The following is a 55951-nucleotide window of genomic DNA, read 5'->3' as shown; positions in this document are numbered from 1 at the left end:
AAAAAAAAATATTGGAAAAAAATCAAAAAATATATTATTAAGAAGAGTATACCAAAATGTTTAGAAATTGTTAAAGATAGGTTGAGAGGAGCAAATATGCAATATTAAAAAACATTAATAGTGTATTTTTAATTGATAAAAATCATATCGGCATAGAAAACTAAAAATTGGTTATATCTCTGTATAAGTAGAGAAAGCAATTACTCTCTCTCTCAACACAGATTATAATGCTGGGTTCCCTGCTATAGATACTCATGCTTAGATTCCTTGTTACATTAATGAACAATGCCTACAAAGTTTTGGCCAATTACCCCCGCAAGATACCCTTAACCAAACTATGAGTTACTAGAGATGGAGAACAACAGCACTGCAAATGAGTTTCAAGAACAGAACTAGTAGGACAGTAAAAATTCTTGGCTTCCTTAAACTGTCGAAGATGCAATGAATGAAGAGAGGAAAGGAAGTACTAAAAATAAGCATTTCTTTTCACAACGAGAGTTTTTGCTATAAAAGTACAAGTAAAGTGAGACTTCTTATTTCTGGTAAATCCAGTGAAGTGACTTAAGGCACATACATTGAAACATCCATCCTACTACGCGACTGATACATTAGGATTCACATCTTGAACACAAGTCTTATATTCGATGTCATAAAGCAAGGATTGGTGTGAACTGACATGATCGGTCGCAATTAGCAAGCTACTTCTATTGTATAGCTCAAGAACAAATGAGCCTCCTGACAAATAAAAATAGAAAATCTCTACCGGAAGACATGAAGCTTATCTGAACTGTCATTTTCTACTTTCTTGTGAAAGAAAACCATAAATTAGTTGCCAATGTTTGATTCAATACAAGAGAACCGACCAATACTTATATGGAGCTGCACATTTTTCATAAAAGAAACGTTAGGCACCGTAATTGTTGCCCAACTTTGAAAAAAAAAAAAACGGCTAGGATATGCTCAGCCATAGATTGCATCCCAAAGCCTTTAATGAAAAAGGAAAAAAGAAGAAGATGAGGTTTTTACTCATAGCTAGAGTTTGTGAGGTATTTACTTGTATTGCTAGAGAGAACAATATTTGTTCTTTTAGAAAGTGATTGTAATTAATTTCCATATAATGTTTTTATATATTTGCCCGTATCGTAGATGTCGTCTAGATTGAATAAACTACATGAATTTTTGTGTGCCTCAATTTTTTATGTTATCATATAATATATTATCGCTTTTGCATGTTATATATAATTCTAACAGTTGTATCAATGCATTTTCTTAAAAACAATTTGTTCACGTGTAATATTATTGACATTTACTTTACTATTTGTATACGCGGAAAGTCAATAACAAGCTTTGAAAAAAACTTTTAAAAAATGGTGGCTAACTTCGAAGAAAAAAACAAAGAAAAAAAAGAAAGCTTGGATGAACATATTTTACAAGCACTGAGTGATATATTTTGTGAGGTGTTTAGTGATAAAGTTTGAGAAGTGTATGCTTTTTAATATACCATCCTATCGATCTCCTTTCCATCAATCAGGATTCAGGAGGATATTGCATGAAAAATATTCCAATTGTCAATGCAAAACATAATTTTTTATTCTCTTGTATCAAGCTCATAGCTTTTGTTCTCTTCATCGCAAACCTTGTCAACTTTGTATTTGAGAAAACCAAAGATAAAATCAGCGTAGACAAAAGGAAAGGATGGCATGATTTTTTGAAACCTTTTCCAGCGCCTCCAAATGTTTAAAGGAAGTGTCTTGAGCTGCTGTGAAGAATAGATAATCACAGCATGGACCCAGAAAGGCGACGTACTGGGCATAGCCCAGCACGAAAGGCACAAAGCACGAGATATATTCCAGCTGAAACAAGGAATGATTTAGTTCTTTTTTATTTGCTGTTAATGTTTCTTTAAAGTGATTTTTTTAAAAATAAATTCTTGAAAAATAAATTATTTTTTTAATATTTAATAATATTATTGAAAATAAATTAAAAAATATTTTGTAATGTTTAACCATGTCATGAAAAATAAGCTGGAAAATAAATTTTTAATATTTTTTTCAAGTTTATTAAAATAATAAGAAACAAATCTTACAAATTAAAAATTTTAATGTAAATAAAATTTTAAAAAAATTTAATTTCATAAATTATCTCAAATAAAATAAATAGCAATCAAAATAATACAGATAAAATCTAACAGATAAAAAAATTGAAAGATAATGAAATTAAAAAAATATAATTTCATAAATTATTTTAAATGATAATAAAAAAATAAAAATCAAATTTAATAAATAAAAAGTTTCAATTAAGAAAATGATAAGAAAAAAAGCAAATTAAAATCTAAAATTAAAAATCAAAATTGATATAAAAATCAAATTAAATCAAATTATAAGGAATAAAATTGAAAAAAAATCAAAAAAACTATAAAGCAGTCAAAAGTTTAAGTATCAAATTTGATATCATCAATAAATAACATGATATTTTTAAATTCTTTATAATTTCTGGAAAGTGTTTTACATCAAAATAAAAAAAAAATTAAAACCAGGTCAAACTTGTTTTTTAGATAAAAAATACTTTTTATTAATCAACTTGTATAATATAAACAAAAACAAGAAATTTTTAAAAAATCACTTTATATAAAACAAACAAAAAACAATTATTTTCACTGCATCACAGTAGATATAACGATTTATTACTATTAATAAAAAAAAAAAAAAAAGAAGACATGGAAGCTAAAAGGACTTGGGATACTCCTAAGGTGTGTGTGTGTGTGTATATATATATCAACCATAATCTAATCGTGTTTTGAATGGAATTTTAAAACTAATGACAGGAGGATTTGTGATGGTGGGACTCACACTGAAATGTTGGACTTCTTAATTTTTAATTAACTTACTTTTATCACCTGTTAACATCACCACAACTAAATTGGGTAAAATTAAGGCTAATGACATGAATTTGGATTAAAAAAGGAACAATTACAGACTTCTTCAGGCAAAGAAATCCGCTTTAAGCAGTTATGCAATCTTTTCTACTGCTTCCAGGAACTATTGTCGAAGACAATCTCGTGGCTGCTTGAAAAGTGAGGTGATGATGGCTAATTGGCATCTGGGATTTTGGTAAAAGTTTGGCATGGACACGTCATGCACCCACCAACTGAGCAGCCTCCTCTTGAAAGCATATTCAATTGTAAATGCTATATTAAAGATTTAAATAAAAAAATAATTTTTTAAATAGTATAAATATAATGTTTTTTATTACATGCATTTTAATAGTAAAAAAATATTTAGAAAAATCAATTATATTTTAATATATTTCATATTAAATTAATTTTAATATAATTATATAACTAATTTAGATATATTTTATATTTTAAAACTTTAAATGTAGTTAAAAATTTGATGAGTGTTCTGACAGTAACAGTTGAAAATTAAACAGTATCAGTTTAAAGTCAAACAGTAATAATTTAAAATAATATAATAATAATTAGAAATTGAATAGTAACAATTCAAAGTCAAACAGTAACAGTAGACTTTCATATGAATACTATAAATAAAAATATATAAACACTTGTATATTGAAATATTGTTTACCTCTAACATTGGAGTGAGAAAATGAACTGGAGTGAGAAAATTAACTGTTGGCTAACGACTATAAAAATAACTGTTGATAAATAATTATTTATTTGTCATTTCTATAGATAAATATCAAAATATTTCTTTACATAACAAATAATTAAAATAGTTATATGTTTGTCTCATACGTTAGAGTAAACAAATAAAAAATAAAAATATAATTTTTAATATTTAGCTTTTTATTTAACGTTATGGAGATGCTCTCATTTTAATAAAAAAAAAAAAAGTGACTATTCTTGTAGTTTAGGCCTTATAAATAGAGGCTAGAGTGAAGCCAAATGATGACACTAACTCATTTTAATAATAAAAAAAAAGTGCTTATTTTGTTGCTTGGGATGAATGAGAGGATGGGGTCACGGGGAGTATTATTGAAAATTACTAAAAAGTTAGGTGGGTATATATATATATTCTATGTAATTTATTCTTATATAAAAAAAATAAAAACTCTTTACTTTTATATAATTAGATATATTGTCGAATTAGGTTAAATTTTGTGGTCTTTATTATTTTCTATTATTTGCAATATTCATCATTAATTATTATAAATTTCACAATAAATTTCCTAATCATAACCACGACACTAGCCTGTAAATTTCAGTTATATTCTCGTGAACTTGAAGTCCATGGAATATTAACATCTTAAACGATGGAAATAATATCTTCAATCAAAATAAACATTGCACCAATAATTATTATTTGCATGTTTTTCCCCACTTTTTTCTAAGTATTGGACCATGTGATTAAATAATGCCTTTACTGGTATTTGCATGTTTTTCCCCACTTTTTTCTGCTACTGATGTTATAAAAAAACATTATTATCATACTTCCCACGTATGATTTTTGAATATGAAAGATGTAATCTTACGCTAGTTTAACACCATTTATAACCCATCAATTAGTTATATATATTATTATTATTTTTATATAAATATATATTTATTATTAATAAAAATTTAATTTATTTTTAATATTTAAATAATATTAATTTAATTAATATAATATTTTATTATGAATCTATAATAAAGATAAAATCTATGAGACAAAAATAATTTACAAAGAAAATTATATAGTTATTATAGATATGGTATTCTTATTGCATTAAAGTATTATTACTAAAATATTTCTTATCAATGCTCTATTAAATATTACTATATTAAATTGAGTCTTTTGAGTTTTGTTAAGGATTATGTGTTAAACGTTGACTTGATTTTATAATCATTACTTCAAAACTTTTTATAATTTATTATAAACTATCATATAAATAAGTTGAATAATATATTAACATAATCGTTTAATATGTTTAAAACTACTGAAGGGTTTTTTTTTAAAAAATATATATCAAGTTCTTCTAGTTAAGTCTTTTAGAATGTCTAAAAAGAAGAATAAAAAAATAAGGGTGTTGTTTCTAAAGCAAATAAATCTATTAGGAGCATTAAAAAAGGATATTGAAGGAGGAATTGCAATGAATACTTTGCAACTGTAAAGGTAAAAACGCTTAATGAAGTTTGTACTTTAAGTATATTTATAATAAAAAAACTATTTTGCTACTTTGCATTATAGTTCTTGGGTATTGAATAAGGAATGTGATTTTTACATTTGTAATTTCATGTAAAAATTAAAGAAAAATAGAAGATTAGTTGAAGGCAAAGTCAACTTATAACTCAGTAATGAAACAAAAGTTGTTGCATTAGCTATAAGAATTAGTTATTTTATTTTGTCTAATGAAAAGATACTAAAACTTTATAATTGTTATTTTGTTCTAGTATTTTAAGATATTGTTTTCATTTTATTTACTATTAAATGAATTTGTTTATTATCAAGAATAAATGTTGTTCCTTTATAATAATAATGTTCTTATAAATTGGGTAATTATACAAAAGGTTAATATATACTTGAATTTAATATGTTCAAGTTCAAAATAAACAACAATAAAATTGAAATATATACTATAATAAATATTAAGAAACTTTGATTGGTTCAAAATGGTTAACATTGAATCAATTTTTTTAAGAATTATCTAAGAGAATAAGGTTCTCTACATCTCTTTGAACACTGCATCCAAATGAAATATATTCTCAATGTTAAAATATTGGTATTTAGTGTGAACATTAAGAAACACAAAATTTAATAGGACATGTCATGCATCAATAAGATAAAGATATTATATAAAAGTTGTGAATGATATGTTAATCATAATTGATAAGCATACCTATTACTTGGAAAAATATATGATATTTATTCCAATAAATGACTTTAAGCTATAGACTTTATGTACCAACCAATTACTTGGAAAGTAATCACTATAAGCATACCTATTACTTGGAAATAATATATAATATTTTTCTAAAATATATTTAGGTCAACATATTTTAATAAGTGGTATACATTAACAATCATTATTTAGAAATTAAAATAAAATAATTTAATTAAAATATATTTTAGAAATTAAGAACTAGAATATAATTAATATGGTGATTATATTTCTCAATCTAAAAAAATCAAATAAGGACTTGATTGAGGTAATTTATTAAATTGTTCTTAATTAATATATGGATATTATCCAACAAAAAAATGATATTTTGCTAAAATATAAAATTTTCTAAATTTTTTTCTAAATAATAAGTTATACCTTTTATTTTTTTAATGGTTATCTGTTAAATAAAAAAACTATTTAAGTCACATAATAAAAAACTAATATTCTAGGCATAGCAATCCATTTGTTCTAAATAGAAATTTAGAATATTTCTCAATGATAATTCTTGTAGATTACCATTGGAGGTCAGATAATTAAACAAGTTGTGGCTTGCGACAACCCAAACTTTAAAGAATTATTCAAGCCAAAGAAGATAATATTTTTAGATAATAAATCCTTAAACAATTATATATTTATCTAATGAGATCCTAAGAACTCCAAAAAAATTTTATTTTATTATTTTCACGCTAAATATATAAAATTCAAAACCTCAACATCATATACAGCATGTAGTTCGCCTATTTGTAAACCCATGTTTCTATTAAAAAGATGTTAAAAATATATTTAGTTTAGAAATACATTAAATTAATATATTTTTCATATTTTTTATGATTTTAATATAGTTGTATTAAAAATTTAAAAATCTATTATCCAAAAAAAATTAAAAAATCTAAAAGAATCATTTTTATTTATTTTTAAATAAAAAATACTTTTAAAAAATTATACATAATAATATCAAACACAGAACAACTCGTCAAAAAAAAGACAAAAGGTTGTAATGATTACGATTTTGAAAGCAATTATTTTATCGCTCATATAGCATCTCTCTCATTTAGTCAAGACATAGATGATTGGGTTGCATATGCTTTTGGGTTCCATATGCTGTTAAGTTACTTTTATGTGTTTGATAGGTATTTTAATAGTTATTATTTTGTAAAGTATTTTTTTTATTTAGAAATCTTTTAAAATATACATTTTTTTAATTTTTTAAGATTTATTTTTAACATCAATATATCAAATTTTTTAATAAATATTAAAAAATATTATAAATAAAAAAACTTAAATTAAAAAAAATATTGTTTTGATCATAATAACAAACACAATCCCTTGTCAAAATGAACAGTGCCTCCAAAGTTTTTGCCAATTACCCCTAAAAGATATCCTTAATTAAAGAAAGATAGTTTATATATATAATTTCTTACTTATATGTTCAAATACATTCGCTATTTATAGCCCAACTAGAATTGTAATCAAAGAAATTGCTACATTAATAAATAAATAAATAAAAACACTCTAATCTAACATAAGCTAGCCGCATCAGATTAGAATTCATAACTCAAGTATAAAAAAATCATCATCTTGTCAGATTCTATGTCTAACTTTATGTTAGACTCTACTGTAACTTGAAAACCCTCGATCGGTTCTCATTATAGATGCAGAACAAAAGCATTATAAATTTATAGAAGAATTTGAAGAACAGAACTAGAAGGTCACTAAAGATTTTGGCTTCCTTCAACTGTAGACGATACAATGAATGAAGAAAGGAAAATGATCGACGAACTGAAAATACAGTGAAGTGACTGAAAGCATATAAAGTGAAAGAACCATCCTCCTAAGCAACTCGATACATTAGGATTGGTGTGGCGGCATGATGCAACCAGTCCCAGCAGCAAGCTAATTTTATTGGATAGATCAAGAACCAACGAGTCTCTTGACAAATCAAAATAGAAAATCTGGACCGGAAGACAAGAAGCTTATATGCTTGGACTGAAAGAAGCATAGGTAAGGATTCCAGGGTCTTGTTCAAACTTTACCATGTCTTCCTCGGACAGCCCAATCCATGCTTCTATTCCCTCACCGTCTTTTGTATCTAAGAAAATGGCAACCCTTTTAAGCTTCAAGGCAGGACTTAACCAAAGAGGTTTGCCCCACCCAAAATCAGTCTCATAAAATGGAAAGTTGCACCAACTACTGAAACCGAACACCGTAAAATTCAAACCCTTTCTAGCTTCTTCCCCAGCTCTTTTGAGGAAGTTAAAGTACCCACCACCAGCATGAATCTTTCTGATAAAGTCATCATTCATCATCCTTATTGACTCATGAAGCTTTCCCGCTAAACCATTATAGGTCAACTCATTACTTTCACTCTCTGGCCATTTTGCTATTGTCACTTGGAAAATGTTTCCAATTGATTGTTTTGGCATTGGTGGTTCCAGTCTCCTCCGCAGATCGACAGCAATGGTTGCAGCATTTATCTGCATAGCTTCATTTTCTCTGGTTACGGTCATCATGGCCGTCAAAATAAGAGTTGAAACAGCTATGAAACGAGACGGACGATCCAATGATGGTCCATTGCCTACTTCATCTCTTAGAGCAGCTACCTTGGAACCTTCAAACAAGAACCTTTTCATCACGATTTCACTTGACACATCCTCTTTTACGAAGTTGTGCAAAGAGAAGCTTGATAAATCTTGTGGAGGAAAGAGTGTCGTGCAGTCGAAAACCACCTCGTCGATAACGTTATTGGGATCACGAGAAATTGCAGCCCAGCAATTAACAAAGGTTGCTAGAGTTGACGCATCAGCAACTGCATGCCAAATGCAGAGACTAATTGCCACCCCACCACAATTGAAGTAATTGACTTGAACTGCTAGCGTCACCTGATCAGTGCTTAGCTTCGATGACTTTCCATATGGGCTGCATGGTAGGAGCTGTTGCTGCTGATTTATGTCTGCTTGCTCAAGTACCATGGATATGTCACCAGCTACTCGAGCTTCAATGAACTCAGCGCCATAATCATTGCAGTCAACTGAAAAATCATCCTTTATTCGTCCAGCAAAAGGGTAGAAGTGAGTTAATGTTTGTGAGAAAGACTCTTTCAGATGATCAGAGTTCTTGCAGAGATTCTCACTGGCCGGTGAGTAAAAAAGGATGATGGGGATGTAAAGAGGAGGAGCTAACTGATCAAGGACAGAAAGCTTATAGGTTCTTAGGTGCTGCGGAGTGGAAGAAGAAGGCTTCAGGATTTCTTTAGAAATAATCTGAACTTCCATTTTCTACTTTCTCGTGTTTGATTGTATGCAAGAGAACCCACCAACACCAAGTTTTATATAGGAGCCAGAGAAATTATCACACTATAGAGCATGATCTAATTCTGAGAGCTACTGATCATAGCCATTGAAAAGTGGTATGATGCCAACTCCACTACAAGACGGAAACGAAATACCGTGAATCAAGATTCCATCAATAACATCAACCACGTCCAAAACAGTGTCTCCACTTGCCAACTCCAGACGCGTTTGTTGACTGAACATTCATACGTCAATCAATCATCTCTACAGTTTAAACAGATCTCACGTATCACAGAGAATCCGAAATATTTGTTTTGTAGAGTATTTTTTAAAAATATATATTAAAATAGTATTTTTTATTTTTAAAAAAAGTATTTTTAAAATCAATATAATAAAAAAATTAAATTATTTTTTATTTTTTATTTTGTCCACCATCCATTTAAAATACAATACAATATCAAACATGAGCTAATTGATGTTATCTCAACAGCTAATTATATTATCTCAACGCAATCACCACCATCATCCATTGAATTTTTCATTTCCAAACAAACACTCGCCTGCGACTTCTACCGATTTTTCATAAGGCATCATTAATGCCGTGAGGATTCTGGCATTGTGTTCACACAAAAGTAGAATAAAGTACTGTTTGGTTACATAAACGGAAACAATAAGGCAGTGTTTCTTTTTTGCTTTTCCAAACTTTTTTTTTGAAAAATCTAATTTTTCTAATTTTAAATTCTTTTAGATTGTTTTAATGTTGTAATATTAAAAAACAAAAATATATTTTAAAAAATAATTTCTATTACACAATCCTAAACACGCTATAAAAATACCAAATCAAATATGAGATAAAAGATTTAGTTAATTAGAAATTGGTTATGTTTGTTTTTTGAAAAATAATTTTTTAATTTTTTTTGTGTTTATTTGCCATTAAAAAAATTAATCAACAAAAAATACTTTACAGTTAAAAAAAAATTTGACTTGATTTCCAGGAAAGAGTTTTCCTAAAAAATTTGAGTTGAAAACACTTTTTTAAAAGTTATGAAAATTTTAAAAATATCATATTATTTGCTAATTATATCAAATTTGATCCTTAAATTTTTAATTTCTATATATGTTTTATTTTGAATATTTATTATTCAATTTCATCTCTTAAAATTTAATTTTTATATTCACTTTGGTTCTCATTTTTATAATTGTTATTTATTTTTTTCTTATTATTTTTTTATTAAAACTTTTTATCTATCAAATTTGATTCTCGTTCTTTTGATTGTTACTTATTTTATTTGAAATAATTTATAAAATGTTAATATTATTATTTTAATTTCTTCATCTTTTATTTTTTTAGATTTGATCTCTATTATTTTGATTATTATTTATTTTATTTGAGATAATTTATGAAATTATATTTTTTTTTAATTTCATTCTTATTCAAATTTTTAATTTGTAAAGTTTTTTCCTTATTATTTTAATAAATTTGAGAAAAATAAAATGTTAATAAGTTATTTTTAGCTTATTTTCATAACATAACAAAACACTTAAAAATGTTTTTTAATTTATTTTTTATTACACTATCAAACTTTACAAAATAATTTATTTTTTTAGAATTCATTTTTTAAAAAAACTTATTTTCATCAAATTAACAGGGTCTCAATGTTAAAAGATATATTTTACATGTTTTATATATCACTGAGTTTATTATAATAATAAATAAAAACTATTATTTTTACTTATTAATTTGTGTTTATAACTTTAAGTGATAATTTATGAGCCCAACAAAACTATGTTAAAAGAATAATTTGTAATCATTTAAGAAAGATAATTCATGGCTAAAAACAAAATAGTATAATCAAATTATTATTTAATTAATCACTAAATTATTCTTTCAAGTATAATTAATAATAAAATAAGTAATGAAACCAATTATATATCAGATAAAATTTGTGCACCAACACAAAATTAAAATCTAACATGCTTAAAAATACAAGAAAATAATGTCATTAAAAACACACCTTTTTTTCTTCTTTTTTTTATCATTCAATCTAAACCTCTTCATCATTAAATCCAATTTCTTTAAGAACATAAAAAATTTTCATTTCAATATATTATATATGCTTTAATTATTATATTAATTTTTCAATAATGATATTATTTTCTTTCATAATGTTGAAAAACCAACTCATTCGGTTAAAAAAAAAATCTTACTTTCTTAATTTAAAACACTCCTTTGTTATTTACTCTTTTTTTTCAATTCATAAAAAAATAATTTACTCTAATTCACTCATTCTTAATTACCATAAACTATTAAATTATTTAAAATAATTTGTTGTTTATTTTGATCCATTGATGTTTTTTCATATTAATTTGATAAAATAAAGAATTGAAACTTTTAATACCGTTATATTATTAGAAAAATATTTTTTAAAAATTAATGTATATATATCAGCAAGCCCAGACCTAGGCGAAAAATAAAATAACAAAAGCTTCGTTTGTTGTTATCTTCTCTAATCCTTGTCGGCTTCATCGCGTCTTGTCGGATTGAGACTAGCACTTGCTAGCCATCTAGCAAAATGATATCTTCTCTAATGGTTACTCGTCAATTGTTTTCTCTCTTCTCCTTTTCCCTCTCCTATTTCTTATAATTCTTGTTTTTATATTTTCTAGTTTCTGTTCTAATAACTCAGAGCTGATTATAATGATTGAAAATATGAGATATTTAGAGAGATATATGTAGAGAAAAAAAATAACTTGGTTTAGCAGTCTGTGTCCTCTATATCTCTCTTTTTACATAAACATGAAATTAGGAAAATGTATACTTATTCCTCGTACCTCCTCCTCTTCTATACTGAGGAACTAACCGAGCAGTGTCTAAATGCCACTGCAGATTCACAATCGCTTCAATTGCTAGGATCCGAATATATATTCAGAAGCCGCATGGCTTTGATCACAATGCAACGACGAGTGTCTTGAACGACATCCATCTTTCTTTTCTACCTTTAGCAACTCTTTTTCGATGACAGTCCAGACAATTGCTGTTGCGTTCCCTCCCACCATGATTAAAGGCTCCCTGGTCCCCCAGACAATTTCCTTAGAAAGATGAGCCAATTACCCCCACAAGTCATCCATTTCAACATGGCAGTTAAACTGAGAGTCAACAAAAGATGCAAAACAGAACCGTTGCAAAAGAATTGCAACGAAGAGAACATGACAGAAAAAGGCAGTTAAAGCAGAAAACTTTGCCCAACTTTGAAAGCAAAGCAAAAGGAGAAGAATGCTGCGTTTAGTTAATGTCACACGACTGACTGAAGGGACAAGTACAAAAGAGACAAGAATGTGGTTGGTTAGAAAAATGAAGTTGGAGACATAATATAAAACTGTTTCTGGGATGGTTTTGAAGTGAATTCCTATCCTTAAAAAAGTTAAAAGTATAGAGCACATGTCCGCTCTGTCTTCATCTCTTCTGTAGAGTAATGATCCGAGAGAAACAAAGGAAGTGCTCAATTTAGGCTAATGGTGGATTTATTAACCAACTATTATGAAAATGAACATCTAGCTGAAAAATTGTAAATCCTCTCTTCATTGTTCAAATGACCAGTCTCAAGTTGGAGTCATAAATAAGACAATAAAAAGAAGATATGTTAAACATCAAAAGCATATTCCAACTTGTTAAATAATTATATGGAAGCTGCAACTTGAAGGTAAAAAGAAACTCTTAGTTTTGAGTTGGCAGCCAATCTTTACGGATGTCGAAGGTGTAGTTGATCTCCAAGTACCGCTTGTTATCGTCATCGACAAACTGGAGACAGAGAAAGAAGAAAGCAATGGAAATCAGTAGCAGCTTGTGCATACCAGAAATTCTATGGATATAATAATTTATCTGTAAAACTTAATGTCTAAACGTTGGATGACGCACAAATTAAAATTTTCACTTGTATAGTTTATGGCACACATTACTCCAGAACTAGTTGATTGGAACATTACTCTGCATGTCAATTCGAAGCAGATTAAGTTAGGCCTTGCTGGATGCTCTGAAACAGTAACTAAAGTGGTGGGACTTTAAATGGTAATGGATTTAATGCTAGCATATTTGAAATTATTTGAATTTTTGCCTTTTTTTCTAAATCATGCTCTTGAATGTAGGTGCCCCACATATACCGTCACATGAATCAGCAGAACAGATGAAAAAGACTGAACAAGATGTGCAAAGTTCATGTGCAAATGCCTTCTAAAACCTTCAACTAAAATCCATGGAGCCCGTAACATTTCAAATTTAACAAGCATCTTTGAGAAAAGGTGCTGGTTGAACGTATTTTGAACCCACATATCTGTTGCATGAAAATATCGAATATCGAAGGGCTAAAAATCAAGGAAAATTGGTAGAACTTACTTTAGTTTTAGCAGCATATGATCCTCTAGCAAAAATACCAGATGGAGTAGTTTCTTCGGGCATTTCATGAGTGTAAGGTTCTGGCTGAGGACTAAAGGTTCCGATCATCTCCTTCGAGCTATCAACTGTGATGAAAAATCACCACGAGGGAAACTCATTATTACACATAAAAAGAATGCCAGATAGGGAGAGCTTGTAAGAGATTGATGGAGAGACTGTTACCCTTGACACCAGTTTTCCAAACTGTGTTACTATATTTGAGGCCGGAAACAATGTTGTTCTTAACCTCAAAAGTGAATTGCAGGCTATAGCGGCTACCTTCTTTTAAGGTGAACCAAGAACCTTTAGGCTTGCCATTCTCAGGAACTGAAAGAACAATATCAGGTCTACCAGGGGATTTGATTTCGAGGCTAAGGATTTTAACTTCGGGTTCCAGAGTCTCTACATGGTTAAAAAAACCATTAAGATAATGTCAGAGATCTGAACAAACTTGATCTGCCATTAATTGATTAGATTGCTTCCAAGAATCCAAGAGGCTAACGGAGGAAATTTAATCCAAAATTCAACTATTTACAGACTCAACCAATGAAATAGTATACTTGAATAAATGGAGATGATGACACACCATAGGAACACATGAAATCAAACACAAATGCTATAAAGTTTGGGAAAAAGAAAGTATAATTTGACAATTATACTTGTGTTTAACCAAAATCAAACCCCTAATTAACAAAAATGTTACCAGTAATTGCCAAGGAAAACTAAACTATACTTGAAATTAACACATTTTGAAAATTTCTAAGCTAATTGATCTCATTACCTCCAACAGCCTCAATATCCACAGCCCCGAGGAGCTGCTCCTTCCACCTCCTCAAGCTTTCATCATCCTACATTCTCAAACCCCATAAAACAGATAAAAGAAATGGGCATAAATAAAGCAAAAATCGAACTGTAATCAATGACAAGAAACTAGTGAGAAAAGACAAAGAAACACAAACCTTATCTTTCTCAAGTTGTTCTTTAAGTGTGTATTGAGGACCAAGCTCGATCTTCCTTTCATGAGATTCATCATCATCCTCTTCTTCTTGATCAGTTGCATAAAGAGAACTCTCACTCATCTTTCTAGTAATCCCACCACTTTTAGGTTCATCAACATTATGTTCTTCTTCATTTGGAGGTGTTTTCGTTTTCGCTTTTGTCTCCGAAACTTCCTGTTTGTTTTTCTCATCAAAACCCATGCTGTTAGTATTTGAATCCACACCAACCTCCAAAGACATCAACAGCAACAAAAAGAACTAGATGGAACAGGCACTTGTGTATCTATCTCTCCGTCTGCGTCTCCCTCATGGAACAAAAAACAAAACAGAATGCCCCAAAAAGCAAAGGAACACAAAAAAGAGGCCAAAAACCAGAAACCAACAAAAGAAAGAAGGTCAAAGAATCTTAGAAAGCTAAACACAAGACAAAATCCATGAAAAAAAAAAAACACAAAACACAACCCTTCAAGCAACAAAAAGACACACTAGCAAAACCAAGAAACAGAGATAGAGGAGAAGAGGGGCACGAGTTTACTTCTTGGGAAGTTCAAACAAAGGAAAAGGAAACAGTCATGTGGTGATCCTAAAATTGTGTTTAACTAAGCAACAATGGCAAAGAAAAAAGAGAGGTGGCAAGATCGTGAAGGTCACTCATGCACTTGGAGGATCCACGAAGACCACGATTCAAGGAGATGGGTGCTTTAAAATTAGTGCATGATTTTGATTACAAACAAAAAAAAATTGTACAGAGAGAGACAGAGACAGAGATGTTAGAGTAAGACAGCCTAGGATTGGATGGATGATGGATACCCTTTGACTCTTTGTAATGGAAACCATGGTTGAGACATGAAAAAAAGCTGCTTAGGATTCTGATTGTTATTATTGGTTTAACCAGCTGTTTTTATCAGTCTTGACTTTGGATAAGCTCTTAGTTTTTAGTACTTTTGATCTTAGTTTTCTTCGATATACACTTTCTTGTCCTTGTCAATGGTGAAACGTTTGTACGTAAGATGTAAAATTCATGTTTATCAATCCCGACTTCACTTTTATGGTTGATGTTTACTCTAGTATGAGTTAAGTTCTATTTAAAATTTGTGGCAATTGAATTGATTAAATTAATTTTATGATTTTTTTTAAATAATATTATTTTAATATTAAAAAATAAAATAAAGATCATATTAAAAATAATTTGAAAAATTCATAACTTAAATTTTATTTAGTTAGATCTAAGAACTCGTATGCTACATTGAAAAATAGTCAATGATTAGTGAGATTTTAATTCGACTATCTTGGATTGATTAGCAAATATTAATATAGAAAACTCATCAATTATTCATTTTATATATATATATATATATATATGATAACTAAATCAGCAGAGCTAATATAAAGAAGATCATCGTCATTTTCCATTTCCATTTAGCAAATGACAATTATAACTTCAATTAGTAAAGATCATATGGCTTTAGATTCTTAGAAAGCCCAATATTGTTTGTGTCTAATCCACTGCTCAAAAAGAGTAATTATAGTTAGTAAACCATGGTTTAATTTACTGAAAAATAAATATAATTAAATTAAATTTACCTTGCATATATATATATATTGGACTACAATATTGGTGCTTACAAGCAATTATAAGGTCAATCAATTGTAAAGTTACTTTAAATTTAGAAAAAAGGACCCGCATAATGATTTAGCTTGGTGCAGAGAGGAAAGAATTTAAAATAATGTAGGTTGATTAATTATGATTCCATAAACAAACAAATGTTTCATTGATTCATTTATGTACTAGAATTGATATATATTATCATGCATAGAATTGATATTATTAAATTTAGTTTTAAATCATTTAAAAAAAATATGTAAAAATTAATTTAATTAAAACTCAATTTGACTTTTTAAAAAAAATCATGAAAAATCATTTTATTTTATTTTTTAAATTTTGAAACGTTTTAATTAACCCTAGTGAATCTTAGTAAGCTTGCCCAACCTCCTCTTCAAGTGGAGTTTAATAACTTTGAACAATGTCCTTGGTAGGTAGCAAGGAGAATCTCTGCATTGTATTGTTCCTCTTTCCACTCATAATTTTAAGCCGCTGAAGGAATTATGATGCTCTAGGAGGTTCATAATTTCAAAATCAAGGAAAATAACAGGATAAAGGTAGTTTCACAGCAGGATTTGTCAACAAATGCATGCACCTCAGTTAAAAACTTTTTACCAACTTCATGAAATCCTTGTTGAACTGTTTGCTTGACCTTATCCCTCGTGTTGATGAAATCATGAAATTTCACACTGATTTTTACCACACTTTAGCTTCTCCAATACTCCAGTGGTTGATAGAGATGTGCTTGAATCATTATGTGATGTCAGCAGGTTAGCAGGTTGGCGGACCTAGATCAACTATGGCACAACAGCAACACAGCTCGGATGGTAAATTTACGCAAACTAGAAAAGCTCTGGTATGTATGCTTATTATTTTATAGTGCTTTATATACCTATTGGGTTTATAGGATATTCAATAAATCATAAAGATTAATCATATTACGTGCAAGTTAGCCGAATACCACATATAAATAAAAAAACCAAAAAAACAATTGCCGTGTACCTAACCTAGTCCTCAGCTCCAGGTAAATTCATCATTGCTTCCTTCAGTAGTAAAACCACAGTACCCGTACTTGCAGTAGTCATCTCTGGCTGCACTTATGGGGTACCGTTGGTACAGCAGCCTGGACACGAGCAATTCGCCTTCGAAATCCCCTCTTCAATCCCAATAGTATATGATTACTCAGTAAATCCAGACAAGAAAGCACAAATAACTAAATTGGGAAAATAGAAAATTATGCAGTGCAAACGAAGGGAATCTAAATGGCTCTTGCTCTGCCTAATGGTTTGTTGGATCCTTCTCTGCAAACTAAGTCAATCAAATTTGTATAATATAAACAGGTCACCTCAATTCTAAAAAATAATGGATTATTTAGAGATGATAAATGATGCATATTATAGAAAAGTAGAATTGAATGTTACTGACAAAATATGGAGCAAGTCTCTTTCCATTTGATGTTCAAGTACTCCTCCATCTTTGATGTTACACGGAGATGATGAAAGACTAGTTTCAAGTACAAAATGCCCCAAAAAGAGGGAAGCACGTCTCCAAACCCTAGGGGGTCGACATTTAAACACTATGCAGCCAGGCTTGGTGATCTTCACCATTCAAAAATGCATTCTCAAGAATCTGCAGTACGATTGCCCAATACAAGTATAGATGCCACACCAGCTACTAGTTGAGGGATGGAGTAACCGTTAAACCTTAGACAACTTATCAATCGCTTCCCCATTTTCTCTTGACACTCTCTTTAGCTGAGACTTCAACATAAGCACCATTCTTTAATGCACTTGAAAAATCAGAAGGGCCATCTAGAGATGCGTTTCTCAAGATTTTTGATGATATCAAAGTTAGCCAGTTTCTTGTCCCTCGCAATGCATATAGCTAACGATTGAAGATGACAGCAAGGATCAAGTCAGCTTTTGCAACTACGAGATACTGTACATGTAAAATAACATCTCAAGAAAAAGGGAGAGAACAATTTATCACACACAACAACATTGCAAAAACTCAAGAATTGAAAAGGGAAAACCTTACCATGGCAATAATACCCAGGACAGCAAGACTCGTTTGCTGTGCTTCTGGCCAAAAGTTGTCACCATTGGACCAGCCCAATCGTCCACCCCATCCAAACCAACCTCCCCCACCAGAATCTCCCCCCTCCACCTGCTTCCTCCCTCCTCTTAATTTCCTTAGTTCCATTTCTCAAATTCATATTTCTTTCCACCAAGCGCACTTTCTAAAGCTTTTTTAGCTCGTTCCTGCAGCCACGAAGAAGACAAAGCTAATTTATACCTACGAAACATTTAACGCCCAGCTTAGCTTCAAAATTCTTTACAATAACCATAGCTTAATCAGTAGACAGAATATTCTAAACTTCTAAAATAAACTAGATCCCATTTAAACAACCAGCTAACCTTCATTCATTCCAACTCAATAAAAATAATGCAATTAACAAGCGCACTACCTCGTAACCCTCATCCTCCCCAATTAAGCAGACAGCAATTCTCTTGGAAGCTCAAAAACCCACTTAAACCACCTTATCACGTTCCACATCCACCGTTCAAAACCACAACTTTCAATCACCCCAAAATCCAAACATGGGTTTTGATTTCCAAAACTAAAAACCTTAAAGCTTCAATCTTTCTCACTGTCTGATCAAAATTTCCTTCATTTACATCCAAGCAAACAAAGCCCAGTAACAACTTCCTCGAAAAGGGATAAAATAAAGCATCAAGGAGCGAACTTTTTTTGTTACCTCCCTGCCACTGCCTGAGAAAAGACAAGAAAACTTGCCATTACAGCGGAGTTCTTGCTGCAAAGTGGCCCATCTTTTCTTTCCATCTTGCTTGTGGATCTGGTTGTAGAATAGCGTGCCGTTTGATTCAGTTCGGGTTGACGAATGTAGAGGGTTTATGCTAAGAACCTGTGCCATGATGGTGGTGTGTTAGTGTTACCCCTCTGCTGACAGCTTGAGAGACAATTAGGTGATGGACTTGGATTCGTAGGGTTTAAAATTGGAAAGCCCATTGCTAATCTGTGGCCTTTCTATTGTTGGGCTTCTTTTTAGTAAAGAAAGTAGTTGGAGGTTAAAATCTAACTTTGCTTTAAGCAATAAGGGGCACAAATTGAGCGAGTTTAATCTAATTAATAAAAATAGTATTGTTTTATTTAAACAAAAACATTAAACTGGTATTTTTTAAAAAAATAATTAAATCATATTTCAATTAGGTCATGAATTAACTTGACAGAACAGCAAGTTCAATTAAAAGTTAATATATATATATATATATATATATGTACGTATGTATGTATAATGAAATACATCATATCAAATTTAATAATTTTACTTTTAGTTAATTTAAAAATCTTAAGTCCAATTAGTTTTTTTTTGTGGAATAAGTTTCACATATTTCATAAAAAAATGTCTTTTAAATTTAAATTAAGTTGATAATGTAGATAACAAATCACTTACCATCTAAGTCAATGCCGCAAAATCAAAAATTATGAATTAAGTAAATTAATTACTAACATGTTTCTCTTTTGTTTTGTTTTTTTAAATTTAAACCAGAGATCTTTTTATCTCTCAAATGGCATAATATATTTTACTTTTGAAACCATGTGTTCACATGGCATTTTTCAAGTTAAAAGGAAGATCCATGGAATATATGGACCACAAGCAGGCTTTGCGCAAAATGTAGCCAACATAGAGGGATAAAAGATAATAGAGTCTACATCAATACATGCCCTTTGTTTTCTTTTTCTTTCTTTAATTCCCTTTGTGCTTGACTTGTTTGCGAAAATAATAATAATAATAATAATAATAATAATTCAGGCCCCATAAAAAGAACTCAAGTCCTCCCCTTGTCCATTTATGAAACTAATATCGAAGCCTTTTCATCACATCTTGACAACTTACACAGTTTTGATGTTAAATAATTGCTTATATTATAGTCATAAAGATACGATCGTGACACAAACTTAGTAATTTAGAAAAATTTATTAAATTTTATTTAAAATTCAGATTATAATATTAATGAGGTAATCTAGATTAATTCAAAAGAACTTTATATATATATATATATATATATAATTAAACTGATATCATTTAATTTTTTTAAATCAATCAACAAATTAATAAAATTAACCTACCAAACCGAGTTAAATTTAATAACATTAATTTTTTAATGTAGAACCATGTTTTGTCTTTTTGTTTTCCAAAGTCTAATTATTTCTCTTTCCTTAAAAAACAAAAGTGATGCTGCTGCAAGAGAAGGTGTTCCAATAGTAGCTATCTTGGATCAATAAAGCTCTAATTTGTTACCCTTTGGTCTTTACCAACATCCTTATGTTGTTGACCCACCCTTCTAAATTCCTATCAAACCATCCATTTTCCCACTCACAAATCCAATTCCAATGACCAATATATCCTCACTTGTTTTTTTAAACATATAATCTTTATTATTAATAGTAATAACTAATTTTGTGTCCATGTATCTATTTTTTTAAATTACATTAAATTTTAATTTGATTAATAGAAGAAAAATTAAAATTCAATTCTTAATTATCTGCTGGTGATTTAATAGTAAAAATTTAAGCTCTTAATTATCTAGTTGATGATTTAATAATAAAAATTTAAAATTAAAAAATTTATTTCTCCGGTGATTTCAAATCTAAATCCTGTGATTATTAATATAATAATTATTAAAAGTTATAAAATTAATCAAAATATATATAAAATAATTTAAATATTTATATTAATAAAAATAAAATTCAATTCTACTCATATGGAAACAAGTTTAATAATACTGATTGTATCAATAGATAATTTTTTTAAATAGAAAAATAAATAAAAACTTAAACCCACTTTATCTTGTCATTTCCCCTTTTCAATTTAATTATATCTTTATCCACTGTCTCCAGTCTTATCTTTTCCTTTTTAAATTCCAAGATAAAATAAAATCCCACTTGCAAATCCACCCGATTTACCTCCTCACCCCTGCCTCCCCTCCCCTACAACGCCCAATCTGCAAGCCCAAAACCGTCATCCCGCATGCCCAAAATGACAGACTAGAGCTCCAAGAAAGAGAAGACTTCTTCAAATACCCATTATACCATCTCAAACACGCCTCTCACCGGGGCAAACCGTCATTTCCAGTTTGAAAAACGAGAGGTCATTTCCGTCCGTTTGAAAATTATAAAGAGAGAGATAGAGAGAAAGTAGACAGAGAAAGAGACAGAGAAGTTTTCTAGTGAGAGAGAGAGAGAGAGAGAGAGAGAGAGAGAGAGAGGTTTCTAGAGAGAAAGAGAGAGTTACCGTTTGTGTCCGTTTTTTCCGTTAGAAGTATTTGTGAAGAGAGAGAAGCGAGGCAAGCCATGGTGACGGACCAGGAGATAGCGAAAGGAGTAGAGACGGTGCTGCGGCAGGCAGGCCCAAGCGCCGTTACTTCATTAAACGGTGTCGTACAGCAACTTGAAGCTAAATTAGGGTTAGATTTGTCACACAAAGCTGCTTTTATTCGTGACCAAATTGACCTTCTCCTCCGTTCCCACCCCATCACTACCACCGCCAGTGCTACCGCCCCCGCCTCCGTGACCACCACCGGGCATCCGCCACCACAACAGCAAGCTTTTCAGTTCCAACAAGGGCAAGCTCTTAACTTAACCCCTAAAGACCATTTTGCCCTCCAATTTCAACAACAATTTCACCCTTCCCATTTTGCCATTCACCCTCACCACCAGCACCAGCACCAGCGCCAGCACCATCCTCAACAACACCACCAGCACCAGTTTTTTTCTCAGGACCTTAACTTTAGGCAGCCACAAGCGGTGGCGACTCCCCCAGCGCCGCCACCTCAGCTGCAAGCTCAGCAGCAGCAGCATAGGCAGACACAGCATGTGCAAAATGCTGGGGTTGTTGCTAATGAAGTGGCTAAAGAGAGGTAAAAGTTGAGGTTTTTTTTGTCTTTTTAGGTTTTTTTCATGGCTCAATTTGAGGTTTTGAGGGTTTATTTGTACTATTTTACTCGTTGCAAATTTAGCTTTTTTTTTTTTAAGAAATTTTTGTTTTGTTTTGTTTTTTTTCTTAAATTGAGGGTAAATTATAGAAGTAAGTTATTAGTTTATAGAGTTTATAACTTCCATCTGTTTTTGGTTAGTAATATTTATTATAAAGTTTGAGTCTTTGTAGTTACTAAAAAGACAGTAAAAAATATTTTAACTGTCACTTTTTTTGGTTAAATAGTGACCCAATTGGAGGTTTATTATAAATTTGTTGCCGAGTAGAAAAATCCATTATTTGGGCATTTTTTAGCTTATGGTTAGTGTGCAAGTCTCTATTTCTGGGTATTTTTAGCTGATGATTAGTGTGCAAGTTCCGGCCGTTGTTGATTTTGTTTGATCGGAGCTTGAAGCTGTTTTGAAATGCAAAATCATGCAGCCGTTTATAGGAGCATGAGATTGAACTTGTGTTTGTATTTTTCTATTTTGCAGCAGTGCTCCAGTTGGATCCAAAAGAAGAGGTGGACCTGGGGGGTTAAACAAAGTATGTGGTGTTTCACCTGAACTTCAGGCCATTGTTGGCGAGCCAGCGTTGCCAAGGACTGAGGTATATGCTGTTGGTCAGGCGCAGTTCTTAGTTTGGCTGGGTGGCTTTGCTGTTCATGGAGTAATTCTTTGTTGTTTCTAAGAATGGTGGTTTGTGTTTGTGCAGATTGTGAAGCAATTGTGGCAATACATAAGGAAAAACAACCTCCAGGATCCAAGTAACAAGAGGAAGATAATTTGCGATGATGCTTTACGTGTGGTTTTTGAGACAGACTGCACTGACATGTTTAAGATGAATAAGTTACTGGCTAAACATATCATCCCGCTTCAACCATCAAGTATGTTCTATGATAATTACAGTAAGCATGCTGTTGTTGGTGGTGTTGTTCTGCAGTGACTTTGAGATGGTTAAAATTTTCTTTTTCTTGATAATGTGTGTTCAGAGGAATCCAGTCAAGCCAAGCGAGCAAAGGTGGATGTTGAGACCCCAACTGAAAATACTGAACCTGGTGCATCACTTGTGGTGATATCTGAAAGACTTGCCGAGTTTTTGGGGACTACTGAGAGGGAAATGACCCAAACAGAAGCATCCAGACGTGTTTGGGAGTACATAAAGCTAAAACAGTTGGAGGTGCGTAATGAGTTTAGATATCCATCTCTTTCCCCATGCACTTTCCATATTAGCTTGTTAATTAATTTTCTAGAATGAAACTTTTGTTTTGGATAAATCTCTCTTTTATTATATACTGTTTTTTCCCAATAAACCTTAATTTTTATTTTAGATAAGTTAGCTGGAATTTAAATGTTCCATGGTTTTCATGTGTCTTTAGGATCCGTTAAATTCAATGGCGATACAATGTGATACAAAGCTTCGTGATCTTCTTGGATGTGAAAGCATATCTGCAGTGGGGGTAGGAGAGGTGTTAGCACGGCATCATTTATTCAAACGGTCATGATGTTCCATGATGATGACTGGTTAGTATGATCCACAATCTTTAGTATTGTTGTGTCTCCTGTTTTTGTGTGTTTTAGTTGGTGATTTGATTATCCTGCTGGTTAGTTATAAATTTTCACCGGAGTAGTTTAGCTTTAGAAGTTCTGTTGTTGCTGAATCCCCCTTGCTTCCATGCATGCGCTTCCTCTTCCTCTTCATTAATGGACATCTTTGACTTGCTATCATCCTCTGGGTTTAAAACCTTTTTGGTGTGCCTGCTATCATGTCTGTTCTTCATATGTTGATTAATTTACTTGCAGTCTGATGCATACCAAACAGGTAATCAGACTAGTTTTTTTCTTGTTACTTGCAGGTGCATGGAACAATGACCTTCTGCTCACTTCTGATAGTAGAACAGATAACGAAGAAGCTTATTTTGTTTTTCCGATCGTTTATTTTTTGTTGTGTCCTTTGTGAATTAACGTGGTTAGATGAAATGGTGATTACTCGACTATGATCAGAATGAAAATGTAACAACCGTCACTGACCTTGGATGTAGTAGGTTTTCGTGCTAATTTTATTGTCAGTTTTACTTCCCGATGCCTAACCCTCGTAGTAGAATGAAGGAAACCGCAGTGGAATTGTAAAATCCTGTTAACTTGAAAAGACCAATATGTGTATCCTGTTATATAGCCTGTTGTTTTCTACCGCAAGTGGCATCGTTTCCTCTTTTGTTTGTGATCTGCATGGAATTACTTCCATGGAGGCATGTGCAGGTTATGTCAGCTCTGTTGCACTACTGAATGGTGGAAATCATGTGGCTACTTATTTGTTCTCATCACCATAAAATTTATCCAGCTTTGGATACCCCCCCAGAATCTTGATTTTGATCAACACAATGGAGATCATAAGAGCATCATGGGACAAACATCTGCTACTGGATAATGGGCAGTCTAATTTGAAGTTGACGAGTTAAAATTAAGAACTGAATGCCTGTGAAAGTCCAGACCATTGTTATTAGAGCTGGCCTGCCAGGCCATGTTGATGTCAGACTTGAGCTGGGCTAGGTTTAAAAAAACTAGGTGGGGATTGATTTAGTTGAGGGTTACAATCATTTTGTTTTTTAATAAATGATATTGTTTTAATTGATTCATCTCACATGATTAAAGCCTTGATCTAGGTTGAGGACGGATCAGGCAATAACTTTGGTCCATTAACATGAAAATAAAGACCAGAACAAGGTAGGTTTCAGGGTCGAGATATTTAGATAAATTGACAAAATAGAGTTATCTTGAACAGCATATTGTGTTATCTGCTCATTTCTCAGGTTTTCAATTCTGTAAGCCCATAATAAGAGAATGAATCAAGTAATTAGACTCGAAAGTGAACAGAAGGGGGACAGTGCCTATCAGGTAATTAGAGACACCAAACAACGTCTAAGAATTCAAGAAGCACACTAGGACTTGAATAGTTTTGTTGTACATGAACCTTAGCTATTGCAATGTATACCAGATTCAGAGCAAGCTGTCAGCTAGCTACATGCTGTGTTAAGCAATGATAGCAGAACCTCATGGAAAGTTACAGAAACTGAACGATAGTAATTGAAATCTTTCCTTCCAAATGTCTGTTCATATATGTGTAATCAAAGTAATCAATCCTAAATTCTACAATGCAAGTAGTTGAACCTCTAGCAACTAATCCTAGATCCTGAAAATAAGTTTCTTGTGTGTTCTACAGGGATATCCAGATATGCATGTTAAGCAATAAAGAAAAAAATTTAGATAAAAATTGAATAGCTGAAAATCTAACGAGTCAGACTGCCGAGTCTGGTGATGTTTCATATAACTCGAAATAACAAAGATTGAACAGCATCTTAGTCAGGTGAATTCAAGATTTCTGCAGAAAAATCAGTGCTATCAATGCTCGCACGATGTTGTTCATTAGTATAACATTTGCAATCCATCATCCAATCCAGATATGTAAACGTGAGGGATGCACAGAAAAGTACATCAGAACCAGTCTAACATCGCAATAATATTTCGCACCACACACTCAGTATTAGTAATATCAAGTAACACATAATAATATGTTTTTGAACTAGTTAGTCTTTACATTTTGGAAAGAATTATAGCTAAGGTTTTTTAATATGTTCAAGCATGATAAGGTGATGGAGATCTCAAAAGACAGAAGGCAGGACTACTGTATTCATATTGCCCCCACCATACCCCGGCCGGGGAAAACAAAAACATGAAAATGAAACACTGACTGAAAATGTTCTGTAACCCTTGTTGCTTCCCAGCTTCAAAGCTTCACATTCACTTGGTTTTGCCTACAGTTTGAGCTTAAATCCTGATGAAAGGAAGTCATCCCTGAAAAGTACAAAGCCACAACAGGGTAGGCTCAAATCTCTAATGAAAATGCTAATAATTGGATTATCCATGATACAATATATTCATTAGTAATTACATCACCAGTTATTTTAGTAACCTCAGATACTAAAGTTCAACTGAAAAATGCAAACATTTAGCAATTCAATCATCAATCCCAAGACTCCAAGAAAAACAAGATCAAGCAATACCTCTTCTTCGTTCTTCTTTTTCTCTTTCGTCGGCTGCTGACTGTTAACAACTCTGTCATTACCATCAGGAGGAACAAGGGAATTCAAACATAAAATTGCTTCCAAACGCTCCTTCTTCCTTCCTTGAATCACAACATCCACAACCCTTCTAGTTTCCATGCCATACCAAACAAGTCTTCTCTCATCCAATTCTAACAAAACTTCCCTACCTTTCCTAGAGTAACTCAACGGCCTTACTGAATCATAAAACAACACATTTCTCGAAATAGAGAACACCTTACTCCAAGACTCCTTAACCCCATATTCTTTCATAATCCAAACGTCAGCACTCCAATCTCTAATTCTCCTCTCTTCTATTTTTGAATTCTACCATTACAGTACCCGAACCATTTATTTAGCAAACACACACAAAAAACTGCCCAACACACCAAGATCAATGTCAATCACAATATTACCCCCATAATCAGGTTGTGGCACCTCTCTAAACTCATCCAATCCAAGATCAAAGCCAACAATTCTATCCCTCCAACTACCAAACCCCTTAGCAATCCAATGCAATGATCCATGAACGTAAACACCCATTTTATCATTCGTAAACAGCATAGCATAAGGGATCTTAATAACCCAACACAAATCTTTCTTTGCACTATAAATTGTCATTTCTGATTCTTTGAAACTAGTAAAACCTATTCCAAGAAACTTGGCGATACTCACAACCTTATAGTCATTAGAAACTGCATCGTAACCAAACCCATATCCGCTTCCCCAAACCCAATGCTCATCTGGTGCCGAACTAACAGAAAGTTCAAATCTATGTCGAACAAGAGACAGTATCCCTTTATTTTCTCGCGTTGATTGATTAAGTATAACAACGTCACCATCATCATTGCTTAAACACACCAAACCATTACAAGAACCCATTAAACGAACATCTTGCCATCCAAATATTGAAATAAATGGTTGGTCTTGCAAGTTTAATAGGTCACCAGGAGAAAGATCGTCGAAGTTTATGGGATTAAGGCCTCCTTCTCCAAGAATAAGAAGGGTGTTGTTAGTGTTGGTTTTGATTGACAGACTCATATGGGTGCTGATAAAACCATTGCTGTCTATTAAAGAACGCCATTCTTTTGACACGCTCCTGAAGCATAGGAGAGTCTTGATGTCAAGATTGGAGAGGATTCTAGTTATGATATCAAATGGGATATGGCTGGACATTTGATTGGGGTTTGATTTTGAGAATTCTTTAATGGTAATAGTAAGTGACACAAGGAGTTTGATGAAAGGTCTGACTGAAAAAATGGCAAAACGCAAAAGCTCACCTGGAATTCTTGCCGCTAATGGTATTTTTGATAGAAGACAGAGCAAGTTCATAAGAGTACATGACCTTTCTGCATGGGACGTGCCAGGCTTGTACCCAATAACGAGAGAAGCTAACTTGACCCCGAAGAAAGAAGAGTTAGTGACTTAGTCCCTGTAGTTGAACACAACTAATTAGCTAGTCCTTGTGGTTTTGAAAACTCTATACTTTAAATTTCATTTATAACTTAGTCCTTGCCTAAAGTTTATGTTTTTTTTTTTAAACTTTTTTTCCTTCCTTTTTTTCAAAAATAAAACATAAAAAAGAAAGGAAGGTTATATGGAGGGAAGATTTAACTAGGAAAGAAGGAATTTTTGAAATGTTTTTTTAGTTGGATTAAAGATGGTAAACACTGATTAAAAGATTGTTTAATTAATTTTCATATTACAATGAAAAAATAATTAGTATTAATAGATTTATATAGTTTAAGTCATAGTTATAAAGCCTAGACAGAAAGATTGACCCGAGACCCATTTGAATTGGAGACTTGATTCGATTCAAATTGAAGAAAAGAAGAAGAAATTAATAATGACTTGATGTAATCTGATAAAAAAATCTTGTACGACTCACGATCTTGAAAGAGATGCCCAACTCCAAACCTTCACGACGTCTGTTAATCAATCAGCATTCAGCATCTCCTATAGCCGGAGAGATGCAAAATATCACATTTCGAGCAAAGAGATTCTTGATTAATCCCACTGGATCAACTTACATGATAATGGCAATTCAAAGGTATTATGTACCAATTTTCCAGTGGGAATGTGTTGTAAATCATTGCAAAATTATTGTAATTATGGACAATTAGACTATGCCAACAATCCAATACTAATAATTATTGTAAATGGATTAAAGGCATCAAATACTTTGAGCAACAACAAATATGGTGATGTTTATCAAATAACGCAAAATTATTGTTTGAAAAAAGAGGGAAAACTCAAGGAAAGAAAGATTGATAGGTTCGGAAAGTTCTGAAAGGTGTTTGTTATTTTATTATTTAATTGATTGAATGTTTAAGACATTTTGACTATTTGTATAGCTTCACTTCAAACTCCGGACTCAACTCTGGAACCTTTGCTGAGTTGCTGACTTTAGGAGTGATTCTGTCGCATGGAATGTTATCTCTCATTTCTAGACTTCTCTTCGCCTCCTCCTTTCAGGGTTGTTTCTTTATCTTCCAGTACAATTTCAGCTGGAAAAATCCCTCTGGTTGCCGACTTACAAGCTTTGAATTGGATACTTCAAAATAGATTTTGAAGTTAGATTTACATTTATGAGGTCTAATATGCCTGTCGGCATGTTGTGAAATCCATGTGAAAGCCAAATTCCGATGACATAGTGAAGAAGACGACTTTGAATGACGTGTCATCCCATGAGCGACGCTTTGTTCATCTCTCTTTCCACGTAACCTGGGCTGGATAGTGGCCCAGGAGTACTTAGGTCTGATTTGGTGCAAGCTAGAAATAATAACTGAGTACTTACGGATTGGATTGAGCTTTTATATGAATAGGTAAAAAAATTAAATATCAGTACTTAGGTCTGGTTGGTCTTGTAGGGTTACTGGGGCACAGGGAAAAACAGTGTCAAAATCAACTCAATAAAGATAACCACCATCTCCTCCCTTCTTCTTGGATGAAAAGGGTTTTGTTTGTGTTGGTTTTGACTGATTCGTTCATGTGGGTTTTGACAAAATCATATTTGTCTTTATTAAAGAACGGCGCCATTGTTAATTTGGCGCATATCCAAGTCGGATTTGAGAAGTTTGTGGCGATAAGAATTGGTACCGGTATTAAGAGATCATTTGGGAGTTGTAAGAGGTGTCTAAAAACTCCAAGGAAGCTGAGCTGCGAGCAGTTATAAATGTTATTGAATTGTGTTCTACAAGGGATGATTTTAATGAAAGATCTTTCAGTGGAATCCGACCTAGCTTCCATGGTAAATTGGATGACTAAACCTAGTTCTAGATTTTGAAAATTCCATGATTTATCCATTAAAGCCTCTCGGTTTTCTTCTGTTTTGGGTAATGTTTTCTTCTGTCATACCCTTCAAGAAGCAAATTTCATGGTCGATTCCCTTGCAAAACCAGGGGTGAATAGAATGGAGGAGTTTATGGCCTGGAAAACAGTTACCGATAATAGAAACAAGTTTTCCCATGCTGGATTTATTTTTCGTAGCACTGGGATTTAATTTCTTTTTTTATTTGATTTCCAATTATGAACAATGCCTAAAAAGCAAGTCGGGTTTGAAATAGGCTACCTCGTTTTTTTGTGCTTAAATTAGTGAAAAACATTTTAAATAATCAGTTGATACAGAATTTAGTTAATTTATAATTTTAAAAATGAAAATTTAATATATATATATATATATATTATTGAAAAAAACGAAACAAAAAATATATATACATAATGCTGTTCAAATATATATGACTAGTGATCTTATAGTTGTTTAATATTTTTTTTGTTTTGTTTTGAAGGACAATTAATAAAGTTATTTAATTGTAAAAAATAAAATAACTAACTTATTTCTAATCTATTTAATAATGATTAATGTATCATAAAAAACTATATTATCTTAAAAAATTATTTGATTTTATTACAAAAAAACAGTACACTATCATTGCTATATATATATATATATATATATATATATATATTTTGCTATATTGACTATATATGAACCAGAAAAAATTATTTGATTTTATTACAAAAAAATCATTACACTATCATTGCTATATTCAGGGACGGAGATGGGATTACCTAACAGGGAGGGCCAAAAGTAATATAACAGGTATAAATTTTTACATGTTAATATATAAAAGTAAAATTATATATTAAAAAATTAATATATAAAAGAAAATCAAACATAAAAAAATAAAATTATTAGTTCCAAAAAAAATTTAAATTGAATTAAAACGGGGGTAGGTATTTTTTAAAGAATTTAATTTGACTAGAAATATCATGAAAAATTTATTAGATAAATTTATTAGATATGTGAGAAAAAATTGATAATTTTAATGATTTTGTTAAAAATAAATTAGGAAAAAATCCAAATTTAATCAAAACAAATCTATAAAATATATTCAATTTATTAGAAAAAATGACATTCACTATAATAAAAAATCAAAAAATGGTAAAACTAGTAGAGTTAGAAAAAAATAGCAGAATTATATACATATAAACCTCATGAAATTCTTAACAAACATAAAAAAAATTAAATTTGGATCACTAATTACCTTATTTTAATGAATAATAAATTAATTGACAGCTTTATTTTAATTTTTCTACATTGCTTTGTATTATTATATTTTTTGGTTAGAATTCTAAAAAAAAAAGGATAAAAAAATAGTAATAAATAATTAAATTTAACACGTTATATTTTTATTTAGGTTATATTTTTGTTTTTACAACTTGGATGAAGAGATAATTTTATATTCAAAAATAATTAATTAATGAAATAATAATTTATTATTAGATAACCTATTACTTATTATATTTAAATACTAAATAAAAAATATCTAAAATATTTTATAGGAATATTTTGCAGGCCTGGCCCTGTTTGCCACCCCTTGGTTCCGCCTCTGGCTATATTGACTATATATGAACCATGCCTTTTAGTGTTCCTTACTAGATTTAATACCTGCGCTTCACAGCAGGTAATCTTTGGAGACGTTGATATCTTCAATTGATGTAGAAAAGAGTAGAAATTCATAAGAGTAAAAGTGATATTTGCTTAGATATGACCTCCTCTGGGGTCCGAGTAATTGGATTGAGTGAACTCAAGTCAGTTTTTTATTGTTCGCAATGGAGCTTTAAATTTTCAAGTTTATTTCATAAATCAGTCACGAATTTAAACAACTCCAAAAATAATTTGATTTTTAAGCAACATTTAATAACTTTTAAGGATAAACATGCGCACTATTTAGTTTAAGCTGAATTTATTTATTTATTTTTCATAGTAATTGAGCAGAATTTATATATAAAGCAATATATACCATTAAGTAAATGGTGACCGAATAAAAAAAAAGATTATAAAAAAATAACTAAGAAAAAGAAGAAAAAAACAAAAGATCAAATTGTTGTGCATACTGGATTGAAAGCAAATACAAATAAAACACAAACAAGTAGATTTACATTGTTTTCCAAAACTAGGTACGTCCACAAAAGTAGTAAATTGTATATTATTGGAAGAATGATACAAATACTCAACTTAATCTAATACAATCCCACAAAACTCAATGTTTTACTCTTATACTCGGTGTTTCTCTCAAATCTGTACTTTCTTACTCTCACTAATTTATTATTAGATAACCTATTACTTATTATATTTAAATACTAAATAAAAAATATCTAAAATATTTTATAGGAATATTTTGCAGGCCTGGCCCTGTTTGCCACCCCTTGGTTCCGCCTCTGGCTATATTGACTATATATGAACCATGCCTTTTAGTGTTCCTTACTAGATTTAATACCTGCGCTTCACAGCAGGTAATCTTTGGAGACGTTGATATCTTCAATTGATGTAGAAAAGAGTAGAAATTCATAAGAGTAAAAGTGATATTTGCTTAGATATGACCTCCTCTGGGGTCCGAGTAATTGGATTGAGTGAACTCAAGTCAGTTTTTTATTGTTCGCAATGGAGCTTTAAATTTTCAAGTTTATTTCATAAATCAGTCACGAATTTAAACAACTCCAAAAATAATTTGATTTTTAAGCAACATTTAATAACTTTTAAGGATAAACATGCGCACTATTTAGTTTAAGCTGAATTTATTTATTTATTTTTCATAGTAATTGAGCAGAATTTATATATAAAGCAATATATACCATTAAGTAAATGGTGACCGAATAAAAAAAAAGATTATAAAAAAATAACTAAGAAAAAGAAGAAAAAAACAAAAGATCAAATTGTTGTGCATACTGGATTGAAAGCAAATACAAATAAAACACAAACAAGTAGATTTACATTGTTTTCCAAAACTAGGTACGTCCACAAAAGTAGTAAATTGTATATTATTGGAAGAATGATACAAATACTCAACTTAATCTAATACAATCCCACAAAACTCAATGTTTTACTCTTATACTCGGTGTTTCTCTCAAATCTGTACTTTCTTACTCTCACAGTTGCACCTGCACTCACTACACCCCTTTTCTTTCTATCTATATCATTGTCTCGTCTCTATCTCCATTTATAGAAGAAAATAAGAGCCTTGGCAGTAACCCATGTGCAACCTAATAAATACCAACCAACAACTAACTACTACAACAAAAAAGTCATGGTGGTTGGAAAAAAGTTGACAATTTTTTGCAAACTTCTTGATGGTTCTTTCATCTATTTGCTCTTATATGTGGATGATATATTGATTGATTCTTGAGGAGAGATTTCATCTCTTCATCAATTGCCTCTTTTCATTTTGCACTTTCTACACTCTGTATTACTTCTTTGTAGGTGTAGGGGATTCCATTATCAATCACCGGAAGTGTATAAGCCATCATATTACAATACTGAGCAGGTTCCTTGTTAACTTCTTTTGGTTTACTCATTCCAATAGATTAATCGAGTTTAATGGCCTAGATCAAGAACATTCAACATCCAAATATTTGAACCAATTTTAAAAAATGTTATTTGTTAATGGTTCATTAAGTTGTGGTGTCTCATATCATTTTCATTATAATCTATCAATTAAGTTCCTTACTGACATTCAACAACCAATTGAGTACATGATCAAATGCATGATTGAGTTCAATGACAACTAACTATGTCCTACTATTGAGAGATTAACATCAAAAGGAAAATATAGAATCCTTATGAATTAGAATGTTTTTCCAAAGGAGGTTATGAAAAAGTTCAAGATGAAGAATTGTGTAAAAGTGAATACTTTAGTTGAGTATGGAATACAAATATTAAAGAATAATGAAGGGGAGATGATAAACTCTACAACATCCAAAAGCCTAATTGGGAGTTTGAGGTATTTAACATGCACTCATCTGAATATTTTTTTTTGCAGTGAGACTAATAAGTATGTTTAGAGAGATATTTATTATGACACACTTCAAAACTTTGAAGCAAATTATTTGATATATCAAAGGTATTGCTGATTTTAGCTTATTCTATAGTTATTCTAATAGCTTTAAACTTGTGGGTTATATTAATAGTGATTGAGCTAGAGATATAGATGATAGAAATAACTCTATAAGTTTTGTTTTCTACATAGGAGTTATACCATTCACGTGGAGTTTAAAGAAGCAATCTATAGTCACTTTGTCAACATGTGAAGTTAAATATATAACTATTAACTTTAAAAGTCTGTAAGTCTATTCTTTTTATTCTTTTCTCTATTCTGCTTAATCTACATAATAGAGTACCTTTAGCTTTTATACAGAGAATGATTTTAGTTTTCCTATTCAATATGATCTCTATTATGGAAATAAAGGTTTCCCTTAACATATGGGATTTTCTTTACGTAATAAATTCTAAAAACATGACATCCATGGTAGTGTAGGTATGTTTTGTGGTGGGATCAAGGCAACAATATCTTTTCTTATGTACTCTATACCCTAAAAACAAGCATCAGATTGTATAGGGATCTAACTTAGATCTCTGATTCTTATGGAGGTGTACGAATGCAATGCAACTGAAAATACAAGAAGGGAACAATAACATAGTAGGCAATGGAACATGGTCAGATATAACCTTTAAAGGAGTCTGAAATGTTAGTACCTTAGTAGGCTTACGACTTAGCAAGTGCATGATTATAATGACGACATCAATCCATTAACGATTAGGTACATATGCCCCAATTAATAAAGCACGTGCAGTTTCTAAGATATGTTAATTCTTTCTTTCAGCAAGACCATTTTATTGTGAGGTTTGAGCACATGAGGTCTCACGGAGAAGACCATAATTCTGAAAGTATGCTTGAAACTGCTGATTAATATATTCCTCTCTGTTGTCAAAATAAAGGACCTGAATCTTCATAGAAAATTGAGTCTAAACCATGATATGGAAGGATTTGAACACACTAATTACTTCATCCTTGTGTTTTAGTAAGTACAACCATGTCATTTGAGTGCAATTATAGATAAAAATCACAAACCAACGATGTCTAGAAGCAATAGTAATAGAGGAAGGTCCCCACACATTAGAGTGTATCAATGCAAATGAAATTGTACTTTTATTCATGCTCACAGGATATGAAACCCTATGACTCTTGGCTAGAATGCAAGTATTACACATAAAGTTTGAATACATTCCATTGAAAAATAAATCTGGAAATAAGTGCTTCAAATAACTAATTAAAGAATGTCCTAAGCGATGATGCCATAACCAAATCTATTGTTCTTTCTTGCTAACCGCATGATCCATAAGGTTTGCTATGCCTGAACTAAGGTCATCGATATAGTATAATCCTCCCTCTTAGTACCACACCCAGTTATCTCTTTGGCGAGAATATCCTGAAGAAGACAAAATGTAGAGTATATCACTACCACATAAATGAGATCATTAGTAACTTGGCTTACAGAAATGAGTTTGTGGGAAAGGGATGGAACAAGTAAAGTTTGAGATAATGATAAAGAAAGAGATAGAGTCACAGTTTCGGTCCTTATAATCAGACAAGGAACCCCATTAGCAGTAGTAACATGACTTCGTCTTGGCATAGTAGTATGGGAAAAATCATTGGAGTCAAATTTTATACGATTTATAGCCCTAGAGTTAAGAATCCAGTTGTCATCAACATTGTTAGTGGAGCTGTAGAGAACATTACTGTTGTTACCTGAATTATGTGTGGTTTCTGCATGGATAATGAAGGTTCCCTGGTGGCTATAACAGCTCTCCCTATGCTGCCATTAGGAGTGTCTCATTTCTTCCTTGTCTTGGAGTTCATGCCATCAATCTAGGTATCTATGTAACTTAAAGCGGGTTTCACGGGTATGTTTGGTGTTGCTATAGTGAGTGCACTTCATTCCATTTAATGGAGCTGATATTTTTTCAGATGGATTTGGTTTGTCATTGTTCAGGGAGAGAAAACTTGTCTTTATTGGAGTGTGATAGCGACTTGCCTTAAGTCATTTGTAATTCATAACCATTTTAGGAGCACTCTCAGCCTTTGAAGTCATTACTGTCTGCCTTATTTCTTCCCGTCTGAAGTAGGTATAAGCTTGCTCCACTATAAGGAATGGTTTTAGCTGAAGTACATCGCTCATGGTCTTGTCTAGCCTATCATCCAATCCATTAAGAAAGGTATACACTCGATCTTCCGGTAAGATTAAATTGTATTTCTGAATGTCCATATCACAATCCATCGGGTTAGGATGCCAAAAATCTATTTCACACCATAAGCCTTGAAGGTTATTATAGTACTTTTCAATGGATCCGCCAGCTTGTTTCATCAGAGTCACACGATGATGAAGGTCATAAACCTGAGACGTATTTGTCCCATCAAAATATGTTGTAGCAGCAGAATCTGACACTTGTTTTACAGTTGGGAAGCGAATAAAATTAGCAATTAAGGAAGGGTCTATTAAATTAATCAGCCATCCTTTGATGATGGCATTCTCAGTTTGCCATCTTCTGAATGTTAGGTCGGTTTCTGAAGGCTGAGGAAGGTCTCCTTAATATATCCCAGCTTGTTTTTGCCAAATATATACATCTCTACAACTTGGGACCATAAGGCAAAATTTGAGTCATTCAATTTGATGCCAATTGGAGTGGTCGAAGAATCAACAGGTGGTAGGTGTTGAGAGTTCTGTAATCTAGAAAGAAATTCTATCATCTTGGTCATCGGGCTAGTAAGACTTCGACACTCCTGCACTTGGGAGAAGACATCAATCTTTTAGTCGTGTCACTGCCATTAGGAGTGTCTCATTTCTTCCTTGTCTTGGAGTTCATGCCATCAATCTAGGTATCTATGTAACTTAAAGCGGGTTTCACGGGTATGTTTGGTGTTGCTATAGTGAGTGCACTTCATTCCATTTGATGGAGCTGATATTTTTTCAGATGGATTTGGTCTGTCATTGTTCAGGGAGAGAAAACCTGTCTTTATCGGAGTGTGATAACGACCTGCCTTGAGTCATTTGTAATTCATAACCATTTTAGGAGCACTCTCAGCCTCTAAAGTCATTACTGTCTGCCTTATTTCTTCCCGTCTGAAGTGGGCATAAGCTTGCTCCACTATAAGGAATGGTTTTAGCTGAAGTACATCGCTCATGGTCTTGTCTAGCCGATCATCCAATCCATTAAGAAAGGTACACACTTGATCTTCCGGTAAGATTAAATTGTAATTCTAAATGTCCATATCACAATCCATTGGGTTAGGACGCCAAAAATCTATTTCTCGCCATAAGCTTTGAAGGTTATTATAGTACTTTTCAATGGATCCGCCAGCTTGTTTCATCAGAGTCACACGATGATGGAGGTCATAAACCTGAGACGTATTTGTCCCATCAAAATATGTTGTAGCAGCAAAATCCCACACTTGTTATACAGTTGGGAAGCGAATAAAATTAACAACTAAGGAAGGTTCTATTGAATTAATTAGCCATCCTTTGATGATGGCATTCTCAATTTACCATCTTCTAAATGTTAGGTCGGTTTCTGGAGGCTAAGGAATGTCTCTATTAATATATCCCAGCTTGTTTTTGCCAAAGATATACATCTCTATAGCTTGGAACCACAAGGCAAAATTTGAGTCATTCAATTTAATGCCGATTGGAGTAGTCAAAAAATCAGCAGGTGCTAGGTGTTGGGAGGTTTATGATCTAGAAAGAACTTCTGTCATCTTGGTCGTCAGGCTAGTAAGGATTGATTCGGTTTAGAGGTTTAGGTGTTCCATCAATTTTGTTGATTTTGCCATGGAGTCTAGACTATTTGAGTGTTTTTTCTAGTCATAAGATGGGTTGAACAAAGGTCCTAGGAACCCATCGTTCTAATACCATGTTAACTTTAGAAGTTTGGAAGTCTGTTCTTTTTATTCTTTTCTCTATTTTGCTTAACCTACATAATAGAGTATCTTCAGCTTTTATACAGAGAAGGATTTTAGTTTTCCTATTCAATACAATCTCTATTGCAAAAATAAAGGTTTCCCTTAACATATGAGATTTCCTTTACGTAACAGAGTCCTATTCTTTCTCTAATTTCTTTACTTTGACAGCTCACACCAACAACTACTGTATTATATATTTGTCATTCCATATGACTAAGGAGATATGACTAAGAAGATTATTGAAAGAATTGCGAATGCCAAAAAAGAAGCTTACTAAAATTTATATAGACAACTCACTAGGCATTGCATTAGCAAGGAATCCAATATTTCATGATAAAAGTATGCATATTGGCATAAAATTTCATTATCTAAAAGATTGCATTGCAAGTAAGAAAGTTAAAGTCAAGTATCTAAAGATTCAAGACCAAGTCGTGAATATTTTAACAAACCTACTCAAATATGATGTGTTTTCAAAATAAGAGACATATTGAGAGTTATAAGAAAATCAAGTTTAAAAGAGGATGTTGAAAGTAAACCAGATTTTAGTTTTTATAAAGAATAGAGAAGCCAATTGACTAATTAAATTAAATGAATTCGTCAAATAGTTAAGTCGGCATAATACGTTTCTTATTCAGCTAAGTTTTTCCTATTGTAAATTTAATTCTTTTATAGTCTATGACTTTATACTTATAAACCTATAAATAAGATTGTAATATGATATATTATTAATCAAGAAAGAGAGTGAAATTAAAGAGAGAAGCAGTTCAATAAAGTTAACCTTCCTCTCATTCATATTTTTATTCTTTAGCTTTGTTATTGAGTTTTTGATATTGCATTTGCTGTATTGATTTTATACCACACTTGATTTATTTCCAACATAATATGCCCAAAGAGATAACTTAAATAAAGAAACCTAACCAACATCTCAAAAGGAAAAATGGAAGCCGTTAAAGATCTAATAAACTGAAAAAAGAAAAAGAAAAAAAGCAAAGTCATCAATCTTTCATAAAAATAACAGACCACAAAGACATAGATCAAGAAAGACCAAAGAGAAAAATACTAGGGCAACGCAACAGAAATCATGAGGAAACAAGCAAGAAAAGTCCTTTACGTAACAGAGTCCTATTCTTTCTCTAATTTCTTTACTTTGACAGCTCACACCAACAACTACTGTATTATATATTTGTCATTCCATATGACTAAGGAGATATGACTAAGAAGATTATTGAAAGAATTGCGAATGCCAAAAAAGAAGCTTACTAAAATTTATATAGACAACTCACTAGGCATTGCATTAGCAAGGAATCCAATATTTCATGATAAAAGTATGCATATTGGCATAAAATTTCATTATCTAAAAGATTGCATTGCAAGTAAGAAAGTTAAAGTCAAGTATCTAAAGATTCAAGACCAAGTCGTGAATATTTTAACAAACCTACTCAAATATGATGTGTTTTCAAAATAAGAGACAGTTTTTCAAAATAAAAGATATACTGAGAGTTATAAGAAAATCAAGTTTAAGAGAGAATGTTGAAAGTAAACCAGATTTTAGTTTTTATAAAGAATAGAGAAGCCAATTGACTAATTAAATTAAATGAATTCGTCAAATAGTTAAGTCGGCATAATATGTTTCTTATTCAGATTAGTTTTTTCTATTGTAAATTTAATTTTTTATAGTCTAAGACTTTATACCTATAAACCTGTAAATAAGATTGTAATATGATGTATTATTAATCAAGAAAGAGAGTGAAATTAAAGAGAGAAGCAGTTCAATAAAGTTAACCTTCCTCTCATTCATATTTTTATTCTTTAGTTTTGTTATTGAGTTTTTGATATTGCATTTGCTGTATTGATTTTATACCACACTTGATTTATTTCCAACATAATAAGCTCAAAAGAGATAACTTAAACAAAGAAACCTAACCAACAACTCAAAAGGAAAAATGGAAGCCGTTAAAGATCTAATAAACTGAAAAAAGAAAAAGAAAAAAAAGCAAAGTCATCAATCTTTCATAAAAATAACAGACCACAAAGACATAGATTAAGCAAGATTAAGCAAGACCAAAGAGAAAAATATTGGGGCAACGAAACAGAAATAATGAGGAAGCAAGCAAGAAAATAAAAGAAAAAAAACTGATTAAGGAAAGCCGCAACACACACACACTAATCCGGCAGCCCCTCTCTAACTCGAGCAAGAAAAACTACAGCGACAAATGATGAACACCAATGATAGCATGAAGAAGAAGCAGAGTCATGTACTATCACAACATATAAAATGACAACACACTCATTGACAATAATATTAAAGAGGTCTAATTCTTGGAAAAAACAAAAACCTCGTGGCTAAACCATCATGGAAAATAAATTATCAATACCCTCAGTTAAAGCATCAACTAAACCAGATCACTTTTCCAGTCTAGGACTACTATACACTGCCAAAACTAAAGCACTGCCTTTGTTCCAGAGCCATTGCCAAACATGAACATCTTTCATGTCACTTTGCTACTGTGGGTTGCCATTATCATCTTGAAACACTTTCACCATCAAGGTTCATCACCACCATGGTGGTTTTGTTGGTAGAAATGGTTTCAGGATATGATTTATATTATTCTCTAACACACTTCCTCAAGTAAAAGCTTTTGAACTTAAAACTTGCACAGATCCATATTAACTTATACTTAATTTTTTATCAAATAAATAAGAATGGTGAGATTTGAACTTAAGACCATTTGATCATCAAGACTTTAATTCCATATCAAATAACCATCTCACCTAAAAATTTAAGCTGTTAGATGAGATTTCAGAACATGATTTATATTATTCTCTAACAACCCGTTCATCACCACCATGGTGGTTTTGTCGATGTAGACCCCAACAACTACATCCTTATCACACGTTAATTAATAACTATCATGTATCCCATGGAAAAAATATAGTTTAAAAACCTGACCGGTCCTCGACGTTCCATCCGTGACCTGATGTTAATTGATACAGTCATGAAATAAAAAGAATGGAAAAAAATCAGTTTTGTTTGTAGGTTTGGGCAACAACTCGCTAGAAGTCATGAGAAATTGAAATTGAACAGTAAAAGCTATCACATGTTTCATTGTTTTTAATTAAGAGCACAATTAGCTTCTTCTTTTTTTTAAAAAAAAATGATATAAATGCACTTTTAAGTATTAATCACTTTTCCAGTCTAGGACTACTATACACTGCCAAAAATAACGCACTGCGTTTGTTCTAGAGCCATTTCCAAACGTGAACATCTTTCATGTAACTTCGCTACTGTGTGTTGTCATTATCATCTTGAAACACTTTCATCATCAAGGTTCATCACCACCATGGTGGTTTTGTTGATGGAGAACCATGTCAAATAACCATCTTACTTAAAAATTTATGTTGTTAGGTGAGAGTTTTCAGGATATGATTTATATTATTATCTAATACACTCCCTCAAGTAAAAGCCTTTAGGCTTAAAACTTGCACACACCCACATTACCTTGTGCTTAATTTTTTTATTAAATAAATGGGGATGATAATATTCATATTAAATAAATAGGGATGATGATATTCGAATTCAAGACCATTAGATTATCAAGGCTCTGATTTCATGTCAAATAACCATCTTATCTAAAAACTTAAACTATTAGATAAGGTTCCAAAACATATTATTCTCTAAGAACCCAACAATTACACCCTTATTACACGTTAATTAATCAATATAATGTATCCCATGGAAAAAAAATATAGTTTAAAAACCTGACCGGTCCTCGACGTTCCATCCGTGACCTGATGTTAATTGATACAGTCATGAAATAAAAAGAATGGAAAAAAATCAGTTTTGTTTGTAGGTTTGGGCAACAACTCGCTAGAAGTCATGAGAAATTGAAATTGAACAGTAAAAGCTATCACATGTTTCATTGTTTTTAATTAAGAGCACAATTAGCTTCTTCTTTTTTCTTTTTCCTTTTTTAATTTTAATTTAATTTAATATAACTATATATCCATCCTCTGCTGTCAAGCAACAACGTTATCTAAAATTTATAGCTGAGGTAAGAAGGTAACCAGAAGAGTCTAAACCAAAAGAGTAACAGGAAAAGCAACTTGGGAACCCTTAATTAAAATGCTTTTATTTTCTGCTTTTACTTTTGGGCTGACCCCATTTGCCAGGAAGCTTTCTTCTTTATTAAAAAAAATAAAGAAATAGAAGAGGAATAGCGTTACGCTCCAAGCTTGCTCATCTCCAGTCATTCTTTTGGTTACCTCAGCTATAAATTTTAGATGACGTTGTTGCTTGACAGGACAGGAAGGGATTTGTGCTCATGAGAATCACAAACTGAAACCCTTATATTCCATCTCTCTTTTTAATTTTTAATGATGATTCTTATATACAGAGTAGTTAAAAAGTATCTTAACGTTTTAGAGTGTGCCCAGAGCAAAGTGTTTTATTCTTTCCTGAGAATAACCTTTGATTTCACGATAATAATTAAAGTGCAGTGACCAATTACCATTCAAGTTGGTAGCGCAACAATAAATTAGCTTGTGCAGAGAGCGAGCGGTTTGTGGCACGAGGGACTAGATACACAAAATATTTTGATGTATCTAAGAGATAGTGTGGAATTTGATAAAAATAAATGAATAAATAAATATAATCGTTTGATTACTGGATATGGATCCCGGATTAGTTCCGCCAAACCCTGTATATTTAAAAAAGATAATCATAAATTACCGTTAATGTGCTTTATTCCATGCTAAAAATCAAGAGAGAAAAAGAAGAAGAAAGAACGCACATGGATCATTATGCTGATGAGATCATCCTCGGATCCTAGAACCCTAAATAAAATCATATATAACCAATGGCTCATCATGATTTCTTAAAACTTATTTCTTCTTATCTTGTGTCTACGGTAAACACTTGTGTTCTAGAATTCAGAGCTAAGCACAGGGTCCAAACACGTTTCTGTTTTGCAATTCAGGAGGAAGGCAAGCAACGCAGTTTGTTTTGTCTGATGTTATAAATTCGTCAGCAAAACCCCAATGAGGCAATGAGCTGTGTGAGAACTGAAACAGAAAAACTCTTCCAAATGGAGCTGCTCTGCAACAACAATCTACGAAATGACTTGCTGTCTGCACAGATTTGGATACAGGGAGATAAGCCACAATCACTTTGCAATCTGTTCATGTGTCCTTTCCCATACCTCATGCTAGTAAACAACACCCGCTCGCAATTTTATTGATGGCATGCGATGGGATTTCTCTGTCTATGTAGGCAACAGGAACGCCTCGGACTTTCAAGGCACAAGAGTACAAGTTAAGAATAATTTCTGGACCCATTACACTTCCATCGAGACCAACACCGCAACTAAAAGCAAATCCCAATGTTAAATATGTTGAACATTTAACATTAACCCAGTAAATGAAAGTGCTTTTCTTCTAATTTCACACCATCCTTGAGTCATTTGTAATTCATAACCATTCCAAGAGCACTCTCAGCCTGTCTGCCTTATTTCTTCCCGTTTGAAGTCGACATAAGCCTGCTCCACTATAAGGAATGGTTTTAGCTGAAGTACATCGCTCCTGGTCTTGTCTAGCCGGTCATCCAATCTATTAAAAAGTTAAGAAAGTTTTACACTCGATCTTTCTGCAAAATTAAATTCTTTCTTAATATCCACAGCACAATCCATTGGTTTAGGACACCAAAAATCTATTTCTCACCATAAGCTTTGAAGATTATTATTGTATTTTTCAATGGATCCGCTAGCTTGTTTCATCCGAGTCACACGATGACGGAGGTCATAAACTTAAGACGTATTTGTCCCATCAAAATATGTTGTAGCAGTAGAATCCCACACTTGTTTTATAGTTGGGAATTGAATAAAATTAGCAACTAAGGAAGGGTCCATTGAATTAATCAGCCATCCTTTAACAATGACATTCTCAATTTTCCATCTTCTGAATGTTAGGTTGATTTCTAGAAGCTGAGGAAGGTCTCCATTAATATATCCCAGCTTGTCTTTGCCGAGATATATATCTCTACAACTTGGGACCATAAGACAAAATTTGAGTCATTCAATTTGATGCCGATTGGAGTAATCGAAGAATCAACAGGTGGTAGGTGTTGGGAGGGAGACCAACACCGCAACTAAAAGCAAATCCCAATGTTAAATATGTCGAACATTTAACATTAACCCAGTAAATGAAAGTGCTTTTCTTCTAATTTCACACCATCCTTTAGTCATTTGTAATTCATAACCATTCCAAGAGCACTCTCAGCCTGTCTGCCTTATTTCTTCCCGTTTGAAGTGGGCATAAGCCTGCTCCACTGTAAGGAATGGTTTTAGCTGAAGTACATTGCTCCTGGTCTTATCTAGTCGGTCATCCAATCTATTAAAAAAGTTATACACTCGATCTTCTTGCAAGATTAAATTATATTTTTTAATATCCACAGCACAATCCATTGGTTTAGGACACCAAAAATCTATTTCTCACCACAAGCTTTGAAGTTTATTATAGTATTTTTCAATGGATCCGCCAGCTTGTTTCATCAGAGTCACACGATGATGAAGGTCATAAACCTGAGACGTATTTGTCCCATCAAAATATGTTGTAGCAATAGAATCCCATACTTGTTTTATAGTTGGAAAGCGAATAAAATTAGCAATTAAGGAAGGGTCCATTGAATTAATCAATCATCTTTTGACGATGACATTTTTAGTTTGCCATCTTCTGAATGTTAGGTCGGTTTTTGGAGGCCGAGGAAGGTCTCCATTAATATATCCCAACTTGTCTTTGCCAAAAATATACATCTCTACAACTTGGGACCATAAGGCAAAATTTGAGTCATTCAATTTGATGCCAATTGCAGTAGTCGAAGGTGGTAGGTGTTGAGAGTTCTGTGATCTAGAAAGAACTTCTATCATCTTGGTCATCAGGTTAGTAAGGATTGATTCGATCTGGGGGTTGAGGTGTTCCATCAATTTTGTTGATTTTGCCATGGAATCTAGACTGTTTGAGTGGTTTTTCTGGTCTTAAGATGGGTTGAACAAAGGTCCTAAGAACCCATCATTCTAATACCATGTTAACTTTAGAAGTTTAGAAGTCTATTCTTTTTATTCTTTTCTCTATTCTGCTTAATCTACATAATAGAATATCTTCAGCTTTTCTACGAAGAAAGATTTTAGTTTTTCTATTCAAAACAATCTTTATTACGAAAATAAAGGTTTCCCTTAATATATGAGATTTCCTTTACGTAACAGAGTTCTATTCTTTCTCTAATTTCTCTACTTTGACAGCTCACGCCAGCAAGTACTGTATTATATGATTGTCGTTCCATATGACTAAGAAGATTCTTGAAAGAATTGTGAATGCCAAAAAAAAAACTTACTAAAATTTATACAGACAATTCACTAGGCATTGCATTAGCAAGGAATTCAATATTTCCTGATAGAAGTGAGCATGTTGACATCAAATTTCATTATCTAAAAAATTACATGCAAGTAAGAAAGTTAAAAGTAAAGTATTTGAAGACTCAAGATCAAGTCATCAATATTTTTACAAAGCTAATAATACCTCTCCCTCATTGACAATAATATTAAAGAGGTCTAATTCTTGGAAAACACAGAAACCTCGTGGCTAAACAATCATGCAAACTAAATTATCAATACCCTCAGTTAAAGCATCAACTAAACCAGATCACTTTTCCAGTTGAGGACTACTATACACTGCCAAAAATAAAGCACTGCCTTTGTTCCAGAGCCATTGCCAAACATGAACATCTTTCATGTCACTTTGCTACTGTGGGTTGCCATTATCATCTTGAAACACTTTCACCATCAAGGTTCATCACCACCATGGTGGTTTTGTCGATGTAGACCCCAACAACTACATCCTTATCACACGTTAATTAATAACTATCATGTATCCCATGGAAAAAATATAGTTTAAAAACCTGACCGGTCCTCGACGTTCCATCCGTGACCTGATGTTAATTGATACAGTCATGAAATAAAAAGAATGGAAAAAAATCAGTTTTGTTTGTAGGTTTGGGCAACAACTCGCTAGAAGTCATGAGAAATTGAAATTGAACAGTAAAAGCTATCACATGTTTCATTGTTTTTAATTAAGAGCACAATTAGCTTCTTCTTTTTTCTTTTTCCTTTTTTAATTTTAATTTAATTTAATATAACTATATATCCATCCTCTGCTGTCAAGCAACAACGTTATCTAAAATTTATAGCTGAGGTAAGAAGGTAACCAGAAGAGTCTAAACCAAAAGAGTAACAGGAAAAGCAACTTGGGAACCCTTAATTAAAATGCTTTTATTTTCTGCTTTTACTTTTGGGCTGACCCCATTTGCCAGGAAGCTTTCTTCTTTATTAAAAAAATAAAGAAATAGAAGAGGAATAACGTCACGCTCCAAGCTTGCTCATCTCCAGTCATTCTTTTGGTTACCTCAGCTATAAATTTTAGATGACGTTGTTGCTTGACAGGACAGGAAGGGATTTGTTCTCATGAGAATCACAAACTGAAAGCCTTATATTCCATTTCTCTTTTTAATTTTTAATGATGATTCTTATATACAGAGTAGTTAAAAAGTATCTTAACGTTTTAGAGTGTGCACAGAGCAAAGTGTTTTATTCTTTCCTGAGAATAACCTTTGATTTCACGATAATAATTAAAGTGCAGTGACCAATTACCATTCAAGTTGGTAGCGCAACAATAAATTAGCTTGTGCAGAGAGCGAGCGCTTTGTGGCACGAGGGACTAGATACACAAAATCCCACCTGAACTGCTCTTTGCATTCAGATACATTTTGGCTGTAAATTAAGGTATGTGTTGCATGCGTCTCCCTTTCGTTTCTTCATTTCTCTCCAAGGAACTTAAATTTGAAAGTTGTTTTCTTTCTTATGCAGTATTATATTTGAAAGTCCATTGATGGTAGAAATTAATTGGTCCTGCATGTGCTAGGGAATGTAATATAAAATTATTCTTAAGCGTCATCCACCTAATTTATGAAATAATTCCTGTAAGGTCCCATGAATTGTTTTACATATAATACTTTAAACTAAAGCATGATTTCGATTATGCAGAACAATTCTTAGTCCTTTCTCTCTCAATATATTATCAGAATTGTTTTACATATAATACTTTAAACTACAGCATTATTTCGATTATGCAGAACAATTCTTAGACATTTCTCACTCAAATCAATTCTCAGTCCTTTCTCTCTCACTATATACATATATATATCGATTATGCACGTGATTATTAGCTGGTATTTTGTTTAATTGATTAGTGAATCTTTAAGTAAAGTTCATTTCTGGTGTATGATGAAGGGGAGCAAACATGGATGTGTATAGTTTACCTGGACGTGTTGTCGCATTGTGGAACGACTGGCAGCTTCGCTCAATGATTTTGCTAAGTCTCTGGCTGCAAATTTTCCTCACCATCACTGGCAGTCGACGAAAGTATACAGCCGGAATCTGGCTTGGGACGCTGGTTTGGCTAGCATATACGTCAGCTGACCCGTTGGCAACTCTTTCATTAGGTACAATTACTCGTAATCAAGGGGGATCGAATTGTACCACTAAAAATGAAAGCATCACCCCGGCATTTTGGGCATCGATGCTCCTTGTCCACCTTGGTGGTCCTTACACCTTTACTGCCTATGCAGTAGAGGACAACGAACTGTGGTCGAGGCATGTGCTTCAGCTATTAACGCAACTTTCGATGTCCTTTTATGCATCATTGAGGTCATGGTGGAGCATGGATCCGCTCAGATATTTAGCCATTCCTATCTTTATTGCTGGAATCATGAAATATGGGGAGAGGGTTTTGGTTCTTTGGTTAGCAAGCTCCAACAAGTTTAGAGACTCCGCTAACGAAGAAAGGAAGCTTCTACGAGATCAATTAGATAACAAAATTCCACGCGATGACTTCGATAACATGGATGCAACAAGGTGCGATAAAGTTTTGGGATTTGATCGCATAAGACCGGAGGCAAAATATCTCCATGAAGCTCATTTCTTATTCCGAACTTTGAAGTTACTATATGGAGATTACCTAGTTACATATCCAACTCATATGAGCAGCTATATTATTTTGAAGGGGAAGTGTGCTGCCAAAGCATTCGAGTTGATAGGAGTGGAGTTGGGTTTCATGTTTGATGTCCTTTTCACCAAGGCGATGACTGGGGTTGGCTGGCGGCCTCGCCTCTTTCTCCGCTCCATCAACTTTCTACTCTCTGTCTCTGCACTACTTGCATTCTGGATAATGGCCAGAAACTCCAAAGCCTATTCTGAAATTGATATCACTATATCATACTTGTTGCTAGGAGGAGCTATTGTTCTTGATATTTTCTCAGTCATTTGGATGCTTCTCTCTGATTGGACTATGTTTTGGCTTAGCAAGAAAAGGGAGCCATTGGCGGAGTCTATTTGTCAATTTATTTATTCTTCTCGGTGGCTGTCGTCTCTCATTCATAAAAAAAGGTGGAAAGAATCTATGAACCAACATGCCATACATAAGCATGTTGAGCAAAGTGTACCAATGGGAAATCTTATCAGCAAGGGTCACAACTTTCGGAGATGGAAAGAGGATGTGGATTGTTATTTAAAGGAACTGATCTTCAAACGTCTCTTAAATATGCGTTCAAGATACAGTCGCCAAGATGATCAAAGGATGATATTGACAGAGAGAGGTGATCATGCACTCAGAAATAACGGATGCTCTCAAAAATTTGGTTGGTCTGTGGTTGATATAGACTTTCATGAAAGCTTCCTATTATGGCACATTGCCACTTGGTTTTGTCACGTAGGCCATACTGAATCTCCTCTTGTTAAAGTAAGCAGATCTTTAGCTAGTTACATGTTGTATCTTCGGAGTGATATGCCGTTTATGCTACCTAAAGAGATGGGTGAAGCAAAGTACATGTCAACCAGCGTAGAAGCCACTTTTCAAGTTGAAGAGGGAAAAACCGAAGGGTCAGTGCTATCTGATGGTCGCAACCTCGCCAGTGCATTGGACTTGCTGGAGACAGAGGATGGTTGGTCAGATGAAACAAAATGGGAAATGATATCTCAAGTGTGGGTGGAGATGCTAACTTTTGCTGCGATTCATTGTGGATGGAAAGAGCACGCAAAAGCACTTAGTCAAGGAGGAGAGCTACTTACTTTTGTGGCCGTTCTTATGTCTCATCTTGGCATAAATGAGCAGTGTATCTACAAGTAATTAATTACCTGGTACTTTAGCATATGTCATTATTCCTTCTTCTTTTATTTCATTTGTTTATTTTGATAATAAGATTTTTACAGGGTCAGCTACCTCTCTTCTCAATAAATATGGTGGTCCCATCATCACATGATGCGGGACCACACACAATAATTAACATGAGCTTTTATCCTTATCAGTTAGTTCAAAGATATCCTTTCTCTTAAGATGAAATCCATGTTCATATATTATTTATATGATAACACTTTAGTTCAAAGATATCCTTTCTCTTAAGACAAATTGAAAAAACAGAAGAAGATCGTTAAAATCGTCAATAAGCTCGAAGTTTTCCTAAACGTACTCATGAACTTTTATTTCTTGTAGCATTAGATGGAGCTTTTCTCCTTGATTTAGGGTTAAGAGATAAAGGGATAAAGTTTTACAAGCTTGTTGATTTCCTGTACACATTTTACATGAATTATTTTCTTGAGAGGATAGGAAGTGATTTGTGCTCATGATAAAGATTTAGCTTGTGACATTCGAAAGCAATTTATTCCAGTGGTCCTTTTATTTTGTAGTAATGATCGTGATGAGAGCAGGTGTACGTAATATCCTTTCATATTGATGATAAGAAGTAAAGTATTTGTACAAATTCATATTTGCAGCATCTTTAATATACATGAAGCAGATTTTTGCGGAACCAGAACTAAAAAATACACAAAATCAACTTGGTTGCACAACCAGTAAATTAGCCCGCCGGAACACCTCTTTCACTAATCTTCAGGTACGTTTTGGCTGTAAAGGTATGATTTGCATGTGTCAGCCGCTCATTGCTTCATTTCTCTAGCTCTCTCTACTTAAGTTCGAAAGCCCCCCCCCCCCCCCCTCTCTTGCTTAGATGTTATAATATATTTGAAAGTATGATACATATAGTTGAAATATTTATAGTAGAAATAGCTGTTGCACTTGAACGTGTTAGAGAACTTAGATTATAATATAAAACTATTCGTAAGCATTACTGAGCTTATAAAACGAATTCTTTATAATCTTACTTTACTTTGTAAGAGGATCAAGAATGATTTTATATTTAATATCTTAAAGCATGATTTCTGTTGTGTAGAAGAATTCTACGTCAATTCGATACTTTTCTCTTATTGTAAGATCTTTTCTTTTGTACTTTATTATTGCTTTCATTTGTTTATTGTTTAATTGAGATTTTACTTTATTCTACGTGATTCATGTGAATTGCTGTGAAAGATGGTGTGAATGAAAAATTTGGTGTACTGTTCATGCATCATGGGTTTACCACGAGCCTACTATGCTGTTTAATTGATTAGGAGTTAGCCAGGGATATAGCTGGATGATTAGGCTAAGGGTTATTTAGGCAATAATTTAAATTCTTCGCTTAATAAAAAATAACAAGAATAAATAATGTATATTTATCACTTTATGAAATGAAAATTGCATTCATTTAATAAAAAGCTCCAAATATAAAATGAAGATTCCTCATAGCCTCACTTGTCACATATATTAAAAAAATAAAAATTTCTTAATTATTTTAAAAAGCTCAATTTATAGTTTTGTCTAAGATCACATTCATCTTAAGTCGGCCTTGACTAGGAGGACAGGACATTACTGGTTCGAATTCTATCACTTGTATTTCTCAACTCATATATAAGTATGGGATTGGCATGAAATCTTGAATTAACGGACTTTCCTTGTGATTTGATTCTTAAAAGTTGCCACTCACTCGTGGGTCGCATCTAAAAGTGTGTCCATGATTAAAAAAGAAAAGAAAAAGAATATAGTTCATATCTTGTCTACGTTGAAGGCAAGTAAAGATGAGCCTTCAAGTTTTCTGAACGTGTTATCGAATTGTGGAATGAATGGGATTACAAATAAGAATTTCACCATCTTTGTAAGAAAGTAAACCATTACAAGAACCAACTAAAAACTCAACACATTCTTGTTTTGATGTTGTAACACATGGTTGGTCTTGTAGGGTTATTGGGGACACCAGAATGTCAAAATCAACTGAATAAAGATATAACCATCGACTCCTTTTTTCTTGGATAAAAGAGTTTTGTTTGTGCTGGTTTTGACATATTCGTTCATACCTGTCTAATAAAGAACACGCATCTGTAGCGGTGCAGAGTTTTGATGTTTAGTTTAGAGAGGATTTCGGTGATGATTTCAATTGGGGTGTAGCTTGTCTTTTTGTTTTGACTTCTGATGACTCCTTAGGCTCACCCATATCGATCCTAAGGAGCTTTTTTCTTGATTAAAAATAAAATAAAATGAGAAATAAAGTTATACTCTAAGCTTGCTGATCTCCAGTCACTCTCTTGATTGTCTTCTTAAAATAAAGTTATACTCCACTCTATAAATCTTACATGGCACTGTTGCTTGAGAGGAGATGAGGGAGTTTCTGCTCACGAAAATCATACGCTTTACATCAAGTTTAAGCTTGTGTAAGTGAAAGCAATGTATTTCATTTGTCATTTTAATTTTTAATGATGACTCTTATATACATATCTTACAGTCTTGGCTTGTGCAGAGAGCAAAGTGTTTTATTCTTCTTTAAGAATAATATTTGATTTCATGATAAAAAGTAAAGAACATTTACTGATTCATAGTATTAATATGCATGAAGCACCAGGGACTAGCACACAAAATTCAAGTTGGTAGCACAACAGTAAATCACTCCACCTGAACTCCTCTTTGCATAATCTTCAGAAACATTTTGGCTGTAATTAAAGGTATGAGTTGCATGTGTCTTCCTTTAATATTTCTCCCCAGGTCTCTTAACTTAAATTTGAAGCTTCATTTCTCTTCTTTATGCAGTATTATATTTAAAATTTGATTGTCATAGATATAGTTGAAATAAAATTCATAATAGAAATACATCTTGCTTGTGTTAGCTTATATCAAAGAGCGTTGCTTGATTTTTTCCTAACAAGCAGAAAGAAAGGCATTGCTTGGAATCTTAATTATGCTTATTATATATGTTATTAACTGTATTGTATATTTTATTCAATCCGCAGTGGTGACACGTGTTTCAAAACAGGAATAAAGGGAGCTCACTTGGCTGCTCTCATACCACATGTAGGAAGATTAATGCTGAAACTTATTCTGAACAACAATGGCAAAGTGCAAAACTGAAGAACAGAAAGAAATTGAGGGAAAAGTATACTTTTTAAAATTTTCTCTTTGAATTTTTCTCTGCTATCATCTATTATCTCCTCCTTGTAACTCTAATCACAAGCTTATTTATAGACCTAAAATCCTAGAAATTGAACTGAATAAGAAATTTATTCTAACCAGAAAATTAATTATGCCGACTTAATCTGAAAGTCTCTGGGAGCCTCTGAATGCAAGAAATCTTAGTTTTACTTTATTGTCAACACTTCTCGGTGGCTGCCGTTTCTTATTCATAAGAAAAGGTGGAAAGAATCTATGAACCAACATGCCATACATAAGCATGTTGAGCAAAGTGTACCAATGGGAAATCTTATCAGCAAGGGTCACAACTTTCGGAGATGGAAAGAGGATGTGGATTGTGATTTAGAGGAATTGATCTTCAAACGTCTCTTAGATATGCGTCCAAGATACAGTTGCCAAGATGATCAAAAGATGATACTGGCAGAGAGAGGTAATCATGCCCTCACAAGTAAGGGACGCTTTAAACAATTTGGTTGGTCCGTGCTTGATATATAGACTTTCATGAAAGTTCTTATGGCACTTTATGTAAGACACAAACTTTTGGTTTAAATCCAAGATGAAGTTAGTTTAAATCCAACTTTAAATTAATCTAAATATATAACAAAAAGTTATAAGAAAATGTTTTTCTCTCTCTTTTAATTATTGTAGTCATTGTGACCCTCCCCTCATCAAACAAAAAATTTTAGTTTTTGGTTCAAGAAAAATAAAAGTAGCAAATGATTCTCTTTCATGTTACTTTTAATTATAGTTTATTTATGGAAGAATTAAAAAAAATATTAGGGTTTATAAAAATTTAAAATTTATGTTGTTAAGATTAATTCATGATTATTAAGAGTTTAATGCTAACTGATTAATTTTGAGTATGTTGTTAGAAATAAGAATCTGTAAGTTGATTTGTTCAAATTGATATTTATGGGTTAAAATATTCATTTCAACCTTGCTGGAAAATCTGGGTAGAATGGTCTTGAGGTTGAAGATGACAAAATTTTATTTTGGTTCTTGATTTATGAAAAGTATAGTTTAGTCCTGATTAATTTTGAGTATGTTGTTAGAAATAAGAATCTGTAAGTTGATTTGTTCAAATTGATATTTATGGGTTAAAATATTCATTTCAACCTTGCTGGAAAATCTGGGTAGAATGGTCTTGAGGTTGAAGATGACAAAATTTTATTTTGGTTCTTGATTTATGAAAAGTATAGTTTAGTCCTTAAACTTTGAAAAAAATATAATTTGACCCCTAAATATATTTTGAGATTATGGAAAGTGTTATTATGAGGCTAAATATGATGAATCTCAATTTCATAATTGATTTGGAATATTCTCATTTTGGTCCCTCAATTTTAGGAATTTACATTTTAGTCCCTGAACATTATGAAAATTATAGCTGCCTAGTTCTTTTTAAACAGAATTGAGGATGGTTTATGGGTGAAATTTCAGTATGGTTATGTATTTATAGTTCGGTCCTCCACTTTTGATAAAATTACATTTTGGTCCCTGTTTTGAAAAATTATTGTTTTAGTCCCTAAACTTAGAAGAGTAAAGCTGGTTTTATTTTATGCATTGAAACCTGTTATTTGTTCTGTTTTGGGTTTTTTTTAGTATATTTCATAAATTTATTATAGATTCTCCTAACAATTCTCAATAGGATTTTTAGGTCTTTCATCTGATATTGTTTTTAGTTCTATATTTTCCAGTTGAGTAAGATAATCTTTAATATGCATATAATATAAATTAATATGTATGATTATATGATGAGTACACCTAGTTAATTTCTTGAATATTTATATAGGTTGCTTTATTTTCTAAGTACTTATTTATTTTTGAATTTGCACTCGTATTTTATCAAACTAAATTCTATTCAATATGATATACCTTTTTTTAATGATTATATGAAAGACTTATCAGTAACTCAATGCTAAAGTAAAGTAGTTAGTCTATATGCACATAGTATTCTGTATACTTAGCTGGTGAGAGAGACATTGACTTGTGGCAATTGATCCTCCTATAATGATCACCTTCAGGTTTCATCTGATCTCTAACATATATTCCAATATTTTATGATAATATGCTTAGTATTTATATTTATTTTAAAATAAATCAACTTGCAAATTATTAATATCTAAAATGTATATTAAATGTTATTCCCTCATTGAATTAGTTGAACTCATCTCTCATTCTTAATATTATTTTAGGTTTTTAGTTTCTGATAGTAGGTGGACTTTGTTGAGTGTTTATGCTTCTTCAATTTTAGTTAGTATGCCTTACTTGTTTTGCGAGACTTTCCTTCTAGTTTTGATTCGATATCTTAAATGCTCCACTATTATCTTTGTTTAATTAAGTTTGAATTTTGACAATATAATGAGTATTATAAATTATTATTTTTGTTTTAATTATTGATGAGAAATTATGAACTATCATTTGGTTTTATTAGTTTTAAATAATATAATATTTTTGAAGATTATGAAATGTTACGTATTTTTAAATAATTTGTTCTTTTAATATTTTAATTTTGAGACTTAACATAAATAGGGTATTCTTTAAACACTACTCTTGTATTGCTAATCATAAACCTGAGATTCGGGTCGTGATAACATTTGATTTAATGGCGTAGCCATACTGAATATCGTCTTGTTAAAATAAGCAGATTTTTAGCTAGTTACATGTTTTATCTTCGGAGTGATATGTCGTTTATGCTACCTAAAAAGATGTGTGAAGCAAAGTGCAAGTCAATTAGCGAAGAAGCCACTTTTCAAATTCTTAAAAAAAAAATAATAAGAGCCACTTCTAAAGTTGAAAGAGGACAGTGCTATCTGATGGTCGCAACCTCGCCAATGATTTGGACTCTCTGGGGACAGATGGTTATTGGTCAGATGACGTGAAATGGGAAATGATATCTCAAGTGTGGGTGGAGATGCTAACTTTTGTTGCGATTCACCGTGGATGGAAAGAGCATGCAAAAGCACATGGTCAAGGAGGAGAGCTACTCTTTTTTGTTGCAATTCTTATGTCTCATCCTGGCATAAATGACCAGTGTATTTATAAGTAATTACTTAGTTCTCTGCATATGTTATTATTCCTTTTTTACTTTTGTTTATTTGTTAATAAAAACCAGAACTTTTTTTTTTATGTACATTGAGAATGATCTACTTAGAGGATCTACTGGAATCTTAGAATAGTCCAATGTTAAGTCATTCAAGTCAAACACACATCAATTTACATGGTTCGACAACTTGCCTACTCCACGAAGCTACTGGTTTGTATTAATCAAGCTTAGAAACAATACAAACAACAAAACAAAGAGGAGGAGAAAAACTTCTCTACTCTACTCAACTCTTCTCAAGCTCTCCCTCTATGTTTCTCTCTATTTCGTGTTATCATCAACTATCAATTGCACCCTCTATTTATAGCTGATATAGGAGACAATCTTCTTCCTTTAGTCAATTATGGTGGGCACCATTTTTTTTGTTTAGGCACCCACCATTGACTCTCACCATGTGAAACATGGCTGCCACCAATTATATTGTGTCCACACATAGCAATCTCCCACTTGGACACAAATGGCACTAGACTTGTCTTTTAATCTTAAAGACCAACTGAAGCTTTACACAGCTTCAGTTTATCGAGAGTAACTCCTTTGGTTAACATGTCAGCTGGATTCTTGCTTCCATAGATCTTTTCAAGTAACAGTTGCTTATCGTCGAGCAATTGTCGGATGAAGTGATATTTGATCTGTATGTGTTTAGTTCTGGAGTGAAATGCTGGATTCTTGGCAAGGAAGATTGCACTCTGACTGTCGCTATACAAAGTACCCTTTCTATTCATCTTGCCCAATTCTTTCAGGAAATTCTGTAGCCATACTATTTCTTTTGCAGATTCTGAAACTACAACATATTCAGCTTTTGTCGTTGAAAGAGCGACTATCTTTTG

At 32.2% G+C, this 55951-nt stretch overlaps 5 protein-coding genes, 1 long non-coding RNA gene and 1 pseudogene across 9 annotated transcripts; 2 read left to right on the top strand and 5 right to left on the bottom strand.

Annotated features, from left to right (window-relative positions):
• Nucleotides 1-7520: 7520 nt before the first annotated feature.
• Nucleotides 7521-9291, bottom strand: LOC105113952 (vinorine synthase-like). The gene has a single exon (XM_011010325.1). The coding sequence runs from the start codon at nt 9150-9152 to the stop codon at nt 7854-7856; it is 1299 nt and encodes a 432-aa protein (XP_011008627.1). The 5' UTR covers nt 9153-9291; the 3' UTR covers nt 7521-7853.
• Nucleotides 9292-12667: 3376 nt separating this feature from the next.
• LOC105113951 (Immunoglobulin E-set superfamily protein) lies at nt 12668-15503 on the bottom strand. Its single transcript, XM_011010324.1, has 5 exons — nt 14559-15503; nt 14381-14447; nt 13783-14001; nt 13561-13685; nt 12668-12969 (listed from the first exon to the last, which is right to left on the bottom strand). Exons 1-5 carry the CDS (start codon nt 14835-14837, stop codon nt 12886-12888), a joined length of 774 nt encoding a protein of 257 aa, XP_011008626.1. The 5' UTR covers nt 14838-15503; the 3' UTR covers nt 12668-12885.
• Nucleotides 15504-17594: 2091 nt separating this feature from the next.
• LOC105113950 (uncharacterized) lies at nt 17595-19198 on the bottom strand (annotated as a pseudogene).
• A 2249-nt stretch (nt 19199-21447) lies between these two features.
• Nucleotides 21448-24393, top strand: LOC105113949 (uncharacterized). 3 transcript variants are annotated; one of them, XM_011010323.1, is made up of 6 exons: nt 21448-22142; nt 22696-22807; nt 22913-23084; nt 23190-23377; nt 23577-23721; nt 24054-24393. In XM_011010323.1, exons 1-5 carry the CDS (start codon nt 21577-21579, stop codon nt 23700-23702), a joined length of 1164 nt encoding a protein of 387 aa, XP_011008625.1. In that variant the 5' UTR covers nt 21448-21576; the 3' UTR covers nt 23703-23721; nt 24054-24393. The 3 variants fall into 3 exon arrangements, with proteins under 3 accessions (XP_011008625.1, XP_011008623.1, XP_011008624.1); XM_011010321.1 differs by having other exon boundaries at nt 22693-22807; XM_011010322.1 differs by having other exon boundaries at nt 22693-22807; nt 24001-24393.
• Nucleotides 23769-24008, bottom strand: LOC105113948 (uncharacterized). The gene is made up of 2 exons (XR_840048.1): nt 23917-24008; nt 23769-23863 (listed from the first exon to the last, which is right to left on the bottom strand). It is a non-coding gene; the product is annotated as an uncharacterized LOC105113948 (long non-coding RNA).
• Nucleotides 24394-26168: 1775 nt separating the features above from the next.
• LOC105113967 (F-box protein CPR30-like) lies at nt 26169-27640 on the bottom strand. Its single transcript, XM_011010338.1, has 2 exons — nt 26651-27640; nt 26169-26599 (listed from the first exon to the last, which is right to left on the bottom strand). The coding sequence occupies exons 1-2, from the start codon at nt 27627-27629 to the stop codon at nt 26169-26171; spliced, it is 1410 nt and encodes a 469-aa protein (XP_011008640.1). The 5' UTR covers nt 27630-27640.
• A 14396-nt stretch (nt 27641-42036) lies between these two features.
• Nucleotides 42037-48859, top strand: LOC105113947 (uncharacterized). Of its 2 annotated transcripts, XM_011010319.1 has the most exons (3): nt 42037-42173; nt 46362-46422; nt 46930-48859. In XM_011010319.1, the coding sequence occupies exon 3, from the start codon at nt 46940-46942 to the stop codon at nt 48821-48823; it is 1884 nt and encodes a 627-aa protein (XP_011008621.1). In that variant the 5' UTR covers nt 42037-42173; nt 46362-46422; nt 46930-46939; the 3' UTR covers nt 48824-48859. The 2 variants fall into 2 exon arrangements, with proteins under 2 accessions (XP_011008621.1, XP_011008620.1); XM_011010318.1 differs by lacking the exon at nt 42037-42173 and having other exon boundaries at nt 46221-46422.
• Nucleotides 48860-55951: the final 7092 nt, after the last annotated feature.

Source organism: Populus euphratica, unplaced genomic scaffold (genome assembly GCF_000495115.2).
Source record: "Populus euphratica unplaced genomic scaffold, PopEup_1.0 scaffold478.1, whole genome shotgun sequence".
Classification (NCBI taxonomy): domain Eukaryota; kingdom Viridiplantae; phylum Streptophyta; class Magnoliopsida; order Malpighiales; family Salicaceae; genus Populus; species Populus euphratica.
The sequence above is the reverse complement of the archived record's forward strand: the minus strand, read 5'-3'. Positions and strand labels throughout refer to the sequence as shown.

Coding starts and splice junctions, on each gene's coding strand:
- LOC105113952 (XM_011010325.1), bottom strand. CDS start 9,152: ATGGAAGTTCAGATTATTTCTAAAGAAATCCTGAAGCCTTCTTCTTCC.
- LOC105113951 (XM_011010324.1), bottom strand. CDS start 14,837: ATGTCTTTGGAGGTTGGTGTGGATTCAAATACTAACAGCATGGGTTTT. Junction 14,448..14,558: donor AACAACTTGAGAAAGATAAG/GTTTGTGTTTCT, acceptor TTGAGAATGTAG/GATGATGAAAGCTTGAGGAG. Junction 12,970..13,560: donor CATATGCTGCTAAAACTAAA/GTAAGTTCTACC, acceptor CTCTGTCTCCAG/TTTGTCGATGACGATAACAA.
- LOC105113949 (XM_011010321.1), top strand. CDS start 21,577: ATGGTGACGGACCAGGAGATAGCGAAAGGAGTAGAGACGGTGCTGCGG. Junction 22,143..22,692: donor AATGAAGTGGCTAAAGAGAG/GTAAAAGTTGAG, acceptor TCTATTTTGCAG/CAGTGCTCCAGTTGGATCCA. Junction 22,808..22,912: donor CAGCGTTGCCAAGGACTGAG/GTATATGCTGTT, acceptor GTGTTTGTGCAG/ATTGTGAAGCAATTGTGGCA.
- LOC105113967 (XM_011010338.1), bottom strand. CDS start 27,629: ATGAACTTGCTCTGTCTTCTATCAAAAATACCATTAGCGGCAAGAATT. Junction 26,600..26,650: donor TTTGTGTGTGTTTGCTAAAT/AAATGGTTCGGG, acceptor AAGAGAGGAGAA/TTAGAGATTGGAGTGCTGAC.
- LOC105113947 (XM_011010319.1), top strand. CDS start 46,940: ATGGATGTGTATAGTTTACCTGGACGTGTTGTCGCATTGTGGAACGAC.